At 41.3% G+C, this 72,089-nt stretch overlaps 2 protein-coding genes across 3 annotated transcripts in view; one reads left to right on the top strand and one right to left on the bottom strand.

Moving 5' to 3' along the window:
- The first annotated feature begins 386 nt into the window (after nt 1-386).
- Nucleotides 387-39,897, top strand: YWHAE (tyrosine 3-monooxygenase/tryptophan 5-monooxygenase activation protein epsilon). The gene is made up of 6 exons (XM_058560145.1): nt 387-541; nt 26,944-27,143; nt 30,027-30,133; nt 31,085-31,291; nt 33,904-34,040; nt 38,947-39,897. The coding sequence occupies exons 1-6, from the start codon at nt 478-480 to the stop codon at nt 38,997-38,999; spliced, it is 768 nt and encodes a 255-aa protein (XP_058416128.1). The 5' UTR covers nt 387-477; the 3' UTR covers nt 39,000-39,897.
- A 25,886-nt stretch (nt 39,898-65,783) lies between these two features.
- Nucleotides 65,784-72,089, bottom strand: part of DOC2B (double C2 domain beta) — a 25,007-nt gene continuing 18,701 nt past the window's right edge. For both annotated transcript variants that reach the window (XM_058560147.1, XM_058560146.1), the window contains 3 exons: nt 68,285-68,366; nt 67,337-67,433; nt 65,784-66,680 (listed from right to left, as the gene is read on the bottom strand). In XM_058560147.1, the coding sequence (XP_058416130.1) occupies nt 66,544-66,680; nt 67,337-67,433; nt 68,285-68,366 (316 nt within the window). In that variant the 3' untranslated portion in view covers nt 65,784-66,543. The remainder of the gene's footprint in view (nt 66,681-67,336; nt 67,434-68,284; nt 68,367-72,089) is intronic.

Below are 72,089 nucleotides of genomic sequence, written 5' to 3' on the forward strand. Positions count from 1 at the left end.
AGAGCAAGGTGGTTTCAGTGAGGAAGGCCTGCCATTACAAAAACAGTTACAGCCTCCGGCTTTCTCTGCCCCCAGTCAGGCGTCCGCCCTCGCTCAGGGCCCAGGCTCTCTCGCTCACTCTCTTCAGGAGCTGTCCAAGCCAGCCTCGCCTCTGGCGTCCCTCGCTCCCTCGGGGCTGCTCTCCCTCTCCGCAATCGCAGTTCCCGCCTCAGCCCTCTGGCGCCCGCTGAGCCCACGGAGGAGGGGCGTCTTGCTGGTTCCAGTCTCTTAGGGCGCCGAGCTCCCGGACCCGCCCCCCGCGCCAGTTGCCAGGGAGCGGTTGCCATAGAGCTGAGCAGTTGTCCGCGTGCGCAGGCGGAAGTCCCGGATTGAGGCGCCGCCATTTTTGCTGCCCGGACGCGGAGCGAGAGGCTGAGAGAGTCGGAGACGCTATCCGCTTCCATCCGTCGCGCAGACCCTGCCGGAGCCGCTGCCGCTATGGATGATCGGGAGGATCTGGTGTACCAGGCGAAGCTGGCCGAGCAGGCTGAGCGATACGACGGTGAGTTGGGGGGGCAACGGGGGGCTGGAATTCTCGGACCCTCTGCCGCCGCCCACAGAGGCCAGGAGCAGGAGACAAAATGGCGGCGTCGTCTCCGAGCCTGGCCCGGGGATGTGGATTCGGGAAGCAGGAAATGGCCTGTGGGCTCCCGGAGCGGTGGGAGGCTCCAGGCCCAGGAATGTGACCCCTTCGGCGTCCTCAGCTGCAGACACTCTCGAGCCAGGAGGCCGAGGCCATAGGGTGGAGGAGTTGGTTGTAAAATGGCGGCTTGGGGGAGGGCGAGTCCCGGGGCGGGGGAGGGGGAGGAGATGGCGGGTGCTGTCTCCGGGCGAGCAGTCCTCAGGGGAGCTTCTGGGCTAGTCTTGGGATGTGGAAAACAATTGGGTGGGGAGATGGAAGAAGAAACACTCGCCACATGGGGGAGAGTGGCGACCGGGAGCTGTAGCGCGGGCGCCTTTCAGGGAAATATGGCGGGTGGGGGCGGTGGCTTTTCTCTGGAGGCCCAATGTGGGGCGGCGGCTGTGGAGTCTCACAAAGGAGAACCTTTGCGAGCAGAGGGGTTCCTTGGGCTTGTGGTGGGGGGCAGTCTTGGAGGAGGGTGGGGTAAGGGGAGAGTGGGAATCACTGCACTTCATCCTTGGGCGGAGGCCAGCTGAGATGCTGCGATCGGATTTCTTTCCCGTAGGCCGGCACACCTTGGAGTGAGGGGCTTTTAGGCTTTACGTTCAACCTCGCCGTCTTTTGGCGGAGGTCTGGAAGGACCTCACTCACGCTCCCTTTCTTCGGACTCATCCCGGAGAGCTCGAAGGTCCTGTAATCATTTTCTGGCTCCATAAGCTGTGGATTCTGGTGGATAGAACGCTGAACAGGAAACAAGGAGACCATGACTTCTGGTCCCTTTCCCATGCTTGTGCCTCAGTCTGCCAGTTTGTAAAAATGATGACTTTCCTGTTTACACGCACCGTTATGACAATGGAAAGACCTGTTGAAAAATAAAGTTATTTCAGATAACGTTGAGTAACTGTATTTTGGTTGTCACCCGTCTGGGAGTGCCCGTTCATTGGGGATCTTAACCAATCCCACGCCCTCAGTTGAGGCTTGGGTTTTTGGATTATGAACGTAGGGGATCCCAGCAGATCCTATTTTCTTTTTTCCATTTTAAATAAGAGATTTGAGGTACAGATTTGAACAGTTTTTCTTTGCTCCTTTGCCCCAGAGGTTCTTTAGTCATTTTTGAGAACTTTATCTCAATGTGTGTAGTGTCTGTTTAGTCAGTCCCAGGCTGCTTTGTTTAATTGCTCCTCCCCCCATTTTGGACCTAGGTACTTGAATTACTTCCACATCCTTTAAACTGTAGTATTATAAAAACAAGAAATCATGTATGTGCTTCTGTGGTTTTAATGCTGTTGTAGGGTGAGACATAGTTGGAATCAAATGCTATAGATCTTTAGACTTCTTTTAATTACCTAAGCTTCTTTTTAAAAATGTTATGTAGGGCTTTTTCCTTGATGCCAGTTTGGTCATATGAATAGCCTCAGGGCTGGTCTCTGTATCATCATACATTAGGATTCAGGAATTTGAAAATTAAGAGAAAAGACCTCGAACTGAAACCTAGGAAAGGTACTGTACTAAATTTCATTTTGTAAATCCTTAAATTACTCTTTGTATTGAACAAGGTTCCTGTGGGCAGGGGGAGGGGAATAAGATGGGGAAGTACAGCTCAAGGTCAGATTTGTCTTTATTTCAGTGTTTAGAAGTCAAACAAATGCTCATAATGGAAGTTTTTTTTCTTCTTCCCCATCATGCCCCAAATAGGTTCACCTCTTAATCTATCAGTGCCCTTGGGAGGAAACATGAAATTATATTTGAGTGCTTTCTGTTTTGTAGAATTTTAGCCTTTTAGTAAACTTGCTGTGATAACCAAAAAGGGCGTAGAGGAAGGTTTTTTTTTTTTTTTTAAACTTGTTTTAAAAACCGACTTGGAAGCTCATGATTGTAGCTCCCAAATAGGTGACAGTTTAGTGATAATCATATTTTGGTGTTGAGTGCTGAGGCTTTTTGACCAAAGCCTTCATTATTTAACATAGGACTCTTTAGATAAAGCCATTTCGTTACGTTGTGTAAACGTTAGGTGTCTCCTTAAGGATCTGCCAGGTGGGAAGGAACTCCAGTGACTGTTGGGCATGAGATAGGGATTCACTGGAAAGGAAGAAGAGGAAGACACTCCTCAGGAATCAGCCACTGCCTGTGTCAACTCCTTTATTGGGTGCAATAATTCATTTTTGTTTGTGCCAAGTGATCCCATAGTTTTAGTCACCAAACAATTTATCAGGTGTGGGGAATGGAAGAAGGTGAGAGTGCATTTGAATGATTTGGTTTTGTATAAATGCTGGCTTTTCTCTTTGTTCCTGCAGTACCTTTATCTTTTGTTTTGCATGGTATGTTGAACCTTATTTGTATTGTTTAACTCTATTCTGGGGAATTGGAATCAATTTATGTGGATTATTTAATGGTACTGGAGGAAGAGTTAAGCTCTGTTCAGGAAAAGGACAGTTTGAGGTGGTGGATGGGATATATTGAAGTTTGAGGCTAGGAGTTCACCCTTAACAAGTCAGTAGATTAAGGAATAGTTTTTGTATCATCCGTAGCCATATTAAGGAAGTCCCATCACCTTTAAGCAGTCCTGAACTAAGTCTTAACCTTCCCATATATCTGAATCACATTAATACAGAAAAGTTGGGAATATAGCAGGAAAAAAGATGAGTACTTTTCACATTTTTTGAGAGTAGAGGGGTAGCATAAACTCTATTTGGGTTTGTGGAGTAGTTGCTCGTTTTGTCCTTTCCTCCCCTTTCTTCTCTTTGTGATGATTGGCCCCATGTGAGATGTAGGGATAAAGTTTTGATGGTCACATTTGATTCACTGTGTGTGTGAATGCATCTGTTCTGAGTCACTTGAGAGCTATCCTTTTAAAACACCAGAACTCTTTTCTAGCTTATTCTTGGTAGTCAGTGAAGGGTTTGGGGTATGTTTTCAATTAACTCCTTAATACATGTCTTGTTAGGGAAAAAATGGGTAATAGTAAATTAACTGTAGTGATGAGTTTAAAAACACAGGTTAATTATCGATTCTTTGACTATAGGCCAGTAATAATTTTCATTATTGCTATTTCAGTTAATGCTGAGATTAATTGCTTTTTCAGTTAATAGAGTTAACTTTATTAAATACATTTTTTCTCCTGCCTAAATGTAAGCAAAATTACATAATTTTAGATATGTAAATTTGGATAATGCAATTTTGAAAATCCCTTCTACAGGTTGCTTTTAGTCGTTGTATTTAAAGCAGATGCTCTTTTGTGTATACTTTAGGCTTTTGTATTGTGTACATTGGACGTATTTAAATCTGTTCTGTTGGCTCACGAAACTATGGACCATAATAAAATCGTGAGTCATTGCAATTTGAGGTGGTGGGGTCAATTCTTATTACTGTGGACATTCCTAGGCCCCCTTTTTACCTTTATGTGAATAGATCTCAATTTGAATTCTGGGTGTGGGGAAGAACACTTATGGCAAGTATTACTGAGCAAATTTTGGATTCAGTGAGTACAAGCACACACATTAAAAGTCCATACAAACAAGTAGGCTTTTCATAATTGTTTTGTAGCTTGGTCAAGGGAATATGAAATATTTAAAAAATTTCTTGACTTTAACCTGGTATCGCAAATGAAATTTCAGCTCAGTAAATTAATGTATCTCATTTTACAAATGAGTTTCAAATACTTTAAGAAACTGATCTGAAAGCAAGATTCTTTTGAAAAGAGGGCCGTAAGGCTGATTTTGTGGGATTTTTTTTTTTTACCTTATTTAAGAAAAGGGTGTGTGTGTATTTGAACAGTGATGACAGGCGTAGGGTAGAGGTTAAATTTTTAAACTTTATATAATGCCATATTTATATAGAACTTCACATTTTGTAGACCACTTTTACAAACCTTTTTACTTCTTTTGTATAACATTGAGGTAGGTAGTGGTGTTTTCATTTGATGGTTCAGGAAAGTGAATTTGAGAAGATTTGGTGATTTTTTTTTTTTTCTGTGTCACGACTAGTTGACTAGAAAATTGCAAAGCCAGAACTTGTCTGTCTGCTGACCTTTAGACCAGTACCCTTATTTCTTCTGAGTGACCCACAAAAGCCCTATGTGTAAGTAAAGTGGTGCCATGGGGTGTGTGGGGGGGTTAATGCTTATTTCTTTAGTAGTTGCTTCAAATAATAATGTCTTGGTGTTTATGACTTTGCTAGTATCCATCATGAATAGTAGATAAAATATTTTCGTACTTTTCTAAAGAAACCTCGTGCTTTCTTTCCAAAACAATCCCATCTCAAGGCAGAGTGAATGAAGTTAGAATGAGGAATTTTAGGTAATCTCAGAATGTGTGTTTGCATACAGGTTCCTCGGTTTATCACAGTGTGTGTACTGGGGTATCCATGCATTCCCCCCCCCCCCAAAGCCCCAGTAGATAGTTGTATGTCATAGCTGCACATCCTTCTAGTTGCTGTATGTGGGATGCGGCCTCAGCATGGCCGGAGAAGCGGTGCGTCGGTGCGCGCCCGGCATCCAACCCCGGGCCGCCAGCATCGGAGCGTGAGCACTTAACTGCTAAGCCACGGGGCAGGCCCCCCACGCATTTTTGTATAAGTAGTTTTAAGACATTTCTCCTCCTCACTTTATTTTTTTTTTTATAATTTTATTTATTTTTTCCCCCAAAGCCTCAGTAGATAGTTGTTTGTCATAGCTGCATTTCCTTCTAGTTGCTGTATGTGGGACGCCGCCTCAGCATGGCTGGAGAAGCAGTGCGTTGGTGCGCGCCCGGGATCCGAACCCCGGGCGGCCAGCAGCAGAGCGCGCACACTTAACCGCTAAGCCAGGGGGCCGGCCCTCTCCCCCTCACTTTTGTCTTAATGGATGCAGCCCTTAAGTTAATGATGTAGTTGTAAAACTTTTAGGAGGGGGAAAGGTAGACAAATGACTCACAAATGTTGTTCCAAATAGTAGCCTAGATAGCTGTCAAACAATCCATTAAGGGGTAGTGAGGAACCCACGCAAAGTGGGTATTTTTACTGTTTTTGAAATGGACATTTAACAGTTTGATACAATTAAATACTGTTATATGCAAGTTGACAAATTGGTTTGCCAACATAAGTTTATGGTTTGAGCTTATTAACTAAAATGTTCATGCTAGTCATGCTCCTAGGAACATTTCAGAAGCTCGTTTAAATTTACTAAATTGTAGTAACAATTGCCGTAATAATAAAAGGGTCCTCATAATTTATCATCCAAATCAGGCTACCTTGAAGTGAAGGGGTGCCGGTTTGTAATAGTGCTGGGACAGTAGGCATAAACTGGTATTGTCCTGAGCTGCAAACTTGCCCAGTGGTCATCCTACTTAGGACCGTTTGTTACTGCTAGTTGTCTCATTTAGATTTATACAGAAGTTTCCTAAGCCTCGTCCGTGCCTCTACCACAGAGATATCTTAAATCTAAGTCCCCAGATGATTGGTTTCCTTCTTTCTCAAATGAAGTTAACATTTGGCAGAACGTAAGACAAATAAGGCAAAGTGAACAATTTCCTCCTTCTAGTCCCCTCTTGCCCAAATGGGAACTGGAAAAGTCAAGGACGTAGTAGTTGCTGAAAATAGAGCTTGCTGGCATACCAACTAGTCAATCTGACTGATAGTGTCAAAGCCAAGTACGATAGTTTTGTGTGTGTGTACCTTGAGCTAGATCTGTGTTTAAGAATACTTAGGTGTTAGCAACAGTGTCCTAAGCTCAGAATTTTTTCCCCCAAATATGTTTTAAAAGTCTTACCCACATCTTATTAAGACCATTCTGTCTAGAACACCGAATCCTGTATAGTTTAGAAAACCTATGACCATGATCCTTGTTTATCTTTTTTGAAATTTAGTTTTGAAATTATTGTCCTTTCTTCCAGTGATGCATCACAATAGCTGGGCAGATGTGTCACTGGTAGGCTTGATTTGTGATCAGGTCAGGATTTTATCTAGCTAAAGCAATATGAAATGTGTGTAACTCTTTTCTTCACTTATGTATAAAATTTGAAGGAGAAATGTTACACTGTGAATAAAAGGACTATTTTATACATTGGCAGGTGTGGTGTAATGCAGAGGCCTTGGAATCATCTGGATTCATCCGTCTATAGAATGGCGATTAATGATTTCTGCCTTGCCTGCTAATTTACTGGGTTAAGAAATTGTGGGGTTTTGTAAACTGCAAAGTATAATACTTGTCAGGTAGTATTATTTGTTGTGAAAAATTCCTGTTACCCATTGTGAAAGATAAAGGAAATGTTTTTGCTGCTGATCTGCTGTGGTCATATTAAAAAATAACCTGCCTTTTTTGAGTTATTCTTAGCAAGCGTACTCTCATGGGTTTAGTCTCTAAATTACATTTGCATAAAGAAAGATTAGTTCTGAAAATAAAATCCTTAATCTTAACTCATATGTGAACATTTGCATATCCAGACAATGAAGGTTGTCCAGACTTATTCCTAAGCAGTATAATCTATACTTTGGTCATTTTGAGCTGGTATGTAGTTCTTTTGATATTAATTCCAGGTTAATATTCAGGAGAATATACCTATCACCCTAGCAAATATAACAAGTGTTGTGTATGGATTTGGGATAGGTTCCATAGTATGAAAATGTAATGTAAATCAGTGTTAAAATATTTGCATGTTAGCAGTCTCAGATAGTGACTAGGAACATGATATTACACATAACTAATTTTGTGAAATGTGATTCTAAAGGCTTAGTGTAAGCTTTGGGCAGTGAATGGGTTCTGATTAATAGAAAGCTGCCAATTAAATACTACTTAATCCTTGGTGATTAGTCACTTGAGGACTTGGTGGGACCTTGGAATGGTTGTTAACACCTTTGTGTTGTAGAAATGTTGTGTCCTACCTTAGAATTTGTGACTAATTTTATTTGTTTATGATAGGTTAAATTATGAATCAAGCAGTAGGAGTTTATAATAGGATGAAAATTTCAGAACATTGTATGCTCTTCAACTAGAAAATATCACTTATGACAGTTATAATTTAGTTTTTATGGATTTTTTAAGTTATTCATTGATACGAAATGTTTTTCTGTGCAGAATAGACTTTTCTCCCCCACAACTTTAAAATATGTTGCTATAAAAGTGCTGACATTTTGATGAGGGTTCCTTGGCTGTTCAAAGACTTAGGAAAATAAGTCAAAGTAATAGTAAATCTGAACAAATAGTATAACCCTTCTCCTAATCTGTATCAATACAAGGTTATTTCTGGTTATATTTTTCCTGATGTATTCCAAAACAAAATTTCAGAGTTTTTTTTTGTGTCTTTTCTAATTCTACAAAAATTGTGTAGAGATTTAGATATTGAGCTCTGTTTTTCCCTCTTTTTTTGCGTACATCGGTGTCTTAGGTCATGTCATTTACCTCCTCATTTACATTTTACTTTCTACCTCTACTTTCTCTGTACCTCATCTTTTTGGTTCTGCTACAGTTAAACACGTTTAGCTGCTTGAGGAAGTTATCTTCTCAAAATCTAGGAGGAGAAATCTCCTGTTTTGATGGAGTAAGGGATTCGCCCCCCCCCAATGTTGAAACTGATGGTAGAGTACCTTTCTGCAGTCAGAATTGTAGAATCTGAGTAAAAAGTTATCTTGTTTTTCTACCTAGAAGGAGCTAATTGAGAAGCTTTTAAAGTTCTTTAGAAGGCTAAATAATTTGTTTTTTCCTTTTTCTAGGGAAAGTATGAGCTTAATATTTTAGAGTGAGAGGCTTCCCTGCTTAGGCTGGTACATGAAGAAGAAAAATTGTACATACATGAGTGTCAAGATTATTGTGTTTTGAAAAGCCTTAGCATTCAGTGTTAAAAAGGCATTTGACAAATACATATTGAGTGCCGACTATGTACCAGGCACTGTTCTAGACACTTGGGATTCATTAGTCAACAAAATAGACAAAAGATCTCTTCAAGGAGCTTATGTTTGTAGTGAATGTATAAATGCTTTTAGAATTTTTCTTTTGTTAGTATGTGTAATTAAGAGTTAATTTGAATAGTCAACAACAACAATGGTGTTTGCTGTAAAGTAGGGCACTATACAGGGCACTGGTTCCTGTCCCATATCAAAGACTGTTGAAAGCTACATGCTTTCTTCATTGACTACTAGTGTCAAGTGGTGCTAACAAATTGAAAAGCTTCTTTAAAAAAATATTTTCATTGATTCTGATAATAAAACTCCATAAAAATAATATCATCTACTATTTATTGACCACTATGCCAGGTCCTTACCATTCTCTCAATCCTCAAAAACAACCCTGCAAAGTAGTTACCACCCATTTTACAGGTAAGAATTAAGAACCTTAGGAAAGGTGAGAACAAGCAGGTAACATACTGGGATTCAGCCAAATCTGTTTCACTCCCCAGCTAATAATCCATCTGGTTCCATACTTGTATGTAAACATTAGTCCAAACCGCTTGAAGCTTTATTTCTGTTCCTTAGATATTTTTGTGATTAAAGGTTGATTTGAACAGTGTTTTTTGGCTTTCTCTTTGTTTAGTGTTATCCTGCATATGTGAAGAAGACAGAAGGGTATGTAGGTGGAGTATATTTTCTAGTGGAGAAGCAACAAGAGATAGTAGAATGAGCACTGAACCAGAATTCATTAAATTTAGGGGAGATCTGTCATGTCCAGGTTTTCTCTCTTGACTGCTATCCCTTTAGATATATCTTTTAGTTTCAGGACCTGTCTTTCTCATCTATATGAGAGATTTCTGAAAGTATTTTTGTTTTGTTTTGTTTTTGTGAGGAGATCAGCCTTGTGCTAACATCTGCCAATCCTCCTCTTTTTTTTGCTGAGGAAGACTGGCCCTGGGCTAATGTCCATGCCCATCTTCCTTCACTTTATATGGGATGCCACCACAGCATGGCTTGCCAACCAGTGCATTGGTGCACGCCCGGGATCCGAACGGGCGAACCCCGGGCTGCTGCAGCAGAGCGCGTGCACTTAACAGCTTGTGCCACTGGGCTGGCCCCAACTCAAAGTATTTTATACAACGGATCTGCAGGCTGAGACTTTTTTTTATATTTGCCTTGTGACCACAGTAGTGGAGGGCTGTGAAACAAAACTAAATTCAGCTATGGATTGCATTTACAACTATGGGTTTTACTCTAGCCAACTCAGCTACTGGTTCATTTAATAGAGAAACTCCCATTTTCCAAGTTTGCGTTTATATTCCTACTTGTGTTGAATGAATTACAAGGTTGAACTATATGAAATTGCCAATTTCAGTCATTTTTTACCGATAAAAATGATCATTTCGTATGGTTCAACCTAATGTAAGTGATTGGAAGGCCTCAAAGGTGAAGCCTCGATATATCCAAAAAAGGCATCATGCTTTTAAGGAAGCACCAGGATTCAGGGACTGCACTTGAATACTTTCTCCCTGAGATTGGTTTTGCCTCTTGTACTTAGCTAAATTGATTTTTACCTATTTTCACTTTCTAGATCTGTCTTCTGCTGTTTTTTCTCTTTCTCTTTCAGAATAATGGATTAAAGTTTGCTCTGTTTGCAATTCTTCTAACGTAGTACTTTCAGGGTCACTGTGTAGTACAGCTTCTGGAACTGTGCAGCAGAGAGACCCCAGATATTTTAGGGAAAGGGTGGTACATAAAAGACTGGGTTTTTTCCTCCAAACAAAGTGAATGGAATTGACCCTTTGTCGCTGGTTGTCAAATAAAGCGAATGGAAAAGGCCACTTCCCTTTTCTTTCCAGAAGAGAATTGGTCTCAGTGGTATACTTCACGGTTGGTAAAATGCAGTTGTAAGAAAATGTTTGGATTTATTAGATTCTGCAATAGTAATATGGTTTCGTAACTGTAATCAGTAGAATCCCATTAATGAGGAATTTTTTTTTACTATTCTGTATTTATGTTAAAGAACTGCTGTCCTCCTCCTTTCTCCTTCCCCATTGTGAGATTCTTTGTTTCTTTCTAGCTTTAAAATCTAATTAGCCCTTATTCCTCAACCTCCTAGCTTTTTCACGTGGCCACTGAACGTTCAAATGTTATTCTAAGCAAGGAATAGAGAAATTGAACAATGTTGAGTGGTAAGAAAAATATCACTGTTTGTAACTCCTTGTTACATGAGAGTAAAGCTTTGTAAAGGGCTGGGTAATAAAGAAGCTCTAGGAACTTAATGATCCAGCACTATGGCCTTATACTTTATATACCTTCTCAGTAGATGACTTTTCAGGCATGTATTTTGGGGGCATTGGGGAATGGCCACAGGGGACCCTGGCTTTTTCCTCTAGACTAGTTATAGTTGGCTGTTAAATCAGTTTTTCCTCTTCCCAACAATTAATAAATACATACCATTAACATGGTCCTTATGCTTTTGTCTTTTATTCATTTTTTTACTGCTGCAGCTTTCTTCTTATGACTTTCTTGACCTTTACCTTTCCTCATTTCAGAATGCTATTGCCAACATTTCTTTAGTCATTTTGTCTTTATCTTTTATTCTTATCATATTGCTTCCCAATTTTCTTTGCTCCACTTGTAAAAGCTGAAAGAATTTTGGAACACTAATAGTAGTCTGTTTAGCAGTCTGTTTTAGTTCTGCATGCCTTTGAAGATAATTAGGAGAATGTTTGGTTTACGCCTGTTTTAGAGGCCTTCAGGTCAAGAGGATAGATTACCAAGTAGATTTATTTCACTAATCAAGATGTGATTTAAAATATTAAAATATACTTTTTTCTTTTATTTGACGTCATTCAGGTTTTTTAAGCTTAAAAATTCTGAAACTTATTTTTTTTTAATTTTATTTATTTATTTATTTTTCCCCCAAAGCCCCAGTAGATAGTTGTATGTCATAGTTGCACATTCTTCTAGTTGCTGTATGTGGGACGCGGCCTCAGCATGGCCGGAGAAGCAGCGCGTCTGTGCGCGCCCGGGATCGGAACCCCGGGCCGCCTGCATCGGAGCGCACGCACTTAACCGCTAAGCCACGGGACCGGCCCTGAAACTTATTTTTAAAAAAGTTTACTGACACTTGTGAAGCAGAGAGGGATTTAGGAGATAGTCATTACTAAAAATAGTAGCTGGTTAAATTTTATTAAAATTCACTTGGGATATTTTCCAGCTAAGTATGTATTCGGTGTATTTTCTGTATTTATTTGAATATGTAAACGCAGACTTACATTTACATTTACATATTCATGGAAAGTTTGAAACGTCAAAGGTGAAATGAAAACTTCTATTACCTGGTATTTTCTGTGCAAAAATTTTTTGTTTTACTATTTCATTACGTTTTGTCTGTCTGTATATCTGATTTTACATGACAGTCACAAACTTGTAAATATTTTTATTGGCTGTATAACATGCATTAACAAACTGTTATGAGTTTTTGGCTAGTATATTACTAGTAACAACTGCAGTGAAATACTTACATCCAAAAATATAATTTTCTGTGCTTTGGGTTATTTTTCTCAGGAGAGATTCTGAGAATTGGAGTTTACTGATGGAAGTAAATAAACCTAAAGCTTTTGGCTTGTGTGCTCCCATTGTTCTCTGAAAGGATTTTTTCAGTTTATAGTACCACTAACTTAATAATGCACATTGCATAATTTTTTCACTGCAAAAACTCATGTATTTAAAATTTTTAAACATTAGTTAAAATGTGAAATGCAATTTTTCCCATTTTTGTTTTAATTTTTTTAAATTACAAAAACTAAAATGTAAAAAAGTCAAACAGTATAGCTATATCAAATACTGACAGATACTCTCCCCTGCTAGAAGTAACTATTGTGTTATTGTGAACAGTTTGAATATACTTTGAGAACTTTCTCTGCTCAAGTGCCAATGCATGTTTAAACACAAAAACATAGCTCGTTTTGTTGACTCCAGTATGCCATCGATATAACATGCATCATTACTTTACATAACACTAATAAAGAAAAATGCTGCCAATTGCGGCATAACACACCATTGACTAAGAAAAATCTGGATTTCAGAGAGATTATTGTGAAAAAATGTTTCCTAAAATAGATGATATACGTATATACTGTATTCTTTCATAGAAATAACATTATACATATTACTCAGCAACATATTTTTTTCCTTCAGTAAAACATTGAATATAAAAAAATGTTTTGGGGCCGGCCTGGCGGCGCACTTAACCACTTGCGCCACCGGGCCGGCCCATAACTTTAGGTTTAAATTTATCTGTAAATGCTAATCAAATTTAACCTGATTTTAAAAATATCAATTAACTAGCTTGTTTTAGAGTTGCAGTGCATACCTTATGGACTTCTTAGTGTTTCTTTGCATTTACTGTAGCTTGTTGATTTCTATCATCTTCTCTGCATTTACTGTAGTTTGTTGATTTCTATAACTTTTCTCTGTATCTGCCTCTGCATTTTTATGTTACATTTTGATCAGTTGATAGAATTAGGAATTCTCCTCTTCCCCTTCACAAACATTCCTAAGGATGTCTCCTGTAAATCCATCCTTGAACTTTTTAATCAATAATTATTTATTTAGTGTGTCTTGGGAATGAGTTTCCTCTTGTGAATGAAAAAGAATTTATTATAATACTTAATGCAGAGGAGTTTACGGTCTAGTTTAAGGAGAACTGTGGCTAAAAACAAGAGTGCTTATTGCCATCTTCTGTGATACAGGAATTTTAGAGATGGGGAACAAGGGCATTATGGGCTGTAGTTGTTAGGGAAAATGGATGAGCTATTCATTGGGGTGGAGGAGATTTGCATGGTGGGAGGGGGAAGTTCTTTCAGATACATCGTTAAAGGTACAGATATGGGATTAAGCATATGAGGCCTGAGAATGGAATATCTGGGCTAGAAACAAAAAGTGGAGCCAGGTTATACAAAAGGCTTTATTTATTAGGCTTAGATTCTAACCTCTATTCTTTATTTAGTTGATTACTGCATCAAGCACATTGTTAACACTCCTCTGTGTGCTCACATCTTTCTGGATTCCTGTTGGGGTTTTTGGTGTTTTTTCTTTTTTACTCTTGGAAGAGAGACGAGCAAAGAAAAGGAAGAATTTTAACATATTGTTGAGTTCCTTTTATGTGCCAGAGAATTTACTATGCAGTCTCATTTTAACTCTTATAACCCAGTGAGAGGTGGGTGTCTCCCAAGTTGTAGATGAGGAAACAAGCTCATAGAGGCTGACATAGGTCAAATAGTATGTAAATAAATACCTAACCCAGAATGAAAATCTAATTGGAATCTTTCTGGCTATTAAGGTGGTGCTTTCCTACCATACTGTCTTTCCCAAAGTGTGTATCTTTTGGTCCACTGTTAAAGTACAGGTGGTAGGTGGAGATGACAAGAACAGTGAGTGTTGCAGAATAGAGTAGGAGCTCTTTAGAGAGGCTTCCCAGACCTCCTATTTTCTGTTTCAGCATCTTGTTTGTTTCTTTCATAGTACTCAACACAAAGTGTACTTAGATATCAATTTATTAATCTTGTCCACCTAAAGCCATTAACTTAAAGAAAAATCCCAGGAATGACTTCTAAATCTTACCAAACTGTTTACTTCAAATTATTCCTTCCTTTATAACTCTTCTTAACACACTCTTAGATACATCTCATATTTTGCTGGTTTTAACTAAACATAACTAGTGATTACTATGATAGCATTTTTATCTCCCTAGGAAAATATAAGTGATATAAGACTCCTAAAGCTACAAACTTCAGGTTTTTATTGCATCCTTAGATCCTTTCCACGTTATTTACTGTTTGAATTAAAGTAGTTAAGAATTTTTTTATAGATTGAATTATGATTTTGAGTAATGTAAAATCTTAAGTTGTGTTTTAGCATCCCATACAGCCCTTAAGTGATTTGGAAGCACTGTCACAGTAGTGCAAATAGCCTTTCACAAACTTTGAGCAGACTTAAGCAGCTGAATTATTTATGGTAAAACTAGAATTGTCAAATTTGTCAGGTTTTGTTAATCTTTAACAACCAATATTAGTCAGTTTAGCTATCTGAGAATGTTTTATAACTAGCTTAATCTGATGGGCTTGTTAGAGTGTAGCTCTGTCAAAAATCATGTTCCATAGGGATCCTACTGAATTTCTTTTATGGTTAACTGATAATACTTGTCCTTAAAATTGTCCAAATCAAATTTCTTTTCCATGCTTTATGGTACGGAACTGATACTTCAGATAGTGTTTGTCAGTGTGATAAAGAAAGTACATGAGGGGCCGGCCCAGTGGCATATTGGTTAAGTTCCCGTGTTCAGCTTCGGTGGCCCAGGGTTCTCAGATTCCGATCTTGGGCGTGGACCTACTTACCGAAGAAAAAGATTTTCTTCCTCAAAAAAAAGAAAGTAAATGATACTTTCTTAGGAAAAATTTGGCCCCTGTTTGTATATTCCTAAATATTAACAGCAATCTTTGCTACCAGGATATTTGGGTCTTTTAGAAATCTGTGGGCCGGCTCCGTGACTTAGTGGTTAAGTGCATGCGCTCCGCTACTGGCGGCCGGAGTTTGGATCCCAAGTGTGCACCGACGTACCGCTTCTCCGGCCATGCTGAGGCCGGGTCCCACGTACAGCAACTAGAAGGATGTACAACTATCTACTGGGGCTTTGGGAAAAAAAAAAAGGAGGAGGATTGGCAATAGATGTTAGCTCAGAGCGGGTCTTCCTCAGCAAAAAGAGGAGGATTAGCATGGATGTTAGCTCAGGGCTGATCTTCCTCACCAAAAAAAAAAAATCTATAAGACAGAATGTTGATTGTCATTGAATTATCTATGTTTAGTGATAGTGCAAATTTTGCTTAGCTTGTAATTCACTCCTTTCTTGGGGGAGTTAGCTTAAGTCCATCAGATCATCTGAAAGCAACAGAACCCCTGGACATTGACATGTGTAACTTTGTACAGAAATGCACTCACTGGGGCCGGCCCCGTGGCTTAAGGGTTAAGTGCGCGCGCCCCGCTGCTGGCGGTCCGGGTTCGGATCCCGGGCGCGCACCGACGCGCCGCTTCTCCGGCCATGCTGAGGCCACGTCCCACACACAGCAACTAGAAGGATGTGCAGCTATGACATACAACTATCTACTGGGGCTTTGGGGGGAAAAATAAATAAATAAAATCTTTAAAAAAAAAAGAAATGCACTCACTGATTTCATGAGATCAGAAGCATCTTGGTGAAGACTGCTTCTCTTGTGTAAATCTAGTCAAACATTTTCTGTGACCATTCCTTTTTAAGTAAAGATCCATATGGTAAATTTCTCTTAGATTTAGTACCTTGGAAATTTTTTCCCCAACAAGCTTGTATACTAATTTTTTATCAAATATAATAAAAACAAATTCAACTTGGGACATTTTAAGTTGTTGCTTTGATTGCCATTAACCATAGACAAAGTTTGTGGTTTGCGTTAATTGCCCGTAATTTTTATGTCTGTCTCAGCTCTTAAGTGTCTGATTTGACTTGACAGGGTTTTTTTTTTTTTTTTTGGTGAGAAAGATTAGCCTTGAGCTAACATCTGTTGCCAGTCCTCCTCTTTTTTGCTGAGGAAGATTGGTCCTGAGCTAACATCTGTGCCCATCTTCTTCTATTTTATGTGGGACGCCACTACAGCGTGCCTTGATAAGCCGTGGTCCGCCTATGGCATCAGAACCTGTGAACCCCAGGCCACTGAAGCCGAGTGCTTCAGTGAACTTAACTACTATGCCACCAGGCTGGCCCCCAGCCTTTTTTATTTTAGTGTGGTTTCATTGGCTTTTTTGGGGGAGGGGGCTCTATTGAGACATTGTGGAGCTCTGTTCCCCCTTTTCCCAACTTCTTGTACTTAGGCAGCAGGGTCATGGGAGCCGTTGTGGCCAGTGAAGTGTGAGCAGAAATTATATGTGTGAACTGTGTAGAGGCAGTGAAAAACCCTTTCCTGATTGTCTCCTTGCTTCTTTGACCAGGGAAGCCTCATGTACCAAATGCTACAGCTCCAACATGGTGGACCCTTACTCAAACATTTGAGTGAGAAAGAAACCTTGGTTGTGTCAAGCTCTGAGATTTAGGGAGTAATTTGGTTCCCAAGCACACCTGTCTTGTCCTGTGGGAATACAGAATTATCAGTCACACTTCAAGGCTAATCAGTTCTTTAGAAAAGATTTAAACCATGTTTACTGTCTCTTTTGTGCTTTCAATTTTGAGGTGTTAAGTAGATTATATCCAGGCGTCTCGGCTTTCCAGAATCTTAGGGTAGGCAGAGCTGTTTCAAAATTATGTGCCAGCTTCTCTAAAGATGAGTAAAATCATCCTTTGGCTGGTATGTTAAGTATGTGCGTACCATATGAAGGACATTTTGCTTTCATGGCATGCCTCAGAATATGAAGGAATCATAAAAGGGCATAACACTTCCCTTGTCGTGCAGATTAATTCCTTGATGGAGTTGTTTTTCATTCCTTAATTTCTAAACCACATCTCTTCAGAACTAATTATTGAGATTTTAAGGGAGGCATTCATCACATTAAGTTCTTTGGCCAGCCTGAGCTCTTTTACCTTAGGTCTATTAGTTTTCCCTTTGTTCCTCAATCGAGCTATTCTCCCAATACTGTTGCTGGCACAGGTCTGGGTATCTGATTTGTATTCATTTGGGAACTACTCCCCCCTGCCCCTCCCGTATTGTAGACATCAGGTTTTCCTTTGCTGCTGTACTTCTCTTTCTCCCTTTTAGCTCAGAAGACAGAATTTTTTTCTAGATATGGTACAAGAGCCATTCATCTTCATACAGGGATCCAAGCTCTCAGTGTTAATAGTTTCTCTGATAATCATAAGATGGGAATGTTCCTAAAATTACAACTATTGATGCTGTCCTCCTTCTAAGTTTGCTTTTTTTTATTATCAAAGGATAAAATACTTTTTCTCAGCAACTGGGAAAGTGCTTAAAAATATTTGTTCTCTTCTCCTTGCTAGTCTCTTCTAGTGCAGAATGGCTTTCTGTGATGATGAATCTTTTCTCTTTATTGTATTTATCCTTATTTTCAGGTTTGTAGTTATTTTCTGAAGTGTCTGTAGGGTAATAGTCATCGTGATAAAGGGAAACTGAACGTAAGGGAAAGATGATGGCGTTTTATTGAAAAGTACAGGTCTACACTGCCACTTCTAATTTAACAACAGATCTTCCCAGGCGAAGAAGTGCTCTCATTTAATATAAATATTTTATTGATTCATCTCAGGGAGTAAAGACTTCTTTATATGTTAGTCAAGATGTGTGCATATAAAATATATTCTGATCTCGAACCAGCAATTTGAAATAACTATGCCTGTAACTAATAATTGGTCTAGAAAAATTTTTTAATGAGGTGGTTTTTGTAAGGTGAATTTTGTAGAGGGAGTTTTACAATTTACAGAGGTACCTTGCTTTTTCCCCTGACTTTTCCCATGATAGTTCTGCGTCACCCCCTAAGATAACTTTGCATTCTTTCCATTTGACATAGTGATTTGGGAAGCTTGCCTTCATGAGCAAGCCAGAAATAAATTTATTGTCTTAAGTTTCTTCTCATGTTGGGTCTCTGGAGGAGTTTCTTTTCAACAGTCTTCAGTCAACTGAAGATTCCACTGTCACCATCATGTCTGTCATCTGGATTACTTTTTTCATTGAGAAGGGGCCTACAGAGGTCGAGGCAGGGTTACTTACTTCATCTTAGTTTTTGTGTGTGTGTGTCTGTGTTAAATACACATAACAAAATCTCCCATCTGAACTGTTTTTAACTGTACAGTTTGGTGGTATTAAATACATTCACATTTTTGTGCAGCTGTTACCATCCATCCCTACGATTCTTTTCATCTTGTAAAACTGAAACTCTATACCCGTTAAACAATAACTCCTCATTCTCCCCTCCCCTCAGCCCCTGGCAACTACCGTTATACTTTCTGTTTTTATGATTTTGACTAATCTAAGTACTTCATATAAATGGAATCATACAGTATTTGTCTTTTTTGTGACTGGCTTCTTTCATTTAGCATGATGTCTTCAGGGTTCATCCATGTTGTAGCATGTGTCAGAATTTCCTTCCTTGTTAAGGCTGAATAGTAATATTCTGTTGTATGTATATTCCATAGTTTGCTTACTCATTCATCCGTCAGTGGACACTTGGGTTGCTTCCACTTTTTGGCTTTTGTGAATGTTGTTGCTATGAACATGGATGTACAAATCTCTCTTCAAGACCCTGCTTTCAATTCTTTTTGGTATATACCTGGAAGTGGAATGCTGGATCATAGGGTAATCCTATTTTTAAAGTTTTTTGAGGAACCACCATACTGTTTTACATAGTAGCTGTACCATTTTACATGCCCACTAACAGGGCAGAGGGTCCCGTTTCTCCAGATCCCTGCCAACGCTTGTTGTTTTTTTGTTTAATCCTTTTTTTTTTTTTCCTGAGGAAGATTTGCTCTGAGCTAACATCTGTTGCCAATCTTCCTCTTTTTCTGCTTGAGGAAGATTAGCCCTGAGCTAACATCTGTGCCAGTCTTAGTGGGTCGCTGCCACAGCATGGCCGATGAGTGGTGTAGGTCTGCGCCTGGGATCTGAACCCATGAACCCCAGGCCGCTGAAGCAGAGTGCAGTTATAGAACTTAACCACTACACAACTCCAGTCCCTGTTTTCTGTTTTTTTGGTAGTAGTCATTCTAATGAGTATGAGGTGGTAGATCATCTTAGTTTTTTAAATAGATAAAGGAAAGAGCTAGGTTTTTCCCCTTAACTTTCTTGCTCTAAATGAACCCTAGGGGCTCTTGATTGGAATCAAATCTGATTATTGTATAAGGTGGCACTTTCCTATTCGTTGTTATAGATTGCTTTGATGGGCTTATCCTCCCTGGCCTTTTGTTAATACCAACCAGCCACTTTTCCATATAAAACACAAGTTATAACCCTGTACATTCTGCCTGCCTCTTCTTGATAATCTATAGCAGATGAACCAGTAAAGCTTCTAGAGTACAGTATACCAAGTTCTCAGAATATCCCCAAATGCCTTGACTCTTGTATTATGAAATGGTGTTAGTTCTCTTTTAGTCATTTCACGTACAGGATTCAAGATCAGATCATATAATACTAGATGCTTCACACTAGAAGTCCGTATAGATGCCATAGTCTTGTTAATTGAGAATATTATTTGAATGTACAGTAATCTCTCTTATCTGGGAGTGATACGTTCCCAGATGCCCAGTGGATGCTTGAAACTGTGGATAGTACATACCGAACTCTATGTATACTGTGTTTTTCCCTATGCGTACATATTTGAAGTCCTACAGCAAAACTAGCACAAATTTCCTTTCTTCACAGTTTCATGTCGAGAAGATTTGTTCTTAGCCTAGATCTTAACAACCTCAGCATGAATGTGATTTTCTTTTCGTAAGTCAGAAGATTCACCCTTTCACTGAAAGGCAGCACGTTACAGCTTCTCTTGGGCATATTCGAATTGCCTGCATCACTACTCTTGTGCTTTGGGGCCACTGTTAAGTAAAATAAGGATTACTTGAACAGGAGCACTGCAATATCACACAGTCGATCTGATACCTGAAGTGGCTACTAAGTGACTAACTGGTGGGCAGTGTATACAGTGTGGATACGCTGAACAAAGGGTTGATTCATGTCCTGGGTGGGATGGAGTTGGATGGCGTGAGATTTATTCACTGCTACTTAGGACAGCACGCGATTTAAAACTTATGAATGGTTTATTTCTGGAATTTTCCGTTTAGTATTTTCAGACTATGGTTGACCTCAGGTAGCTGAAACCATGGGTAAGGGAGAACTCTGTATAGGCACTTTGCTGAAGTCTGGTAACACAGGACACCTATACTAAATTCCCCGTTATACCTTCAAGGAACAGACCTCAGACCTTCAGGATGATTCTCTGGGTTTCCGAGACGTTTTTAGGGACAGAGATAATTAAATTTTCTACTAAATAAAATGGGCTGCAGAAAAAGGGCCAATTAAAATTGCTGAGAAAGAACTATAGAATTTCTGGTTCTATCTAGAGGGGATCCTTAAACAGGTTTCATTTACCTAGGAAATATTCAGTCAAGCCCACCAGAATGTATTTCTCAATCTCTGTTTAATGTAGTTCGTCTTACCCTCTTCATTCTTCCTCAAATGTTTGTGTGCCTTTTGTGGCATAAGATACTGTGCTCTTCGGCGAATATAGAGATAAAGACACAGTTCATGCCCTTTTAGCAAGGTAATATTTAGTGGGAAGAAAAATGCTGATCCTCAATACAGGGAAATACTAACGTGGATTGGAGAGCACAGGAAAGCTTCACAGAATAAGATGTTTGAGTTTGATCCAGAGGGGCGAATAGTTTCCTAGGCAAAGAGGAAGAGTCATTGGCCACCTGATCAGCTTTTGCGTAAAGCAAATCCAAGACCTCTTCAGAATCTTGAGTGACAGAACTTTTCTAAGGCAGTGTCTGATGCTGTGGCCCTTTTCTTCCCTTGGGGTGATTACTTTCAGTGTTCTTGGACTTAAGAAGTTCTTGTTTCTGTGAGCACTCTACTTGTAAAGTTAGTCGAATGTAGTTAAGAGCTCAGGCACTTAAGTTAGATTGGGTTTGAATTGTGCTTTTACCACTTAACCAGCTGTGTGACTTCAGGCACGTTACTCTTAGCTTTAGTTTTCTGTCTTTAAAGTTAGGATTCTGGGTTGTAACAGCTGGCAAACATTTTTTTCCAAGTTAGGAGAAATTATGATTACAGCCCTGTGTGCTTTGGTGCGAGGTACGTTAATGCTGTCAGCCAGTACAGAGCCTGTTCATTTTCCTGGGTTTTGAGCAGTTTGCTTCCATCTTGACCCTGATCTCATTAGCAGTTGTAGAATTGGACCTATTGGTTAACTTGTAGTCAGTGTGATAGGTGGAGACATGCCCCCTCTTAGATTTTGTGCTCTTTGTGCTCTTTTTTTTGTGTGTGAGAGGAAGATCAGCCCTGAGCTAACATCCGTGCTAATCCTCCTCTTTTTGCTGAGGAAGACTGGCTCTGAGCTAACATCTATTGCCAGTCCTCCTCCTTTTTTTCCCCAAAGCCCCAGTAGTAGATAGTTGTATGTCACAGTTGCACTTCCTTCTAGTTGCTGTATGTGGGACGCGGCCTCAGCATGGCCGGAGAAGCGGTGCGTCGGTGCACACTTAACCACCAGTAGCGGAGCAGGTGCCCCTAACCACTAAGCTGTGGGGCGGGCCCTGTGCTCTGTCTTTATAAGGCTAAAAGACTATTGAAACTCAGCAGAGACTTGATTTACCAGCTGGCAGGGACAATCAAGTTTTACTGGGATGTTGATCTAGACATGTTAGAGCCATGAGAGTATCTGTTCTCTACTAGGCATTGACAGTAAGCTTTTTGAAGATAATATTCTGGGGAGGTTAACTTTTAGGTGGAAAAAGATGTGTTTTAAGCAAGAATAAATCACATTTTAATTATTAAGCTTTGTGTCTCTGAAACCATTTATCTTGCATCTGTTCTTATAAAAGCAAAGAATATTTATTCAAATAAATAGTCAAATCTGAAGTAATATGATTAAATCAAAGCACAACTCTGAAGTCAGATTGCCTGGGTTGTAATCCACTGACACTGTGATTTTGAGCAAGTTTAATCTCCACATTCTTTAGTTTCCTCATATAAAATGGAGATAATACTGGTACCTACTTCAAAGGTCTGTTGAGATTAAATTAGTTAATACATGCAAAGCATTTGGAACAGTGCCTGGCATGAGGTGTTTTATTTGTGAATGAGTTTATTGAATGAATGTGTAAATACTTCTAAGAGCAAAACCAACAACCAAAGCTAAATTAAAGTCAGTGTGAAAAACATTTGACTCTCCTTCTGGCAGGATAGTCCAGTAACAAATAGAGGCAAGCTGGTTTAATATAATGGATGTTTGACTAGGCTATTATCACACAAGGAAGGGGAAATGACCTGGAACCAAAAAGGCTTAGTATGTTTGATTAAGATGCCCTTTGAATTGTAGGGGGATTTGAATATTTCAGAGTTTCTGTAACAGTAGTGATTTTCAGTCAACTACCATTGTTCCCAAACTATCAGAAGTCTCAGAAATTATATTTTATTGCCCAGACTTCATGTACCAAACTGCCTGTGCATCCACAAGTAGTGTTTCCACCGTGAGTTGCATTCTCTGGGTCCATAAGTTATGATCATACCTGCTGCGTACAGATTTGACAGCCTTCCCTTGTCCCAGAAATGTGTAGATCACTTTGATAAAATAGTTGCTGCAAATATGATTTTATGAAATAGTAGTTGTGTTGAGAAATTTATGTTAATGTAACTTGTGCTAATCTTCTGCTGATGGAGCTTTTAAGGGTGTGGCCAGTCTAAAGTTTTGGATAAATTAGAGCTTTCACATATAGTTTTGGGGTACATTATAGTTGGGATGATGTTTCTGTTGCTGGTGTTAAAAGGATAAGGATGACACCAGTGTTATCATGAAAACTTCACTGTGGTCATAATTTGTGCAAATTGGTACAAAGCATTGGTTGTAGAACTTTCAGGTGTAGTAGGAAGCTCTTTCCTTTTCTGTCTTATGCTACTATTATCCCTTAATCTACTACCATCAGAAGTGGAGAAATGCCTGAAGATGAGGGGCTAAGAGGAGTAGTTGGGGTTTTATTTTTATTTATTTATTTATTTATTTTATTTATTTATTTCCCCCCCCCAAAGCCCCAGTGAATAGTTGTATGTCATAGCTGCACATCCTTCTAGTTGCTGTATGTGGGACACGGCCCCAGCATGGCCGGAGAAGCGGCGTGCCGGTGCACGCCCGGGATCCGAACCTGGGCCGCCAGCAGCAGAGTGGGAGCACTCAACCACTAAGCCACGGGGCCGGCCCTAATTGGGGTTTTAAAAGTAAATAATTCCTACAACGCAGTAACAAAAAGATAAATAACTGAATTAAAAAATTGGCAAATCATCTGAATAGATATTTTCCAAAGAACATATACAAATGACCAATAAGCACATGAAAAGATGCTCAGCATCAGTAGCCATCAAGGAAATGCAAATCAGAATCATGAGATACCACTTCATAGCCACTAGGATGACTACTAAAAACAAAAGGAAACTAACAAGTGGTGAGAGTATGGAGAAATTAGGATCCTCCTATATTGCTGGTGGGAATGTAAAAATGGTGCAGCCACTGTGAAAAATGCTTTGGCAGTTCCTTCCTCAAAAAGTTACTATATGACCCTGCAGTTCCACTCCTAGGTGTGTATTCAGGAGACTTGAAAGCATACTTCCGTGAATGTTCATAGCATTGTTCAGAATAGCCAAAAAGTGGAAATTCAACTCAAAGTCCATTAACTGATGGAATAGATAAATAAAATGTATATCCATATAGTAAGTGAAGTATTGATATGAGCTGCACTATGGATGAACCTTGAAACGTGCTAGGTGAAAGAAGCCAGTCACAAAAGACATGTTATATGGTTCCGTTTATATGAAATGTCCAGAATAGGTAAGTCCATAAACACGGAAAGTAGATTGATGGTTGACTATGGCTGAGGGAGTTAGGGGTAAATGGAGAGTGACTGCTAATGGGTATGGAGCTTTTCTTTTTTGAGTGATGAAAATGTTCTAAAATTGATTGTGGTGATGGTCGCACAATTCTCTGAATATATCAAAAACCATTGAATTGTACACTTTAAATGGGTGAATTCTAAGGTATGTGAATTATGGATCAGTAAAGCTGTTATTTAATAAAAGCAGATAACTTCTGCTTCTGTAATTGTACCATGGTCTTTTGTGTGTTGTTTTGTGGCTTTCTAAACGAAGGGAATTATATACTTAATTGAATCTGGGATAGTAGAATATCATTGTTTTAAATCTAATTCCCCCCTCACATTGTAAAAATATTAAATGTTCATTGTTGAAAATGTTAAAGCGTAGAAAAGTGAACCATTCTAAATCATCTGGAATAGTACCCAGAGACATATCACTGTTAAGTTTGTGGTGGTACATATTAGATATTTGTGTATAGTTTTTCCATATATAATGTTGCAAAGCCCTACAATTTAAAAGAATTAATGGTCTTTTCTGTGTAGCTAGGTTACTTTTTTAATTGCTCTGTTGGGACCGATTTAGAAAAGCAAATTACTGGTTCACTTCTGAGGCATATTTAATTTGTTGTTAGTTTTTGAGATAAACTAGTATGAAAGTGAGCTTAAAATAATACCCTCTTACTCCACTGCCTCTAAATTTAGTCTTTTTTTCATGACTATGGTTAAAAAAAATTTGGATTGGGCCGGCCCCGTGGCTTAGCGGTTAAGTGTGTACACTCCGCTACTGGCGCACTGCTTGTCCGGCCATGCTGAGGCCGCATCCCATATACAGCAACTAGAAGGATGTGCAACTGCGGCATACAACTATCTACTGGGGCTTTGGGGAAAAAAAGAGGAGGAGGATTGGCAATAGATGTTAGCTCAGAGCAGGTCTTCCTTAGCAAAAAGAGGGGGATTAGCATGGATGTTAGCTCAGGGCTGATCTTCCTCACACACACACACACACAAAATTGGATGTTTCAAATGAATGCTTTCAGGCTCCCACAAATGAATTGTCTTATTACCATACTCCCTAGTATTTCTTTTTTTCTGAAAATGCTTCAGAATTGCACTTTTAAAAATCAGCTTTATTGAGGTATAATTTATATGTGATAAAAATATACTACTTTTACATTTATAATTCAATAAGTTTTGATAAATGTATTCAGTTGTGTAACCATGTAGAACAATTCTCTCACCCCTCTAAGTTTCCCTAGTACTCTTTTGTGCATAAGCCCCTTACTTCACCCCCATACCTTGGTAGTCACTTACTTTCTGTCTTTATAGTTTTGCATTTTCTATGACTTGATTTAAGTGGAATTATACAATCTTTTTTGGTCTGGCTTTTTTTAGCATGATTTTGAAATTCATCGTATTGTTACTTGTATCAGTAGTTCATTCCTTTTTATTCTTGAGTAGTATTCCATCGTATAGATGGACATTTGGGTTGTTTTCACTTTTTGGCTATTATGAGTAAAGTTGCTGTGAACATTTGTATTAAAGTCTTTGTGAAGATATATTTTCATTTCTCTTGGGATAATACCTAGGAGTGGGATTGCTGAGTCTTATGCTGTTTAACTGTAAAAGAAACTACCAAACTGTTTTCCAAAGACCTTACTTCTTAATATTTCTATTTGTTTCAGAATGATTTTCTGAAACAGATATTTTCCTGGGATTACACATAATATAAGGTACCATTAAGTAGTGTTCCATAAGGTCACCTTGTGAATCATACCTTAATACTGTATGCTTATGCTTAGAGTGTTAATGTATGCTAAGGTGCTTGTTAAAATGCAGATCCTTGGGTTTCATCACCAAAGATTCTAAAATAGTAAAGTTGGAGAGCTACATGGTAATATGGCATTTAGTCTTTTCTAAAAGCATAGTTTTCATTAATATATTTATTCAGTTAGAGTTTATTGAGTTTTTGATTCTTCCTTTGCATTCACATTCATTGTATTACCTATTTTTTCCTGTACTTGGCATCTCTCAAAGTTTATCTGGGCCCCTTTCTTTGCTCGCCACCTAGTGGTAACAATTAGGAACCACCAAAATTTTGCTGATGAATTAATTCATAGAAGGTGGACAGTGCCCTTTTGAAGGAGGAAGGATGGAAACATCCAAAGATAAGTGTGGTTTGTGTTTGTCACTAGCCAAATGTTCAGTGTATGTTTACTATATGAATGAATTCCCCTTCCTCCCGTGACTTTTTTGAGAAATATAATTTATTTGTATTTATTTGAAAGAAAATACATTTTTAGAGTCTTCTTTTTTTGCTGAGGATGATTCGCCCTGAGCTAACATCTGTTGCCAGTCTTCCTCTTTTTGCTTGAGGAAGATTCACCCTGAGCTAACATCTGTGCCAGTCTTCCTCTATTTTGTGTGTGGGTCACCACCACAGCATGGTGGATGAGTGGTGTACGTCTGCGCCTGGGATCTGAACCCGCGAACCCGGGCCGCTGAAGCAGAGCACACCAAACTTAACCACTAGGCCACAGGACTGGCCCCTAGAGTGTTAAATTTTTAATCTTTGTCTTAAACTGCCAGCTCTATTATTTTTACTGGGAAATGGGTAGGTGTGTCTTCCTAGTTCCCTTATTTTGTATGAGAGAGAGATCTCCAAACCATAGTGTGTTATACTAGCTACCATATGTAGTCATTTTGATTCCATACAAGCTTATATTCCAGATTCTTTTGTTCTAGGCTACTGTGAAGGGATGTGTTAACAAAACTTAGTGTGTAAGGTCTGATTTTACTTTTTCACTTATAGAAATGGTGGAATCAATGAAGAAAGTAGCAGGGATGGATGTGGAGTTGACAGTTGAAGAAAGAAATCTCCTATCTGTTGCATATAAAAATGTGATTGGAGCTAGAAGAGCTTCCTGGAGAATAATCAGCAGCATTGAACAGAAAGAAGAAAACAAGGGAGGAGAAGACAAACTAAAAATGATTCGGGAATATCGGCAAATGGTGAGATTCTCGTATCCTAGACATCTTTAAAGAAAGATGCCTTAGGTGTTGGACATTTTAGATCACAGCATAGTACACGTGTGTTGTATACATGTGTAATATATATTTTATATTTTAATGGATTTGCATCTTTTACTCACCTGGATTAGGAATTATAGGCTATATATTTCAGGGCAGGTGAAGAACTTTTTTCCGTGGAAGCTGCGGAGGGTGTTGTTCAATTTTGAGCACTGCACTAGTAAAGAACTAATTTTTTTTTTTTTTTTGTGAGGAAGATCAGCCCTGAGCTAACATCTGTGCTAATCCTCCTCCTTTTGCTGAGGAAGACCCGCTCTGAGCTAACATCTATTGCCAATCCTCCTCCCTTCCCTCCCCCCCCCAAAGCCCCAGTAGATAGTTGTATGTCATAGCTGCACATCCTTCTAGTTGCTGTATGTGGGACACGGCCTCAGCATGGCCGGAGAAGCAGTGCGTCAGTGCACGCCCGGGATCCGAACCCGGGCCGCCAGTAGTGGAGTGCGCGCACTTAACCGCTAACCACGGGGGCGGCCCTAAAGAACTAATTTAATCTTTATTTTTATTGTGGTAACTGCAAAATACTTCATTGAGTGACTTGAAATTACTATTCAGGGCAGTTTAACAAATATTTGTGTGCCTCTTATGTACCACACAATTTGCTAGGTGCTGTGGATGCAGAGATGAGACAGATATAGTTAGTATCCTTGTGGAGACTTAGTCTAGTCATTGTTTTTTTAATGGACTAGGAAATATCAGAGGACATTGGACATTATTTCATGTTTTGTTTCAGACGTAATATTTTTCTTACTGTGGGGTTTTGGTCAAAAAAGTTTGACAGCCATTGATTTAGTGCAGTGGTTCTCAACCAAAGGTGATTTTGCTCCTCAGAGGACATTTGACAATGTCTAGAGTCATGTTTAATTGTCACAACTTGGAGGATGCTGTTGGCATCTAGTAGGTAGAGACAGGGATGCTGCTAAACATCCTACCATGCATAGAACAGCCCCCCACAACAAAGAATTATCTAGCTCCAAATGGCAGTATAGTGCTGCTGTTGAGAAACTGATTCTAGTAGAACAGATAGGCATATAAACACACTTAGAGTGAGGGAAGTTACAGAAGCAGGCGCAAAATAGCATGGGGAGTGAATTTGGTAGGGGAGGGAAAGGGGAAACCATGTTTATTGACTGTCTTCAGCTCTGTTGGGCACTGTTCTGAGTGGGGAGATATTTATAATTATATAATTGTGCAAGATACTGAATTTATTTAATTTTTAAATGACCCTGTAAAGGGTAGGTATTATTCCAATTTATAGGTGGGAAAACTGAGGTTCTGAGTGATTAAGTAACATACTTGGTGTCACATAGAAGGTGGCGATCTGGTATCAATGTGACCATTACCCTCAAATGTGTTGGAACAGAGAGTATGGATTGTCAATAGACAACTTGGGTGTCTCAGAGGGATTAGGAAATGAGAAAGTTGAAAGTGCTGAAGAGAGAGAAGTCTGTGTGCTAGATTGTGGGATTTGGGCTAAGTAAGAAAGGAAGCAGGAAGCAAAGAGAGGGACTGATAAATTGAGAAGAGATGAAAGATTCAAAAGGCTGGAGGTCTTGATGTGTCCCTAAGTAGGAATAACAGGAGTAAAGGAACTAGAAAAAGAAGTTATAGTCTAGTAGTGAAATATTAGAATTTAAGACTTCTAGGATAGAGCAGCACAATTAAGGGGTATTGACGAGTGAAGGTCATGGAGTTGAGGTCAGGGAACTATGTTGAAAGGAACATAGGTGACAATACCTTGGTGTGATAGCAGGAATTGGAGAGGTAGGCTGTAGGTACTCTGTGAATGTAGATGAAGGGCTTACAGAGATCTATTGATGACAGAAATTGGGAAATTAGAACATAGAGAATGAGCGCTTCCAAGGAGGAGGGGTTTGGAGTAATAGGAGAGAGGTCGTACTGAATCAGTGAGGAGCTAAGAGAATTCAGAAATCGTCCCTCTCCTAAAGCAATCTACTTGAAAAGCCACAAGTTTATTCAGGAAAGAGCTAGTTTTACTTAGGATCAGAATGAGATTATAGCAGAAGAGAGTGGGAGAATTAGTTACAGTGGAAAGGAGGTTCCAGAGGGCATGAGAAGAACTGGGGAAAGATTCAGCAATGTCATTGTGAATTAATAGAAAATGAAGAGCAAGATGTGTATGTGTTTTTAGAGGTGGTGTGCATTTTTGGCGTGATAAATGAATTGAGATGAGTGGCAGTATTTACTTTGATATATAGATTTTTGGTGCCATAGCTGGCTCCGGATCTCTACCAATAAAGTGATTGGCTGTTGAGCGTAGTAGTAGTTAGATAGCCAGTGTGAGCACTGGAGGCAGACTACCTGGGTTTGAATTTTTATTCCATCCCTTAGAAACTGTGACTTTAGTCGTGTAACCTGCCGGGTTCAAATCCTAGCTCTGCCTCTTTAACTTCTTAAATTGGTGATCTTGGGCAAATATCCTAGTCTTTGTTTTCCCATGTAAATGGAAACAATAGTTGCTACGTCATTAAAGAAGTTAGTTAATATAAATGCTTAGCACTTAGTAAGCAGTAATCAGTGTTACTCTTAGTTCTGTAGCTGAACTATGAGTTTGTGTTTTTTTTTTTAAGCACTTAACTAATAAATAGCATATAGAAAGAAATAAGATAATTTCCATAACCTGGAGACAACTCTTCTCTGCTTTTGTATCAAAAGAGGGGAAGGAGGTTTGGAGAGAGATGTATGTTCTGTTTAATATGGCTCTCTTCCTTAAAAGCAGAGGTTGTAGAATGTGTGGTAATTTATATAATTCTTAGACTTGAAACAATTTCTGACTTTTTTTTTCAGGTTGAGACTGAGCTAAAATTAATCTGTTGTGACATTCTGGATGTACTGGACAAACACCTCATTCCAGCAGCTAACACTGGCGAGTCCAAGGTTTTCTATTATAAAATGTAGGTTCTATACTAGAAGGGAAAATGTCAGATTAAATATTGGCCCTTGTAGAATCATCACTTTTTCTCTGTACGTTTTGAACTTTAAGAATAGTGGTTTAACGTTGGAAGGATAGTTACACGGGAGGAGTGATTCTAAAAACTTTATTTCTGAATACTCATTTGCAAATTCACTGCTAATGAAGAATTAATATTATTGTTGTGTTTAAGATGGTCAGACTGTTCCTGTAAAAATGTACTAAGTTTTGCTTTACTTATTTATATTTGTTTGTATGGGGTTCTCCAACCCCCCCCCCCACAGCAATGCATTATTACATAGTTCAGTCTTAACATTTTATGTAGAAGTTTTATTTCCTGATTAACAAACTGTTTTGTCATTCTTTGGAACCACTTTTCATATTTAATTCTAGTCTATTAAGTGATAAATTTCTTGATTTTTGAGGTTTTTCAGTTAATTTATCTAGGGTTTTGCTTGTATTTGGCAATATGAAATCTCTCAGGAGGAGAACTAAATAGATGATGAGTTAGTCATTCCTGAAGAGACTTTTTGAAATTGTTGAAGTATACTTCTTCTTCTTCTTTTTTTTTTTTTGTGAGGAAGATTAGCCCTGAGCTAACATCCGTTGCCAGTCCTCTTTTTGCTGAGGAAGATTGGCCCTGGGCTAACATCTGTGCCCATGTTCCTCTGCTTTACATGGGATGCCTCCACAGCATGGCTTGATAAGTGGTGTGTCAGTCCGCGCCTGGGATCTGAACCTGTGAACCCTGGGCCCCTGAGCAAACTTAACTGCTACGACACTCGCCTGGTCCCTGAAGTATACTTGTTAATTTTTAAATATATTTTTGTTATATATTTTATTTTATATAATATGGAAAAATTTTAACAGTTTATGTTCATTTAAATGGCATTATTCCTAATTCTTTTTTGTTGTTGTTTTTGTTTTGTTTTAGGAAAGGGGACTACCACAGGTATCTGGCTGAATTTGCCACAGGAAATGACAGGAAGGAGGCTGCAGAGAACAGCCTAGTGGCTTATAAAGCTGCTAGTGATATTGCAATGACAGAACTTCCACCAACGCATCCGATTCGCTTAGGTCTTGCTCTCAATTTTTCTGTATTCTACTATGAAATTCTTAATTCCCCAGACCGTGCCTGCAGGTAAGTCATGGAAGAGAACAAAAGCTTTCACTGTGAAAGTGAAAAAGGTCACAAAGGAGAATAGCTGCTTGTGTTTCTGTCTTGTTCTCTGGGGCTGCCTTTGTACGCTTGGTCATGTAATAATTCATTTGGCTCTTGATAAAGACAGACCTTTCTCAGTTCACTAGGCTAGCAGTTAGGATAATTATACTGATGGGCAAAATTTTTGTTGGTAGATTGAGAAGAATCTTTAATTTGTTAGAGAGTGGGAGAAGGGGGAATGAGAGGAATTATCATAATAGAATTATCTTCATTTTTGTATACTAGCTTTTTCAGTCTTTGTAGACATATTTTTAATATTAGTTATACTCTTAGTGTGCATATCATTTTGTATTTCAATACAATTTTCCATCTCATTAATGTATATTAAACTGTTCCCCTATTTATACTACAGACTGTTCCCAGTTTTTTCTTTTTTTGAAGACGATTGGCCCTGCACTAACATCTGTTGCCCATCTTGCTCTTTTTTTTTTCTTCTTTCTCGACAAAGCCCCAGTACATGGGTATATGTCATAGTTGTAGAGTTGTAGCTCTTCTAGAATGTGAGATACCCCTTTAGCATGGCTTGATGAGCAGTGAATAGGTCTGCGCCCAGGATCTGAACCGGTGAACCCCAGGCTGCTGAAGTGGAACACACCAACTTAACTACTATGCCACCGGGCTGGTGGCCCCAGCTTTTGATATAGATATAAATTTAGGGAATATCTTTATGTACATAGCTTTTTTTTTTTTAAACAGTTTTTTAAAATAAATTTTTATTTATTTATTTTTTCCCCCCAAAGCACCAGTAGATAGTTGTATGTCATATTTGCACAGCCTTCTAGTTGCCTTATGTGGGACACGGCCTCAGCATGGCCGGAGAAGCGGTGCGTCGGTGCGCGCCCGGGATCCGAACCCGGGCCGCCAGCAGTGGAGCGCACGCACTTAACCGCTAAGCCATGGGGCCGGCCTCTGTACATAGCTTTTTATTTTTAAAAAATTATGGTAAAATATGCAAAACATGAAGTTAATCATTCTGACTATTTTTAAGTGTACAGTTCAGTGGCATTAAATACACCCACAATATTGTGTAACTGTCATCACTGTCTATTTCAAAACTTTTTCATCAGCTGCAACAAGATATAGCCACTAAGCAGTAACTCTCCATATTCCCCTCCCCTCCCCCGCCCTGCCCCGGTAATCTCTACTTTCTGTCTTTGTGAATTTGCCTATTTTAGGTACCTCATATCATTGGAATAATATATTTGTCCTTTGTAACTTCAGTATTCTTTAGTATGTAGGAATCAGATATTCCATGAAAGGAGAGAGTTTCTTGATGTAAGGTGGGTTTATTTGAGTGGAAACCAATATTAATTTATCTAAAAACATTCTAAATGGTTAGTTGTCCAGCAGATACAGGTCTTTTTTTTTTCTTTATTTTTTTTAAATTTTATTTATTTATTTATTTTTCCCTCAAAGCCCCAGGAGATAGTTGTATGTCGTAGTTGCACATCCTTCTAGTTGCTGTATGTGGGACGCGGCCTCAGCATGGCTGGAGAAGCAGTGCGTCGGTGCGTGCCCGGGATGCGAACCCAGGCCGCCAGCAGCGGAGCGCGCACACTTAACTGCTAAGCCATGGGGGCGGTCCAGCAGATACAGGTCTTAACTGAAGAAGCTATAGCTATCTGTTCAGCTGATAGTATTGGTTGAGTCTTTCATTGTCATTCTTCCAGTCTGGCTATCCCACACATAGCTTCAATTTAAGTCACCTCCATGCCTTTGTGTTAATCTGAAGTGTGCCATTTATGCTCTTTTCCTACCCATTAAGATTAGTTCAGATTTGACTTCCCATTTGCTCCTTCTCTTGAGTCCTTGAAGTACTTTCTCCAGAATAGCACTTTACTATTTTTTTATAATACTCATTTATGTGTCATTCGTCTATTCCTAGATGTTTTAAGTTAGTTTATTGTGGACTCGGATTATGTCTCTCCTATTTTCTGTTTCTGCACCAGTGTCCAGCATCACTTGCTGTATATAGTACTCAATAAATGTGGATTTTGTTTCCTCTAAGTTGTAATAAATGGCTTATATGATCACATTTCCATGTGTTCTGTATTGCCTTCTTTTTTGCTTCCTTGTTTTCATTAACATTAAATTCTATTGAATTAAACTGTGAAATACTGTCTGAAATTTTCTCTTTTTGCATTAAAACTTTATTAAATAAGTGAACTATTGACTAGAACTTGAAAATACCTTTATTATGCATATATTTTGTTGGTGCTTTAGGATGAAATTTGGTCCATATATTCTGTTTACTGATAGGCTTGTCAAAAGCATGGTAAGAAGTGGTGCTCCATAAGTTCTACTTGCTCCAGAGTTGCTCGATTACAAAATTAAATAGCAAGTTAATTTTCATCAGTTGTATCTGCTTTTCTTTTATTTTTCAGTGCTTGAACCCAAGTGCTTAATGTCATTATTACATACTGTGGGATAACTGAAGAAAAGATTGATACCAAACTTAAGTCGTTTCTCATTCTGTTTTTGAACTTGTTTAGTTTTTTTTTTTTGTAATACATTTATGTAAATACTTATAGGTTGGCAAAAGCAGCTTTTGATGATGCAATTGCAGAACTGGATACGCTGAGTGAAGAAAGCTATAAGGACTCTACTCTTATCATGCAGTTGTTACGTGATAATCTGACACTATGGACTTCAGACATGCAGGGTGATGGTAAGGAAACTGAAGTTAAATGTCTCTTTCAGTTGTTGATCTTTTTACTGAGAAATTTCTTGGTATTTCTTTACATCAAGCTACAATTTAGACTCAGAGCCTATCCTCTATCAAATTTTAATTAGACTAAAAGACCTGTTTGGAAAAGGGGATCTTTTGTTAATATTCAAGGATTTAAAAGTTTTGTGTCTAATAATGTTTGGTAAACTTAGTATAACCTCTCCTCCCACACTGTGTTTTGCAAGATGGAGAGAGAGGAAGCAGTTCATTTATCTTGCTCAGATTCAATTTTGGGAGAGTCTAAGGTTAGTTGTGTTTGAATGTTGTGATCACTGCTTTGGCTGAGTGGTATCCTCAGGTTAAAACTAGATGGTATCAGTAGGTATTTATGAAGCATCTTCTCTGTGTGAAAATGTATTATTTAAAAAAGGGACTAATTTCCCTCTGGATTCTAGAGAGCAAATGGAATGTCCTGCCCCTAGGTCCTTATTTAAGAGATCTGGTGTAGTGTCTGTTTTTATTTTTTAGAGTTTTCGGTTGTAACAGTTACTAAAGTATGTTACAAAACTTAATCTTGTAATGGGGCGGGGGAAGCTTGATTTTTATTCTAAATGTAAAAGCCCAAATTTGTCACATTTGTTGATTTTCTTTTTATTTATTTTTTTTCTGAGGAATATTCGCCCTGAGCTAACATCTCTTGCCAATCTTTCTCTTTTTTTTTGCTTGAGGAAGATCAGCCTTGAGCTAACATCTGTGCCAGTCTTCCTCTGTTTTGTATATGGATTGCCACCACAGCATGGCTGACAAGTGGTGTAGGTCTGTGCCCGCAATCTGAACCTGCAACCTGGGCCGCCGAAGCGTAGCGTGCCAAACTTAACCACTGCGCCACAGGGCTGGCCTCACATTTGTTGATTTTAAAGGAGATTTTATTCTGCCCATTTCCAAAGAATCATTTTTATCCACTGTAGATCATTGAATGGAGGATGACAAACTAGTGTGACGTGACTATTATGAGGTAGTTTTACAGTTGGTGATGGTGGTATGGGGAGTAGAAAGCAAGTTTGTTGTTTCAGCTGCAGATCTTTAAGAGTGTATTACCTCACCTGAAGCATATGTTGCATTGCTTGAGGCTAGCTAAAGTCGCTGTTGGTCAACATGCTGTACTGTCTTTGGAAGCATTATCCTTTTTAAAGGTGCCTCTGAAAATAGGTATCAGAGCATATATGTTGTTGGTGTCCTTACTCTGGAAGGATAGAATCAGATTTTAAACTTTGGTTATGGTACTAAAATGAGAAGTAGGTGACTCAGCTCCTAAAGCTCACTAGCCCTGAAGTATTTAGGTATTTAACTAGGATTGGCTTGAGATATGTGGCACGTGTGACCTACTTGGACACTTCCAGAAAGCCAAATGGAGCCACAGATTACTTTTTAACACAGCACCTCAGGAAGCTACTACCAGTCTGTGGTACTCAAAACCAATTTACCATCTTAGAACTAATGACTTAAGGTTCCTTCCAGCTTTAAACTTCTATTGTATACTAACAATAACTACTAAGAAGAATGGCCAAACAACTGTGGACTCTTCACAGTTACCCCCAGCTCAGAGAAGACTAATATCTCTCTGCCTGTTTGAGGGGATAAAAAGAAAGCTTGTGGAGAGTTTGGTAAGCGGTATTGACCTAAGTAAGCTATACTCCTCTGACCTCTGGGGACATTTTTTTGAGGGTGAAAATAACAAAGAAGGTGACCTGGGTTGAAATGATATATATATATTTTTTTTTTGTGAGGAAGATCAGCCCTGAGCTAACATCCATGCCAATCCTCCTCATTTTGCTGAGGGAGACTCGCCCTGAGCTAACATCCACGCCCATCTTCTTCCGTTTTATGTGGGACGCCGCCACAGCGTGGCCTGACAAGCGGTGTGTTTCCGCGCACCCGAGATCCAAACCCGGGCCGCCAGCAGCGGAGTGCGTGTACTTAACTGTTACACCACAGGGCCGGCCCCTGAAATGCTATTTTTTTTAGAAATTTGATGCTGGGTCTTTATAACTAAATTGCTAGATTACAAGATTAAATAGAAATAAAGTTTATATTTTCTAATGCTACTCTTGTTCATTATCACTGATAACCAAGAATTGATTAATCGAAGTAGACTGTGTCACTCCATTTTTATACAGAACCAAAGCTACTCTTTTTCTTGGTTATTGAGCATTGTTTTATGAAATGGATCATTTTAAAAGAGAGTATCTTGTTTAAACTACTTATGTTTTCGTAGTTGGGAATGTTCTTTGTACAGAAATGTTTTATTACATTTGAGCATAGATTTCTCTTTAGTCCTAAAACAGTTTTATTTTTAATCTAATGAAATCCAGTTGCTTCAGTTCCTCATCAGTTTTTAAATTGAACAGTTGGTTAATTTGGTTGCAGCAGATGAATTTTCATTTAAGAGCTTTGTAAAAATATTTGGAATTATGAAACAGCATAGTTTAACAGTGAAAAATTCAAGTAGTCTCTTGACATTTTTTGAATTAACAAACTATCTGAATTTACAAATTGTTTTGGGTACTAGGAAATTATTCACCAGTTTTGCTAAAAGATATGATATTAAATGTTTTGTTAAATTGTTTTTGTTTTTGCTTAAAATCAATGCTGAATATAGAAGAATTGCAGTCATGGAATTGGCAGTTTTCCAGGATGTTACTTTCTGTTTTTTTTTACTTTACTATGAAAAATGGTGTCAAAAAACATCTGAATTGAGGATTTCTAAAGGAAGAAATATATATGGTTAACTTACACACTTTTATGTTTTTCAACTGCAGAATATGTTAATGTCCATCGTGTTGGAACATGATTCTTTAAAGGGCTGACCACTTTTTCTCATCAAGTGATTTCAGTCCTATTCTCTTAACTTGTGATCAGAGGACTGTTTAATACACAAGTCCATAGAGAGGAAATGGGTGTTCTTTCTGCCTTTTTCCCTCCTCCCCCAAAAAACAGTGGGCAAAGAAATACATATCCAAGGAAACTTTTTTTTTAGGTAGAAGGAACAGATTATTTCTTAGAGTGAAGTTTATACAAAGTAAAAAAGACCAAAATCTGACTCCCCTAAATCATTGATGTTTTCCTTTGTCCCACTCTCTTGGTTTAATTTTTTTGTGATGTTGCTTTCATATGATTGTTCTCCCTCCCTTTCTCCTTGAAATATAGATTCCTAAAGGAAAATCCAACTCTTCCTTTCCTAAAAACTCTACTTTGTAAGTCATTATCATGGCACAGTGAATTCTGCTTTTAGTTTTGGTTCTTCACTAATCATGCCTGCATATCATCACCCTGTTGCTTACAATACTGCCTGTCTTACATTCCGGGATGCAAAACCTTCTAAGACATTTATGATCTGCTACCCCTTTCTACCTCTGGTTGGGTGTGACTTATCTGACAATATTTTTATGCCAAAGTTATTTGGAACTTGTGGCAAATCTGATGGTTGCTTATGAGTGAATTAGAGTGTGCTCTGTTGTTGTATGTTAACCATATTTTGGCAGTGTATTGCTGTTAAAAATGAGAGTCAGTGTTCCTCTCATTTCCTAAGTTTGAATACATTATTATTCTTTGGGGAACAATTGGGTGGTCCATCATTTCTTTCCTCAGTAAAAGGTTATTTTTGTTTTTCTTTGTGTGTCTTTTTCTATATGAGTCGAAGATCTTTATGTACCTTAAGTACTTTTTTAGTCACATATTATTGCCAAACATTTTTTTCACAAAAGAAATTTTAAGATGACTAAAACTATCTTTACTTGACCCTTGTTGCCTTGACAGCATTTATCATTTATTATATCAAGGTCTTTAAGACTGTTTAAAAGCGTTCCTCAGGGTAAATGCTTTATGTCTGTAGGCAGCCAGTCTTAGTGTCATTTGTCTATCCTAATTAAGTAATTTAATAAGCAGTGTGAATGGATGGATTGTCTGAACTGTCATTCTGTTGTCTGAACAGATTGTTGGATTAATTTTCATTTATTTTGACTCAAACTAGTAACTCTGTAGGAATTATAAGTGGTTTGTTAAAACACAAAAGAATGTAACTTTTACTTGTTTGATTATTTTTTGGCAAAAGCCTGCATGCTTCTTTATTATGGCTGACATATTTAATGCTTATTAATAGGTAGATGATTCTTCAGTGAATAGGCTGGCTTTCTATTGCATGTCATAGTGCAGTTGAAACTCCTCAGGCTAATCATCATGTTCAAAGGGAAAAGAAAAATGGCATGAGAGAACTGGTCCAAATGCCCTTCTTTAATAACCTCAGTGGTCTGGTTTACTTTGAGCATGCTGTTACACTCTGGAGTGAGAAATCTGGTTTATGGTTTGGGGTGACTAGCTAAGATACAAAATGTAAAATATTCATTTACAAAAGCAGAACTCTCCCTCCAAAACTATAGAAGTCCTTTGGAGCATTTTACTGCTCTCTTCTCTTTATTGAAGCATTTCTGATATAGAGCTTGTGGGTAAGTTAGATTTTGCAAAAAATTTTAAAATACTCTTGATTGTTGAAGAGGTGAGGTTATTGAGAAAGAGTATTTTGACCCAAGATGTACATGAAAGCTTGAAAATCATTTTAATAGTATGGTTACCTTGGCTGTCTACTTTAAGAGCTTACTTAGCATAAAAACATTGACTTTTACTATGCATCAGTTTTTTTCATCCTATTGACCATTCAGGACCTTGATCCAATAGCACCTTTTGGCTTAGGCATCTCAGGTGTCAAGGATGGTAGACGTCCTTTGCCTGTCTGTTTTCAATACCGATTGTAATAAGTACAAGGGGTCTTTATGCTTGGAATGGTACCTTTGTGGCCAAAACAGCCTAATTGAGTCGGTATGAAATAATTGACTGTCATTCTTCTCTGCAGGTGAAGAGCAGAATAAAGAAGCGCTGCAGGATGTGGAAGATGAAAATCAGTGAGACATAAAAGCCAACAAGAGAAACCATCTCTGACCACCCCACTCCTTCCCATCTCACCCCCCCTTGGAAATTCCCCCATTGTCACTGAGAACCACCAAATCTGACTTTTACATTTGGTCTCAGAATTTAGGTTCCTGCCCTGTTGGTTTTTTTTTTTTAAAACAGTTTTCAAAAGTTCTTAAAGGCAAGAGTGAATTTCTGTGGATTTTACTGGTCCCAGCTTTTAGGTTCTTTAAGACACTAACAGGACTGCATAGAGGCTTTTTCAGCATTACTGTATTGTCTCCTGCCAGATGTGGCAAGATCACTATTAGAAATGGAAATTACATTTGAAAGCCATTAGACTTCTAGGAGATGCAAGCATCAGAGAGAGGTTAATCACACTATAGAGGCATATGTGGTATCATTTTTCCTTTTTCTAATTGTTTAAATCGAATTTTATACCAATGTTTAAAATTAATTGAGTGTTAGCTTGAGGTGGTTAAAGGTTGTTTGGGGAGTTTGTTGTAATGGTTTTGCTGTAAAAAGTGTTTCAAACTCTGCTGAAATGTTGCTGAAAAGCATGGTGCTGGTAACAGTTCAACAATCCGTGGCTGCTCATTCTTGCCTACTTTTACTCTCCCTCTGAAGCAGGTTAGCATTGAAGGTGGTATGGAAAAGCCTGCATGCGTGTTCAATTCTTTGTTTCTTCTCCCTCCCTCTCCCCCCTGGGCCCCCCTCCCCTCCTTCGCTCGCTCAACCTCTTTTGTTCAGTATGTGTAACTTGAAGCTAATTTGTACTACTGGATATCTGACTGGAGCCACAGATACAGAATCTGTATTGTTCTTACTGAAACACAGCATGGAATTAACATTAAACTTAAATAAAACAAACCTAAATTAAAAATGCCAAATATTACTGCGCCTCCATCCTTTATCCTTCTAAAATAAAATCTCTAGTCTAAACACGTTGACGGTATTGTTTGCCTGAATGTGAAAAGATCCCTTTTCTCTTTTTCCCCATAAATCCCTTGTCTGTTTCCCGAAGATGTTGTATATTTTTGAAAAAAATAATTACCTGTAACTTGGTTGTGAAGAACACTAAGTCCAAATGAATTCATTACCTATCCTGTCTTCTAAACTAGGTAGCAACATGGTATTTATTTTAATCATTAAAGTACAAATGCATATTTAATACGAGGTGTAATTATGGATCATTTTCTAGCATGGAGTTTTGGCTTTCTATCAAATAAGGCTGAATGTATCCTTTTTAGGCTGAGGTGAAGTTACCCCACCCCCTACTACCACCACCAAGGTCAGTGGCAGGAACAGAGAAGAAGAATTGTTCATTCTCAGTAGTACATGTACACACGGTAAAACAAGAGTATAGTGTCCCCCTTACTAGAAACGTGCAACGTAAGTAGTTTCTTCCAGAGATAGTCTATGTACATCATCGTATGTAGAGATTTAGTTAATATGGATCGTTCTGTATCAGGCATTTAGATGTATCTCAATCAAATGACTGCCTGACATCAATGTACTCATTTTTTTTAAAAACCAGTTCACTGCTTTTGGACATTCTTATTGTTTCCAGCCTTACTATTGTAAATGGTGCTGCAGTAAATATCCTTGTGACAGTCTACTTAAGTATTTGCATGTTTATCTGTATGATACATTTCTAGATTTCCTATGTCAGAAAAACGTACACTCTAGGTAAATACTGTCTGTTTCCCTCCAGAGGGTTGGTTGCACTTTCTGGCCCTATCAGCGATGTTTGAGAACACCAGCTTCATTACCACACTTGACTTACTGCTACATGAGATGTTGACACCGAAAGTATGGGCTTAAGTTCTTAGTAGTAAAGACTTAGGAAACTAACAGATTAGTGATGTCGTAACAGTTTTTATCTTACTGAAATAGATGAGCGTGCCAGTAATGAGACTAAGCAATCATGTTTTCACGAATTGCTTTTCTATCAGATAGTTGGAGATAATCATACAAACAATACTCTGGAGCCACCTCCAAGAGATTTTCAGGTTGATCTACTTGTTTTCCAGCAGGAAAGTGGCCAAATGCCTCCTGCATCTTCGTCCAAAACAAGGAATTCATAAAATTCTGTCGTGAATTTTTAAAGAAACCAGTGATGGATTCAGGTTTTGCAGGCTGTTCCCACACTCAACACTAACGCGTGGAATGCCTGGACTTGAAGAGTGCAAATAAAAACATAAGCAATAATGGTTTTACGAAACAATCTAGCTTGTGGAGGTGATTGTCAAGTTAGGTACATGAGTTTGTTTAGTGAAAGGGTTCCTTAGTTGGCTGTGTACACTTAATTGTATGTATTCAGCCAACTCAGGATGCCATGAGTATTTTCAAGGATGTGACAATCTTGGTATGGAAAGAAAACCTGCCACCCAGAGAAACCAATGAAGGCATTTAGAAAGGAGAACAGTGATTGGTACAGGTCTTTAGAAAGATCCGTCTCAAAGATTAGAAGACAGGCAACCAGGGAAGACTGCAGAAAAGTGATAGCCCTGTAAGGACAGTGTCACTCCCACTTTCTGTATCTGTGGTCTGGAAAGGGAGTTTTCCAGCTCTTGGTTTAGTCAGCTTTAAGGATCAGTTGATTTCAATAGAATTTCAAGTTACGATTACAATGAATGCTATTAGTTTGTGTTTTAATTACAGTTATTGCTTTACTTTGAAAAAGGTTTTAAAACCAAAGGTTTTCTAAAATGTTAGGGGCACCAATAAATGGATTTATACCCATGCCTGGGTTGTGTGATAGGTGACCAGAAAAGCAAATCTCCAGAGTTACATTTTGCTGCTTCTAGAAAGATGAGAATGGACTTTGTTAGATCATTGTAAGGGGAAGTTGATGGAATAAATGGAAATATCTAACTTGGCTCCTGCGCCAAACTGTTGCCATTGAGAGTTTATAAACAAGATCCCAAATTAGCTGCTATGTTACTGACTCGAGCAGTGGAGTAGACAGTGAGCATGCTGAAAAATTGACATAAATATGAAGCTTGCTTTGTTTTGAAAATTGTAACAAGTAAAAAATCACAGGGATCCCTAGTAAAACTCATGAGCTTTTAGAGGAAATGGTCCAACCCGGATCAGCAAGATCAAACCTCATTTTGTGTCATATTTTGTTTCTTTGACTTACGAGGCTTGTAATTGATATTGACAATATTTAGTTAACATTGAGTATCAGCTGTGTACCAGGCACTGTGCTCGTTAGTAAGCAGTGTCTGCAATCTAGCATGTAGATACTTAATCAGGTGAGTTGTTGCCTGCATTTTGCAAATAGGAAAACTGGGATAGGAAGATGTTGAGGAACTTGCCCAAAGCCACACAGCTAGTAGTAGTGAAACAGGATTCAGAGTTAGGTTTCTACGACTAAAGAGCCTATGCTCTTAACAAGTCATTCCACTTTTTTTATTTTTTTTTAAATCAAGACTTAGTGTTTTATTGAAATACATTTTCTCTATCCTAAAGTGATTATTTAATTTTATTTACTTATTTTCCCCCCAAAGCCCCAGTAGATAGTTGTATGTCATAGCTGCACATCCTTCTAGTTGCTGTATGTGGGACGCGGCCTCAGCATGGCCGGAGAAGCGGTGCGTCGGTGCGCGCCGGGGATCCGAACCCGGGCTGCCAGCAGTGGAGGGCGCGCACTTAACCGCTAAGCCACGGGGCTGGCCCTGTTGATATTTTTTAAAGTAAAGTTTTTATTCAAGTATAAAGAAAAAATACGTAACTGAAAGTTGCACAGCTTGATGAATTTTCACAAGGGGAACACACCATTTAATCACCACTCGCATCAAGAAATACAACAGGACCAGACCTAGAAGGCTCCCTCATGCCCTCTCTCAGTCATTAATTACCCTCTTTCCCCAGCAACTGAAATCAGTATCTTGATTATCACCATTGATTAGTTTTGCCTGTTTTTGACTTTGCTATAAATAGAATCATTTAGCATTTTTTTCTCTCAACATGTTTGTGGGATTAGTCCATGTCATTGCCTATACTAATAGTATGTTTTCAGGGCTATATTCTATTCTGTTGCATTAGTATACCACTTTGTGATCTATGGATGGACATTGGATTATTTTCAATTTTTTAAAAAATTTTTTATTTATTTATTCATTTTTTCCCCCAAAGCCCCAGTATATAGTTGTATGTCATAGCTGCACATCCTTCCAGTTGCTGTATGTGGGACGTGGCCTCAGCATGGCCGGAGAAACGGTGCGTTGGTGCGCGCCTGGGATCCAAACCCCGGGCCGCCAGCAGCGGAGCGCACACACTTAACCGCTAAGCCACCGGGCCGGCCCTATTTTCAATTTTTGAATGTTATAATGTTATAGACATTCTTGTACATGTCTTTTGGTATATACATGTATGCATTAATGTATATATACCTAAGAATGGAATTACTGGGTAATAGGGAAGACATGTTCAGCTTTAGTAGATATTGCAAAACAGTTTTCCAACGTGCTTGTACTGTTTTACAGTCCTACCGGCAGTGTATGGGAATCCCAGTTGCCCCACACCCTCACTGGCATTTGGTATGGTCATTGTTAGTTGTAGTCTGCTGGTGGGTGTGTAGTGGTATCTCATTCTGGATTTAATTTGCATTTTCCTGATGATTAATGAGACTGAGCGCTTTTTAGTATGTTTATTGGATATCTGGATATCCTCTTTTATTAAATGCCCTTTTTTTTGCCTGTTTTTCTAGTGGGTTGTCATTTTCTTATTGATTTGTAGGAAATGTCTGTATATTTAGGAATAGAGTATGTCTTTTAAGTCATTATTGCAGTTATCTTCTATTCTGTGGTCTGCTTTTTCATTATCTAATTATGTCTTTTGATCAGGAGTTCTTAATTTTAATGTAGTCCAACTTATCCATATTTTCCTTTAAGATAAATGTTTTATATGTCGTATTTAAGAAATATTTGCCTACCCCAAGATCATTAATCTTTCGTGTTATTTTTCTAGAAGCATTGTTTGACCTATCTTGTCCAGGTCTAGAATCATCTAGAATCTGTTTTGTGCATGGTAATAGGGAGATGTTAAAAATAATATTTTTCCATATGGATATTCAGTCGACCCAGCACCATTTATTGTTCCATTGGTCTATTTGTCCTAGTGCCAATGCTACACTGTAGGTTTAACATAATTCAGTATCTGGTAGTGTGAGCCCTCTGGCTTTTTGTTGTTCTTCAAGATTGTGGTTGGTTATTCTTGGCTCTTTGCATTTCCATATGCATTTTAGAATCAGCTTGTGAATTTCAGTAATAGAAGAGCAACAACAAAACCTGCTGGGATTTTGATTAGGATTTTATTGAATCTATAAATAAATTTGAGAAGAATTAACATCTTTATACAATTATGTCCTTTAATCCATGAACATAGTATATTCCTCCATTTAATTTGATCTTTAGTTTTTTTCAATAATGTTTTGTAGTTTCTCTATAGACATCTGACACCTTTTGTTGGATTTACTTCGAGGTATTTGATTTTTTGGTGTTATTTTAAATAGTATTTAATTGTTTTTCATTTTCAAATTGTTGCTACTTATTATTATATATTGACCTTGTATTCCATGACTTTGCTAAATTAATTTATTCTAACAGTTTGATGTAGATTCTGAGAGGTTTTTTAGACGACTATTTGACAATATAAATGAAAGTTTCAAACACATGCACCCTTTGCTTGTGTGTGTATGCTCACAAGTATATGCAGAATAAGTTCATTTCAACATTATAATAGCAAATTAGAAATAACCTAAATGTCCATCAATCATGGTACATTCTTACTATGTATACTGTGTTGCTGTTGCAGTAAACCATTTCTGCTAATATAGAAAGATGTCTGCATATAATGTTAAATGAGAAAAGTAAGATATATAATATGCATAATCTTGTGTGTATAAAACAGGAAAAATATTCTGTATGTGTACTTCCCTATCTTTAGAAAATTTCTGAAAAATATAACTTTTTTTCATTAAAAAAATCACTTTATTGAGGTATAATTGACTTATAAAGTGCCTGTATATACACTATACAGTTTGCTAAGTTTTGGCATATGTGTACCCCTATAAAACCATTATCATAATCAAGATAGTCAATATAGCTTTCACTCAAAAATTTTCTTGTTGTACTTTGTAGTTTCCTCCTCCCTATTTCCCCCTCCCTCCATCCCCAAGCGACCACTAATCTGCTTTCTCTTATTTTACATTGGTTTGCATTTTCTAGAATTTTATATAAATGGAGTCATACAGCATGTACTCTTTTTTAGGGATGTGCGTCTGGCTTTTTTCACTCAGAATAACTGTTTTGAGAGTCATCCATGTTGTGCGTATCAATAGTTCATTCCTTTTGTTGCTGAGAAGTATTCCATTGTTATGATATACCACAATTTGTTTATCTAGTCACCTATTGATGGACATTCGGGTTGTTTCTAATTTTTGTCTGTTACAAATAAAGCTGCTATGAATGTTTGTGTGCAAGTGTTCATGTGGGCATATATTTCCTTTTCCTGTGGATAAATAGTAGTAGAATGGTTGGATAGTATGGTAGGTGTATATTTAGCTTTTTAAGAAACTGTCGAACTGTTTTGCAAAGTGATTGTACCATTTTATATTTCCACTGACAGTGTCTGAAAGCTCCTGTTTCTCCACATCCTCTCCAGCGCTTGATATGGTCAGTCTTTTTAGAAGTCCAATGCACTGTTCTTTGCACTACAGAGCCGGCTTGGTCTTCTTTTTAATTTTTCACTCTAATAGGTATATAGTGGCATTTCACTGTGTTTTTAATTTGTATTTTCCTAATGACTAATGATGTTGAGCATCTTTTTATGTGCTTATTTGCCATCTGTATATCTTCTTTGGTGAAATTATCTGTTGTAATAACAATATTGAGTCTTCTGATCCATGAACAAGGAATATCTCTCTAATAGTTTAGGCCTTCTTTAATTTCAGCAGTATTTTGTACTGTTCAGTGTACAGGTCTTTCACTATTTTTGTCAGACTTATCCTCAAGTATTTCATAATTCTTGATGTTTTTGTAAATGCTTTTTAAAATTCAGTTTTTGATTGCTCATTGCTAGTATATAGAAATAAAATTGATTTGTGTATTGATCTTGTATCCTGCAACCTTGCTAAACTTAGTTCTAGTAGTGTTTTTTGTTTTCTTTTGTAGATCTCATCAGGTTTTCTTCATAGACAATCATATTGTCTGTGAATATCAAGTTTTAACTTATTTTTTTTTCCAATCTGGAGACTTTTTATTTGTTTATCTTGCCTGATTGCACTGGCTGGAACCTCCAGTGCAATGTGGAATAGAAGTGGTAAGACCAGACATTTTTGTATTGTTCCTGATCTTGTGGAGGATCTGATGCCTTTCACCGTTAGGTATGATGTTAGCTGTAAGTGTTTTGTAGATGCCCTTTATCAGGTTGAGGAGTTCACTTCTATTCCTAGTTTGCTGAGAATTTTTGTCAGGTATGGAAGTTGGATTTATCAAATGCCTTTTCTGCATCTATTGAAATGATGACAATATGGGTTTTCTTTTTAAATTTGTTAATATAATGAATTACACTGATTGCTTTTTTTTTAAAATTTTATTTATTTTTTATTCCCCCAAAGCCCCAGTAGATAGTTGTAGGTCATAGCTGCACGTCCTTCTAGTTGCTGTATGTGGGACGCGGCCTCAGCATGGCCGGAGAAGCAGCGCATCGGTGAGCGCCCGGGATCTGAACCCGGGCTGCCAGCAGCGGAGCGTGCGCACTTAACCACTAAGCCACGGGGCCAGCCCTGATTGCTTTTTTAATATTAAACCAACCCTGAATTCCTGGAATAAACCCCAGTTGTTATGTATTATCCTTTAAAAATATTTTTGAATTTGGTTTGCTTAAGTTTTGTTAAAATTTTTGCATTTATGTTCATGAGCCCATGCCTGAAAGTTCTGGGGTGATGAAGTGTTAATAGCACCAAAAGTTTTTCTTCTGTGGCACTAAGGACAAGATAAAACAGTTGGCATTCATAATAGATCTTCAGGAAGGAATGGAAGAACACTTGAAATGGTAAATATGAAGGTAAATATGAAATACTTCTCAATTTCTTTAAAAATCTAATAAGTGTTTAAAGCAAAAATTATAACTATAGTGTAGGATTAATAATATATTTAGGCACATCATATGGTAACTATAGCGCAAGTGGTGGCTGGGGGTAGTAAATGGATTTATTTGATTGAAAGTTTCTTACATTTTACTTGAAGTGATACAATGTTAACTCTAAGAAGACCTTGAGAAGTTAAGGATATATGGTAATACCTAGGGCAAGCACTATATAAAAATAATGCAAATACCTCAACATAGTAAAGGCCATATATGACAAACCCATAGCTAATATCATACTCAATGGTGAAAAACTAAAAGCTGTCCCCCTAAGAACAGGAACAAGACAAGGATGCTTACTCTTGCCACTCTTTTTAAACATAGCATTGGAAGTCCGAGGCAGAGCAGTTAGGCAAGAAAAAGAAATAAAAGGTATCCAAATTGGAAAAGAAGAAGTAAAACTATCACTATTTGTGGATGACATGATTTTATATATAGAAACCCCTGAAGATTCTACCAAAAAACTATTTGAAATAGTAAACGAATACAGTAAATTTGCACGGTACAAAATCGACATACAAAAATCAGTTGTGTTTCTATACAGCAACAACAAACTAGCATAAAGAGAAATCAAGAATACAATCCCATTTACAACCACAACTACAAGAATATAATATCTAGGAATAAATTTAGCCAAGGAGGTGAAAACTATAAGATGTTGTTGTTGTGGGGTTTTTTTTGTGAGGAAGATCAGCGCTGAGCTAACATCCAGGCCAATCCTCCTCTTTTTGCTGAGGAAGACTGGCCCTGGGCCAACATACGTGCCCATCTTCCTCTACTTCATATGGGACGCCGCCACAGCATGGCTTGACAAGTGGTGCATCAGTGCGCGCCCAGGATCCGAACCTGGGCTGCCAGCAGTGGAGCACGCGCACTTGACTGCTATGCCACGGGGCCAACCCCAAGACATTGTTGAAAGAAGTTGAAGAAGACACAAAGAAATGGAAAGATAGTCTGTACTCATGGATTGGAAGAATTAACATAGTTAAAATGTCCATATTACCTAAAGCAATCTACAGATTCAATACAATGCCTATCAAAATCCCAATGAGATTTTTTCACGGAAATAGAACAAAGAATCCTAAAATTTATATGGAACAACAAAAGACCTTGAGTAGCCAAAGCAATCCTGAGAGAAAAGAACAAAGCTGGAGGTATCCTACTCCCTGATTTCAAAATATACTACATGGGCTGGCCCCATGGCGTAGTGGTTGAGTGCACGTGCTCCGCTGCTGGCGGCCCAGGTTCGGATCCCGGGTGTGTGCCCATGCACTGCTTGTCAGGCCATGCTGTGGCGGTGTCCCCTATAAAGTGGAGGAAGATGGGCACAAATGTTAGCCCAGGGCCAGTCTTCCTCAGCAAAAAGAGGACGATTGGCATAGATGTTAGCTCAGGGCTGATCTTCCTCACACACACACACACACACACACACACAAATACTACAACGCGGTAGTAATCAAAACAGCATGGCAATCAAAACTGGCAGAAAAACAGACACACAGATTAATGATACAGAATTGAGAGCCCAGAAATAAACCCACATATTTATGGACAACTAATTTTTGACAAAGGAGCCAAGAACATACAATGGAGAAAGGAAAGACTCTTCAATAAATAATGTTGGGAAAAGTGAATGGCCAGATGTAAAAGAATGAAAGTAGACCACTATCTTACACCATACAAAATTAACTCAAGATGGATTAAAGACTTGAATGTAAGACCTGAAACTATAAAAGTCCTAGAAGAAAACATAGGCAGTATGCTCTCTGACATTGGTCTTAGTGGTGTTAGTGGTCTTTTAAAATATGTCTCCTCAGGCAAAGGAAACAAAAGAAAAAATAAACGAACTACATCAAACTAAAAAGCTTCTGCACAGCAAAGGAAACCATCAACAAAATGAAAAGACAAACTACCAATTGGGAGAAGATATTTGCAATTCATATATCTGATAAGGGGTTAATATCCAAAATATATAAAGAACTCATACAACGCAACAACAAAAAAACAATCCAATTACAAAGTGGGTAGAGGGTCTGAACAAACATTTTTCCAAAGAAGATATACAGATGACCAATGGACACATGAAAAGATGTTCAACACCACTAATTTTTCGGGAAATGCAAATCAAAACCACAATGAGATATCACCTCATGTCTGTCAGAATGGCTATTATTAAAAAGACAAGAAATATCAAGTGATAGATAAGATGTGGAGAAAAGGGAACCCTTGTACACTGCTGGTGGGAATGTACATTGGTGCAGCCACTATGGAAAACAGTATGGAGATTCCTTAAAAAATTAAAAATAAAACTACCATAAGACCCAGTTATTCCACTTCTGGGTATTGATCCAAAGAACAAGAAAACACTAATTTGAAAACATATATACACACCTATGTTCATTGCAGCATTATTCATAATAGCCAAGATTGGAAACAACATAAGTGCCCACTGATGGATGAATGGATAAAGAAGAGGTGGTATACACATACAACGGAATACTACTCATCCATAAAAAGATGAAATCTTGGGGGCCAGCCCCATGGCCTAGTGGTTAAGTTTGGTGCACTCTGCTTCTGTGGCCCAGTTTCACAGGTTCGGATCCCAGGTGCAGACCTACACCACTCATCAGCCATGCTGTGGTGGCAACCCACATACAAAATAGAGGAAGATTGGCACAGATGTTAGCTCAAGGCTAATCTTCCTCAGGAAAAAAAAAAAAGATGAAATCTTGCTATTTGTGACAACATGGATGGACCCTGAGGGTATTACACTAAGAAAAATAAGTCAGACAGAGAAAGGCAAATACCATATGATTTCATTCATATTTGGAAGACAAGCAAACACATAGATTCAGAGAACAGATTGGTTGTTACCAGGGAGGAAGGGGGGGAAGAGAGGTGGGGGGAGGGTGAAAGGGGTAAAGGGGCACCTGTATACAGTGACAGATCGCAACTAAGCTTTTGGTGGGGAACATAATGTAGTCTATACAGAAGGTGAAATATATTGATGTACACCTGAAATTTATACAAGGTTATAAATCAATGTTACATCAATAATAAAAAAATAATGCAAAGAGGTATAGCTATAGATAAACTAAAATGGAATTCTGAAAAATATTTAATTCAAAAGAAGAAAGGAGAGGACAAGAGCATTTGTGCTGCCAAATCTTCTCTCAAGGAGAGGTTGAAGGCTCACTAAGACCTAATTTTGACAGTTGGGAACTTTTGTTTTTTGTTTTTTGATGGCTGGACATTTCTCAGCAGTGTTGACATTTGGAATAAATCCTCTGAGGAATTCACAGAATTGTTCTGCAGATTATGCCATGTTGTGCTTTGAAGCATTAAAGTCAACATTTAAAAATGTGCCCAGGGGCTGGCCCAGTGGCTCAAGAGGTTAAGTGCTCTGCTTCAGTGGCCTGGGGTTCTCGAGTTCGGATCCCAGGCACGCACTGACGCACCGCTTGTCAAGCCATGCTGTGGCGGCATCCCATATAAAGTAGAGGAAGATGGGCATGGATGATAGCTCAGGGCCAATCTTCCTCAGCAAAAAAAGAGGAGGATTGGCATCGGATGTTAGCTCAGGGCTGATCTTCCTCACACACAAAAAAATTAAAAAAAAAAAAGCCCAAATAATTTCCTCATTTAAAAATGTCCTTGCTGATAGAACTGACATTTCAGCTGCCACTAATTGCTGGTGAGACAGAGTTTGCAGTTTGATTTCAGCCAAATAATTGCCTAATAATAATTAATAGTCTTTAGAGGAACATAACTGAATCTAATATCATCATTTACAATAACCTGCATACAATCCAAAACTACTCAGCATATGAAGAAACAGGAAAACATGAGCCATACTCAAGAGACAATCAATGGAGATTGTCTCTAAGATGACTCAGATACGTAAATTAGCAGATAATGAGTTTTATTGTTGTTCTCCCACCATAGCAGACAAGGATTTTTTTTTGTGTGTGAGGAAGATTGGCCCTGAGCTAACATCTGCCAATCCTCCTCTTTTTTTTTTGTTGAGGAAGACTGGCCCTGGGCTAACATCCATGCCCATCTTCCTCTACTTTATATGGGACCCCGCCACACCATGGCTTGACAAGCGGTGTGTCGGTGCGCGCCTGGATCTGAACCCATGAACCCTGGGCTGCCACAGCGGAGCGCGCGCACTTAACCGCTTGTGCCACGAGGCCGACCCTGCAGACGAGGATTTTAAAGCTGCTATTATAACTATGTTCAAGGATGAAAGAAAAATATGTTTGTGACAAATGAGGAAATTTCAGCAGAGATAGTGAAACTATAATAAAGAACCAAGTGGAAATTTTGGAATTGAAAAATAACAATGTCTGAAATAAAAATTCACTGGATGGGCTTAACAGCAGAATAAGAAGGAAAATGACAGAAGGATCAGCGAACCCGAAGTTAGCTCAATAGAAATTATCCAGTCTGAAGGAGAAAGAGAAAAAGATTTTTTAAAAAAATGAGCACAGCCTCAGGGGACCTGTGAAATAATATCAATATCGAAAGTTCGCATACTTGTAAGTGTAGTTCCAGAAGGAGCCAAGAGAAAAAATGGGATGGAAAAAATATGTGAAGAATGACTAAAATTTTCTCACATTTTGAGAAAGACAAATTTACAATTCAAGAAACTCAGTGAAAACTAAGCAAAATAAATACAAAGAAAATTAACACTTTGGTACATTATAATCAAACTGCTAAAAATCAAAGGATAAAATATTGAAAACAGCATATGTACATATTGAGAGATTGACAAATTATATACAAGGGAATAACAATTCAAATCACTGACTTTTTTTTTAAATTTTTTAAATTTATTTATTTTTTCCCCCAAAGCCCCAGTAGATAGTTGTACGTCATAGCTGCACATCCTTCTAGTTGCTGTATATGGGACGCGGCGTTAGCATGGCTGGAGAAGTGGTGCGTCGGTGCGTGCTGGGGATCCGAACCCGGGCTGCCAGCAGCGGAGCGTGCACACTTAACCGCTAAGCCATGGGGCCGGCCCCTGACTTTTCTTTAGAAATAACAGAAGCCAGAAGACAATGGAACAGCAACATTAAAGTGCTCAAAGAAAAAAAAGCCAACCCAGAATTCTATATCTAGTGAAAATATCTTTCAAGAATGAAAGTGAAATAAAGACATTTTTAGACAAAAGAAAACTAGAAATTAGTTATGAGCAGAGATTTCACAATAGGGAATGCTAAAGAAACTTTTTCAGGGTGAGAGGAAATGATACTAGATAGAAATGTAGATGTTTAGGAAGGAGTGGAGAGTATTTAAACTGGTAATATGGAAGTAAATATTATTTCTCTTTTAATTTCTTAAAAGAGCATGTGACTGTTTAAAGCAAAAATTGTATTGTGGGGTCAATAGCATGTAGATGTAATACATATGACAACTACAGCATAAGTACACTGACTGAAACACTAGAGAGGTTCAATGGAAGATTTGAGCAGGAAGAAGAAAGGATCAATAAACTTGAAGATGAGACAATTCATCTCTGAGAAGCAGAAAAGAAAAAAAATGAAGAAAAATGACTAGAACTTGAGGGACCTGTGGGATACCATCAGACATAGCAACATACGCATTATTGGAATCCCAGAGGAGAGGAAAAAGGGGAAGGGCAGAAAAATTATTTGAAGAAATAATGGCCCCAAACTTTCCAAATCTGAGGAAAGATATGAATATACATGTCCAAGAAGTTCAATGAACTCCAAGCAGGCTAAACTAAAAGAGATCAAATTGCTGAAACCAAATATAAAGAGAATTTGAAAAGCAAGACAGAATGATTATCAATACAAGAAATCCTCAATAATATTATCAGCTGATTTCTCCTCAGAAACCATAGAGGCCAGAAGGCAGTGGGATGACATATTTAGAGTCCTGAAAGAAAAAACTGTCAACCAAGAAATCTATCTCTGGTAAAACTATCCTTCAAGAATAAAGGAGGGCTGGCCCTGTGGCTTGGTGGTTGAGTGTGCGCACTCCGCTGCTGGTGGCCTGGGTTCGGATCCCGGGCGCGCACCGACACACCGCTTCTCCGGCCATGCTGGGGCCATGTCCCACATACAGCAACTAGTTGCTGCTATGACATACAACTATCTACTGGGGCTTTGGGGGGGGAAAATAAATAAATAAAATCTTTAAAAAAAAAAAGAATAAAGGAGAAATTCAGAAATTCACAGATAAAGAAAAACAGATGGAGGTTCTTACCAGTAGACCTGCCCTATACGAAGAGCTACATGGACGTCTTCAGGGTGAAATGAAAGGACAGTAACTCAAAGCCACAAGAGAAAATAAAGAACACTGGAAAAAATAACTATATAGGTAAATATAAAAATCAGTGTTATTGTGGGCCGGCCTTGTGGCTTAGCGGTTAAGTGCCCGCGCTCCGCTGCTGGTGGCCTGGGTTCAGATCCCAGGCATGCACCGACGGACTGCTTCTCCAGCCATGCTGAGGCCTCGTCCCACATACAGCAACTAGAAGGATGTGCAGCTATGACGTACAACTATCTACTGGGGCTTTGGGGAAAAAATAAATAAATAAAATTCTAAAAAAAAAATCAGTGTTATTGTACTTTAGATATGGTTTGTAACTTCTCTTTCTTCTATATGATTCAATAGGCAAATGCATAAAACAATAATTATAAATGCATGCAAATGGGCATACAATGTATAAAGATGTAATCTGTAACAAAAATACTATAAAGGGGAGGGACAGGTTTTTGGAGCAAAATGTTTGTATATTATTGAAACTAAGTTTGTATTATTCAAAGTAGGTTGTTACAAGTCTTCAATGTTAATTGTAACCCTCAAGGTAACCACTATGAAAATAACTTAATAATTTTATTTATTTATTTCTTTTTCCCCAAAGCTCCAGTAGATAGTTGTATGTTGTAGTTGCACATCCTTCTAGTTGCTGTATGTGGGACGCAGCCTCAGCATGGCTGGAGAAGCGGCGCGTCAGTGCGTGCCCGGGATCCGAACCTGGGCCGCCAGCAGCGGAGCGCAAGCACTTAACCGCTAAGCCACAGGGCTGGCCCAAAAATAACTTAAAAATATACAGGAAAAGAAGGAAGGGAATCAAAATGGTACACTACAAAAAAATTAAATATAAAAAAAGCAGTAATGGTGGAATTGAGGAACAAAAAATATAGAAGACATATAGAAAACAACTACATAGCTGAAGTAAATGCTTTACCAGTAATCACATTAAATGTGTAAATGGATTAAACTCTCCTATTAAAAGGCAGAGATTGGCAGATTGGATTAAAAAACCCAACAGGACTCATTTATATGCTGTCTACAAAAGATTTTAGATATAAGGACATGAAGAGGTTGAAAGTAAAAGGGCGGAAAAAGATATTGCCTGCAAATAGTAACCAAAAGAGAGCTGGAATGGCTGCATTATTGTCAGACAAAATAGATTACAAATAAAAAAAAAAAAAGGTTACAAGAGACAAAGAAGGACATTATATATTGATAAAAGTTCCAATAAAGCTAGAAAATATAGGGGCCGGCCCCATGGCTTAGCGGTTAAGTGCGCGTGCTCTGCTGCAGCTAGAAAATATAACAACTGTAAACACATGCACCTAACAAATGAGCCCCAAAATATATGCAGCAAAAATTGACAGAATTGAAGGGAGAAGTAGACAGTTCTACAATAATAGGTGGAAACTTCAATACCTCACTTTCAGTAATAGGTAGTACAACCAGACAAAAGATCAATAAGGAAATAGAGAATCTGAACAACCTTATAAACCAATTAGATCTAACAGACAAATACAGAGGACTCCACCCAAAAACAGGAGAATACACATTCTTCTCAAGTACATATGGAACATTCTCCAGGATAGACTATACGTTAGGTAACAAAGCCTTAATAAATTTAACAAGATTGATATCATACAAAGTACCTTTAAGCACAATGGAATGAAGTTAGAAATCAGTAACAGAAGGAAAACTGGAAAATTCACAAATATGCAGATATTAAACAACACGTTCTTAAACAACCAACAGGTCAAAGAAGAAATCACAAGGGAAGTTAGAACATACCTCGAGATGAATGAAAATGAAAACACAACATACCAAAATGTAAGAGATGTAGTGGCTGCAGTGCTATGAGGGGAAATGTGTAGCTATAAATACATACATTGAAAAATAAATGATACCACTAGTTGGTTCTTTGAAAATATCAACAAAATTGACAAACCTTTACCTACATTGACTAAGAAAAAGAAGGCTCAAATAACTAAAATTGGACATGAAAGGGACATTACGATTTTACAGAAATAAAAAGAATTATAAGATATAGAGAACAGATTCGTGGTTACCAGATGGGAAGGGGGTGGGAGGAGGGTGAAAGTGGTAAAGGGGTACACATGTATGGTGATGGATGGAAATTAGACTTTTGGTGGTGAACACATTGCAGTTTGTACAGAAGCTGAAATATAATGATGTACCTCTGAAATTTACACAATGATATATACCAATGTGACTTCAATAAAAAGAAAGTATAAGAGAGTACTATGAACAGTTGTATACCAACAAATTGTATAAGCTAGATGAAATAGACAAATTCCTAGAAATGTGCAACCTACCAAGACTGATTCATAAAGAAATAGAAAATCTGAATAGATATATAACTAGTCAGGAGATTGAATCAGTAATCAAAAACTTCCCAACAAAGAAAAAGCCCAGGACTCCATTGCTTCACTGGTAAATTTTACTAAAGATTTAAAGAGGAATTAACACCAGTCAAACTCTTCCAGAAGAAGAGGAGGAAATACTTTCCTAACTCATTCTATGAGGACAGTATTACTCTGGTACCAAATCCAGATAGAGAAACTAAAAGAAAACTACAGATCAATATTTCTTATGAATATTGATGCAATAATCCTTAACAAAATACTAGCATACTGAACTCAGCTTCATACTAAAAGGATTATACAGCACGACCAAGTGAGATTTATTCCTGGAATGCAAAGATGGTTCAACATGTGAAAATCAATCAATGTAATACTCAATATTAACAGAAGGAAGAAAAAAACTTCAACTGATGCAGACAAAGCAGTTGACAACATTTAACACCCTTTAATGATAAAAAACATTCAATAGACTGAAAATAGAATGAAACTACCTCAACATCATAAAGGCCATATAGGAAAAACTCACAGCTAACATCATACTCAAAGGTGAAAGACTGAAAACTTTTTCCTGAAGATCAGGAACAAGACAAGGATGCCTTTTTTCTATTCAACATAGTACTGGAGCAATTAGTCAGGAAAAGAGAAATAAAAGTCATCTAAATGGGAAAGGAAGAAGTAAAATGATCTCTGTTTACAGATGACATAATTTTACATGTAGAAAATCCTAGCGATTCCACAAAAAATTTGTAGAGCTAATAAACCAATTCAGCAAAGTTGCATGACACAAAATCAACACACAAAAATAAGTTGCATTTTTATACAATAGCAATGAACAATCTGACAAGGAAATTAAAAAAACAATTCCATTTACAATTGCATCAAAAAGAATAAAATACTTAGGAATAAATTTAACAAGAGAGTGAAAGACTTGAGCGCTGAAAACTATAAACATTGCTGAAAGCAGTTGAAGACATAAATAAATGGAAAACATCTTGTGTTCATGGATTGGAGGACTTAATATTGTTACAATGTCAATATCATCCAAAGTGATCTATAGATTCAATCCAATCCTTATGAATATTCCAATGCCCCTTTATTTGTATAAATAGAAAATCCCATCCTAAAATTCATATGGAATCTCAAGGGACCCTGAATAGCCAAAACAATTCTGAAAAAGAAGAAAAATCTTGGAGAACTCAGAATTCCTGATTTCAAAACTTAATACAGCAATCAAAACACGGTGGTATTGGCATAAGGACAGACATATAGACCACTGGAATAGAATAGAAAGCCCAGAAATAAGCCTTCACATATATGGTCAATTGGTTTTCAAAAAGGATGCCAAGACCATTCAATGGGGAAAGGGCAATCTTTTCAACAAATGGTGCTGGGAAAACTGGATATCCACATGCAGAAGAATGAATTTGGACCTTTACCATATATCGTATAGAAAAATTTACTCAAAATGAATGAAAAACATAAACTTAAGAGATAAAACTATAAAACTCTTAGAAGAAAACGCAGGGGAAAACCTTCATGACATTGGATTTGGCAATGATTTCTTAAATATGACAGCAAAAGCACAAGAAACAAAAGAAAAAAGGCTGGCCTGGCAGCGTAGTGGTCAAGTTCTCACACTCCACTTTGGCGGCTCAGGGTTCACAGGTTTGGATCCCAGGCACAGACCTACACACTGCTCATCAAGCCATGCTGCAGCAGTGTCCCATATACAAAATAGAGGAGGATAGGCACAGATGTTAGCTCAGGAACAATCTTCCTCAAGCAAAGAACAGGAAGATTGGCAACAGATGTTATCTCTGGGCCAATCTTCCTCACCAAAAAAAAAAAAAAAGAAAAAGAAAAAAGAAATTTGTCTTCATCCAAATGAAGAACTTTTGTGCATCAAAGGACATTATCAAGAGAGTAAAAAGACAATCCATAGAATTAGAAAAACTATTTGTAAATTATGTATCTGATAAGGGATTAATATCCAAAATATATACAGAACTTCTGCAACTCAACAACAACAAAAGAACTCAATTCAAAAATGGGCCAAGGACTTGAATAGACATTTCTCCAGAGAAGATATACAAATGATGAGTAAGCACATGAAAAGATGCTCAACATCACCAGTCATTAGGGAAATGCAAATCAAAACCAAAAATGAGATACCACTCCACACCCATTAGGATGGCTATTTAATTAATTAATTAATTAATTAATTAATTTTTGTGAGGAAGATCAGCCCTGAGCTAACATCCATGCTAATCCTCCTTTTTTTTTGCTGAGGAAGTCTGGCTCTGAGCTAACATCTATTGCCAATCCTCCTCCTTTTTTTCCCCCCAAAGCCCCAGTAGATAGTTGTATGTCATAGCTGCACATCCTTCTAGTTGCTGTATGTGGGACGCAGCCTCAGCATGGCCGGAGAAGCCGTGCATCGGTGCGTGCCTGGGATCCGAACCCGGGCCGCCAGTAGCGGAGTGCGTGCACTTAACCGCTAAGCCACAGGGCTGGCCCAAGGATGGCTATTATAAAAACAAACAGAAAATAATAAGTTTTGTGAGGATGTGGAGAAAACAGAACCCCTGCGCACTGCTGGTAGGAATGTATAATGTTGCAGCTGCTGTGGAAAACAGTTTGGCGGTTCCTCAAATAGTTAAACATAGATTCACCATATATCCCAGCCATTCCACTCCTAGGTATATACCCAAATGAATTGAAAGCAGGGATTCAGATACTTGTACAACAATGTTCCCACTAGCATTATTCGCAATAGCCAAAAGATGGAAACAACCCAAGTGTTTATCAACAGATGAGTGGTTAAACAAAATGTGGTGTATCCATACACTGGAATATTATTCAGCCACAAAAAGCAACAAAGTTCTGATACGTGCTACAACATGGAGGAAACTTGAAAATATTATGCTAAGTGAGATAATCCAGACATAAAAGAACAAATATTATATGATTGCAATTACATGAGGTACCTAGAATAGGCAAATTCAGAAATAAAATAGAGGATACCAGGGGCTGGGGTAGGGGGAAATGGGGAGTTATTGTTCAATGGATACAGAGTTTCTTTTTGGGATGATGAAAAAGTTCTGCAAATAGTGTGGTGACGATTGCATTACATTGTGAATGTACTTAATGCTACTGAATTGTAAACTTAAAAATGGTTAAAATAAAAAATTTTACATATATTTTGCCACGATGAGGACATTGAAAATGAAAAGGACTGCACTCTACACTCAATTTTAATCCTTTTTTCTTCCCTTCACTTTCACACATTTCCAATATACCTCACGGTGTTCATCATTAAAAATGGAGATGGCTGCCTGACTTGCTAGCCTTCAGATGGACCACAACGGAATTTTTTCACTCTTTTTTGATCACTTAGGTCATTTCCTTGTTTTTTACTGTTTTGGTCTTAGCTGCTTACCAGCCTTTGCTTTTTGAACGGTGTCTGCCCTAGGATACTGTGGCACTGCTCCCTGGCTTCTGTCCCTGCTTTCCCTTGGCTGGCACCTCTCCTTCCTCCTTTCCCACTGGCTCAGGGACTTCTTGTGAGAGACATGTTTGACCCTGTGTGCCCTGCCCACAGCCGTGGTTTTACCATGTGACCTCACCCCCTAGCCCTCTGAGTCAAGGAGGTGAGTCATGACCTCGACTGAGCCCCTTCTTTCCCGAGAAGCTGAATGTTTCTAAGTAGCTGTGGAGAGCCAAGCTGAGAGCCCCCCAGACTTAGCGCTGCGGCCACCATTTTGGATTATTTATGTGCTGATGAATCATCTGAGAAAGCGAGTGTGCTGAGAGAGGCAGGAGGACGGAGAAGGGTGCAGAGCAATGGAGAGGAGAACCCAGGAGGCTCTGAGAGATCTTGGTTTCTCCGTTTCCTGATTCCCATAATGCAGTAAATTCACACTGGCTCACAGCTGGCCGCTGGGAAGCCGCAAGTGCTCCCCGGTTCCACATCTTCTCCAGATAGAGCTCTCGCCTGGCTGTGGCCAAGGGCCACACAGGGGGGAATTGGGGCTTGTGACATTTGGGAGCCCATTGGCAACGATGAGGGCTGCATTCACTCCAGACTGACAGCAAGGACCCCGAGGGTGAGCCCTGGGAAATCTTGCCCCGCAGAGCAGGACCCTGCTTGTTCTGGGAGCTTGGGGGCGACTGGGGCTGAACCTGCAAGGACTTCACCGGACCTGGAGTCTTCTACGAGGCCTGGCAACACCATCTGCTTTGTCCAGCAGCACATTAAAGTGATTCTGGAGCCACAAAGTGTTGTTTCAAATCCTGGGTCTACCTTTTAATTACCCTTGAACATGCTCCTCTGTTCTTCAGTTTTCCCATTGGTAAAATGATTACATATTATGTACAATTATGAGGATTAAATGAGTACAACACTTAGATCAGTCTGCATGTCTTACTGAGAGCTCAATGTAGGTGTTACTGCTGCTGATATTGTAATTCTGGCACCTTCTCTCTGGTCCCCATTATTTTCTTACAGTCCTCAAGGCCTCCCTTCCTGCTGAAATAATGCAGGAAATAATAGCCTGCCCCCAAACAGTCCTTCTCTTTTTACTCCCTCTGGTGCTCAGGGCTTGTGGGGTGGACGTGCAGGGCTCCTGCCTCCGCTGTGGTGGAACATCTAGGGGAGAATGGAGTCTCTGGAGGAGGCCACCCCGCCATAGCCTCTGCTGGGGCTGGAGCATCCTGGGGAGGTGGGGCTGCTCTACGGTGTCCTCGTGAGCCAGCAATGCCCCGGCCAGGACTCAGTGCCCACTGAGGGCAGTGCCGCTCCCGTGAAGCTGTGTGTGCCCACGTCCCGCCCCTCACCTGTCCCTGCCTCACACAGCCCAGGCCTTTCACAGCCTCAGGGCTGAACTCTGAGCCTCCTGTCTGTCAGTCTTGCCATTTAGTGTTCCATCTTGTCTTCTGCCCATCTCCAGACTTGTTCTGTACAGTGTTTCTGGCTGAGAGATGATCCATGTCACAGTATTGTAAAGAGTCTGGCACAGTGCCTGTTCATGCCCCAACGAATCTCAGCGATCAGGATTATTACTACAACTCTGGCTCCACTGGACAATGAGTCTTCTGCCATGTCCCCATTGCTGCTGGCTCTCCATGGGGGGACATCCTCCTGGAGTGATTTGTTTCTAGATCCCTCTTCAGGCCCTGCCTGCAGCACTCTCCCCGGGGACTGGACACTACGGAAAGCCGTATCTTCGGCCCATTCTGGGTGGCCACTTCCCCTGGGGCTCGGAGCATGGGGAGGAGCAGTGGCTGGCTTTCCTGGGCCCCACCTGCCTTCACGGCTCTTCCCAGCCCATTCCTGCCATCCCTTTTCTTCCTTTCCTCCTCAGTCCTCCTCAGCCTTCCTCTCTTTCTCCTTCCACTCTTCCTTTCTCCCTTCTTTCCCCTCCTCTTCTCATTCTCTCCCTTTCTTTACTCAGGATCATCCTGTGGTAACTGGAGTCCTTTCTCATCTGTGCCCCAGGAGTCTTTGGGACTAACAGGAGCCTCGTGCACACTCATCTGGGCTCGGACCTGACATCATCATAACCACATGCTCCAGACACATGGGCTTGGCTCCTTTCAAACAATGTCCGTGTTGGCAGCCTTCATCCATTCAGTCAACAGATACTTACTAGAGGCCTACTCTGTGCTCAGTCCTGGTCTGGGGTCACTGGGGTAAATCCGACAGATGTGGCCCCTAGTCTCATGATGGTTAGCGAGGGGAGAAAGGAATGAGCAAACACACAAGATGATTTTAGTGTAAGTGCCATGAAGCAAAGAAAGCAGGGTGATGTGGGAGACAGTGACTGAGGCCATCAGGGCAGGCCTCACAAGGGGGAGACACTTGAGACCTAGAGGATCAGATCGCATCAAAGCACCAGGCAGGGTTCCTTGTCGAAATAACAGGATCCGACTCTAGTTAATGGAAGTGGAAAAGGAATGCACTGGAAGGGTATTGGGGAGTTCAGAGAATGGGTGGGAGGCCCAGAAAATCAGGCCAGCACAGAGGCGGTTGCTGAGGGAGGCTGGTGGCCAGAACCCTGACCGAAGTCACGCCACAGCAGGCTATGGTTAGGACCCAGCCGCTACTACTCTGGACACTGAACACCTTTTGGGCCTTGAACCTTGGACACACTAGCATGCCACAACCAGAGGGATCGCCAAACTGGGCCTGATCACCTGCCCCAGAACACAGGTTTGTTCTCTACCAGGTGGACTGTTAGAACCGAAGTCCTCTTCCATCTCACACAGAGTGAAAGCCACAGTCTTTATGAAGTCCTACTTGATCTGGTCCCCTGCCCCCCTCTGCCCTCATCTACCGCTCTTCCCTTGTCCCACCCTGCTCTGGCCACAATGGCCTCCTTGCTATTCCTCAGTCACACCTAGCCTGCCCCCACCTCTAAGGGCACTGGTTGTTCCCTCCACCCGGAACACTCTTCCCCAAGTTTCCCCACAGTTCCCTCCCTCAACCCCTCCAAGTCTCAGCTCAAAAGTCACCTTCTCTGGAGGTCCACCTGACCTCTCTATTTAAGCCCAACCTCCCCGGCCCACATGAGTCCTTCATGCCCATCTTTTTTTTTTTCTTGTCATATTTTAACAAATCATTATTATACTACTGTTTATTCACTGTCTTGCTGATGAATCTGTCCCAGGTGCCTAGACTGGTGCCTGGCATTAGACTTACTACCCACAGCTGTTTGTTGAATGACTGGATGATAGCATGGCATACTGAGCCTGGTGTAAAGAGTCTTGGGAGGCATGAGTTGAATCCTGGTTCTGTCACTTACCAGCTGTGTGATTCTTCACCAATATTTAATTAATTAATTTATTTGCTGAGGAAGATTGGCTCTGAGCTATCATCCGTGCCCAGCCTCCATTCTGTATGTGGGTCACCATCACAGCACAGCTTGATGAGTGGAGCATAGGTCCATGCCCAAGAGCCAAACTTGTGAACCCTGGGCCGCCGAAGCAGAATGCACGAACTTAACCACCATGCCACCAAGCCGGCCCCTGCACCAATATTTTAAATTCTCTGAGCCTTAGTTTCCACATCTGTAACATGGGAACCTACCTCAAATGGATTCTTGATGAAGAGTAAACGAGAAAATGTGCTGAATAAGCCCCAGTTGCCATTCTCTCCTTCTTTCCTGCCCACTCATGCAAATTTTTCAAAATGAGAGTCTCCCAGGCCAATATGATGGCAATGAACATTTCCATTTACTTTGGATTATATGTCATTATAAATATTAACAAATAAGACTTAAAAAGGACAGCTTTGGGTAAGACGAAAGTACAAAAATTGTGTGTGGCTGCAGTTTAAGGACGGCTTCTGCAGCCCTCACATGGTAGCAAAACGGTGTTAAGCAGTGCACGTGAGTCTGCATCGACGACAGCCAGAGTCCATGCATCGGGAGGTTCTCTCGGTTAGAGAAGGAAAAAGGGTAGGTCATGCACGGGCCGGGGAGGTGCAGTTCCTCGCTCTCGCCACTAGAGGTCAGGAGGTTACCGCTTCAGGGTTGGAAGACGGGCCCGTCGGGGATTGGCTAGTGGTGGCGGTGGGCGGGGCGGAGACAAGGGAGGGAGGTGGGTGTAGCGCACGGGGGACCCCCGGTTACTGACACCTGACTTTGGAATGACATTTTTGGCGTCAAATTTCCTGTCTTTGTGGGGCTGATGGCCCAGAGGAAAGATGCCACTTTGGGGTCAAAGGCAGAGCTGATACTGCAGCTTTTCAAAGAGCTTTTTCTCTAACAGAGATACAATCTGCAAGGGATCGCGGGGAAGGTTCCATCACTCCCTGGGGGGGCCTCCTGCCCAAGCGCCCCATCCTCCGCTTGCGCCGGCTGGCCAGAAGCCCCATCTCCCAGCCTGACTGTCCCTGTGGTGAGCTGGGACCATGTTTCAGGACCAAGTCTACCCTTGCACAGCTTGTGGCAGTAGAGGGCCCTGGACTGGGTGCCAGGAGTCCTGGGTTTTTGTCCCAAATGGGCCCTGGATAGGCCCCTTCCACTCGCTGGGCCTCAGTTTCCCCGTGTGTCTAGTAAGGAAATTGTGCTAGGGGAGACTCACAGCCCCTTCTAGCTTTGCCATTCAGCATTTCCACGTCTTGACAGGGAGGCTGTGAGGCTCCTCTCTGAATGAGGCCCCCCAAAAGGCAATGCTAAGATACCCTGAGCTCACCCAGACAAGAGTCCCCTCAAAAACAGACCATCTCCCCTCTTAGGCCCCCAGAGGTCCCCCCATTCCAGCTGCATGGAGGAAAGAGGAGCCCTTGCCTCAGTCTCCTTGAGGAGCAGGGCCTGGCCCACAGGCTCAGAGGCTGCGGAGGGGCAGCTGAGTTCTGGCCGGGGTGCGGGGACCTCTGGGGAAGCCCTAAGTGGCACAAATGATTTTAAAGCCATCTAGAGGATGAGACAGCAAGACAGTGACAGGGCCCCACACCCCCATCACGCACAGAGCTTGACAAGTCTTTGCTTGAGTATCTCTGCTGAGCCCTCAACAGCCCAGGAGGGAGGGGACTGGGGCGTACAGTCCCGCAGACAACCAGAGGATGTGGCAGTCAGAGGACCTGGACTTGAGTCCTGGTTCGCCCTTTCCCAGCTGTGTGACGTTGATAAACTACCATACTCAGCCTTTCTGAATCTCAGCTTCCTCATCTGTCAAATGGGGATGACAATTAAACCCACCTCGCAAAGTTGTGAAGATTCATCAAGACAGTGCACATAAAACCTTTAACACACGCAAAGCCAAGGCTCCATGACCAGCAAAGGTTGCCAGGTACAGTGTGGGGGCCAGAGGCCTGTTTTCCCTGCAAACTGGGAAAGGGCTGATGGCACTTGGTGGGATTCGAATCATCACCCCAGGCCTCAGATGGTGATGTGCTTTGTGTCTGCAGCAGAAGGTCCAACCCCTGTGCCCCTGCTACTAGCACTGGTGTGGGTGGGCAGCAGGCAGCGGGGAGCCCAAGGTGGGCAGCTAGCAGGACCTCTCGTGTGAGCTCAGCACCCTACTTCCCCTGAAGTGTGGTGTCCAGAGCTCTGGGCTGGCGGTGGGGCAGGGGCCATGGGGCCTCGTCTGCCCCAGCTGTGGTAGGGCTGGAAGGCCTTCGGCAAGTCTCTTTCCCTCTCTGGGCCTCTGTTTCCCTTCAGCGATTCCTTGGTTCTGCATTTGTTCGTCCAGCATTCCTGAAGGCCGCTTAGTGGGCAGGAAAAATTTGGGGCTTCAGACCTGGGCCTCAAGATTCCGATGCCCTCAACCCCTCCCTGGGGACCCTGCCTCAGGGTGCAGACAGGCCCACCAGGCAGGGTGTCTCTCAGCTCTGAGGGCGGAGCCAGCGCCACAGGCCTTCCCAGAAATGGGGCCCTGGACTGCTGCCCAGTGCTCCTGAGAGGGACATCAGTGGCCACATAGAGCCAGGATGCAGGGGCAGCCACCTGGGGCCCCCCCTACCCAGCCCTGACCCCAGGAGGGCCCAGGTGGGGCCAGGGGAAGGGAAGAGGGGGGTGAGGACAAGGACTTTTTGCTTTTTTTCATGCAAAAAAAAGGACCTTATCTCTTCTTGAGCTGACCTAATGCTTAAGCTGGGAAGACCGAGACGCAGGTCCATCCTCGGGTTCCTCAGGAGGAGAGAGATGGAAGGTGGGAGAACTGGGCGTGAGGACTGAACTTGACCCTGCGCCGATGTCAGTTTCACCATGGTGCTGCGGGCACCTCCCCCCTCCGGAGACGAGCCCAGGCTGGCCTGGCAGCCAGGGGTGAGACAGACCCCGGTCCTGCACAGCACCCCGGGCCCAGTCACTACTCTCTCCCCTCCAGGCCTTTGTAGACCAGTCCCACGGCCTGCATGGCCCTTCCCCTTTGTCTGCCTGGAAACTCCTCACCCCTCAAGGCCTTGCTGAAGAATTGCCGCCTCTGGAAAGCCCTCCCTTCCTCCTCAGCAGAATCCACAGCCCTCGCAGGCGGGCCAGGCTGGCCTGGCATCCCTGACTCCTGTTATAATGGGTTGTTTCCAGCTTCCTGACTAGACAGGACCTCCCTGAGGGCAGGCCCTGGGTCTGCTGCATCCCCAGGGGCTCGTGGAATCATTGAGTGAAGCACCTGCCAATTTCCAGTGTTCTTGGGAGCCTCTAGGAAGTTCACCAATATCCTGGCTCTCGTGTCAACTTTTTTCCGCCTGCCCAGTAATGCCAGAGATGAAGGGATGAGGAAGTCAGAACCTCCTTTTGGGAATAAATTTTCTTCAGAGTCCTGCCCTGCCCTGTCCTCAATCTCTTCCCCCCTACGCCCCTCCCTACTGTCCCTCTCAGGAGTTCTCATGGCCTGCCAGGGCCCACCTGCACTCCTGTGCTCTCAGCCTGGGGTCCCCGGTGACTTACTGCTGACCTCTAGCAGGTCCTCGACCCTGATGGTCCCATCCCCTTCCCCAGGTGGGTGAGGGCCTGGTCCTCTCCTCCCACCTCCGGCCCTCTCGGCCCCGGAGGCTGAAAGCAGGCCCGGCTCTCTGCTCTCATTGTCCTTCAGAGTGGCTGGGCCCTCCGCGGCCTCCAAGCAGGGGCTACAGTGGCTCTGTGTCCAAGCAGGTGTCCTGGATCTCCCCCAACAGGGGGGCAAAGGCCCTTGGTGGCAGCTGAGGAAGCCCAGGGCCAGGCCCGCGCTGGGCCAGCGGAGGGCGGGGGCGGGCACGGCGGCAGGTGGGCCGGTCAATCGCTGAGCACGGCACCCGGGAGCTCATTGGTGAGCGTGTGCCAGCGCTCGATGCGCTTGTCCTTGTTCTTCAGGCAGTCAAACCAGTGCTTCAGGCGCTCGCCCTTGGCGTTGATGCCCAGAACCACGCCGCCTGCGGAGGGAGCCAGGGGCAGCCGGGGACACAGTGACCTCCTGACCCCCAGGAGCCATCCACAGGCCCATCCCTCTGCAACCAATGCCCCCCGACACCCCTCACAGATTCCGTGCTCCGAGGCCGGACTCTCCACCCTGCCCACCGGGCTCTGAGGGTAGACAGTGGTCTGAACACCATGCCACACTTTTGGCGCCCCCAGGTCAGGGCCCGAGATCCTGCCCTTCCTCTCTCCAGGACCAGAGCAGTGCTGGGGGTGGAGCGCAGGGGCATGTGTTAGGGGCTAAGGGATGGGGGCAAAAAGGGGCAGAAAGGGCCAGGGTAGCTCCACTGTGCAGAGCAACCAAGCCCACCAGGAATTCGGGGCCACAAGGGCTGAGTCCAGCCCAAGGCACTGACCATCCTTACCTCTCGCCCCTGCTCCACCCCAGACTGCTGTGTGACCCTCCCAGGCCTCTTTCCTTCTCTGGGCCTCTCTTCTCTATCACATGGGGTCAGGCTGGATAGCGTCTGAGGCCCCTCATGTCTGGGGAGAGGTGGTCTCTGGCCCCAGCTTTCCCCAGAGGCCCGGAAGGAGGGGCTGTGGCCTGATTCAGGGCCAGTGCCCTTTGCTGAGCCCAGGGTGGGCAGGAGGCATTCTTGTCACGTCCTCTTACCAATGAAATCGTTGGATTTTCCAATGTCGTAATCCCAAACCGTGACTTCCAGGGTCTTCTTGGCCAGGTCCCCGTGCTTAATCTCGTAACAGAACTCCTGGTGGCCAGAAGGGGAGAGTCAGGGCCAATGCCTGGAACTCGGCCGGTGGCCAGGAGGGCTCTGAGGTGTGGGGAGGGCATGAATGGAGGGAGGGAGGAGGGATGGGAGGGCGGTCAGTGCACGGTGGTGGACAACGGTGGATTCTCACCCAGCTTCTGCCTGAGAGCCCAGCCGGGTCCTCGGGGTCCCCTTCCCTCCAACCATCTGCCCCTTTGTCACTGAAGCCTCTCTCTCAAGAGCTTCCATATTGCCAAATCTGTGCACACTTGGCAGCCTTGGTGTGATTGACCTCTCTTGGGTCTGGCTATGCTGACCACTCCCTTCTTTGTGGAACCATCTCTCCTACTGGCTTCCGGGATGCTCCTACATCTGGAATCCCCCTCACTCTCTGGAAGCATCAGGCTCTGCCCGAGGCCCCTCTGCTCCTCTCCCTCATCTCCCCACTGGGCTGAGGACCTGGGCATCCATCTGTACCCGACCTGCCCCTGGCCATGGGGCATCTCATCCCACATCCCCCCCAGAGCTTCCCCCACCTCCCTCACACCTCCCCCTCCTGCTGCTGGGACCCCCACTCCCACATCCACATCCAACATGGCCACAATGCCATCAATTCGATCCTATGAGGAGCTTTCCAGCCCCCCTCCCCTCCATCTGCACCACCTTGGCCTGGTTCAGCCTGGCCTTGCCTCTCCCCTTGCCTCCATGGCCAGGGGCTCTCCTGTCGGCCCCTCCCCACCCTCTCTTCCCACTCTCCAGCTCCCAGTGGCCTCTGGAAACCCAGTCCCTGCAGGTCCCCTGCCCAGGGGGAGAGTGAGCGGCTTTCCTGCAGCTCCACCAGCCCCTCGTACCTCGTTGAACTCCGGGTTCAGGGTCTTCTTCTTCACCGCCGTCTTGTGTTTGGATTTCTTGTCCACATCCGGCTTCAGGTATCTGGAATTGTAACGGATGGACAGGCAGGGGGTGGGGGGGAAGCTATGGGTCAGCTGCAGCCAGCAGGGCCTGGAAGAGCCTTTTGTCCCCGAGAGACACCCCCGGCCCCGTTCGTCCTAGTCATCGGATTCCCCAGCACCACCTTGTGGCGGAGGTGGGCGGCCAGCCGCAGAGGGAGAAGCATGTGGTTCCTTCTTCAGCTGGACCACTGTTCACAGGCCCATTTCTGGAGCTAAGCACGGAGCCCCTCCAGCCCCCGAGGAAAGAGGATTTTCCTTGTTTCTGGAAATCTAACTTTCACAAAGCTCACATTTCCCACCAGAAAAACATTTTTAGCAGAGTCGGCCCCTTGTTGGAGCTTTTCTTTTTTTTTCAAAAGCAGATTTAATGAGATACAATCCACATACTATAAAATCCATCTTTCTAAAGTGTAAAATGCAGCATTTTTTTTAGCATATTCCCAGAGTTTATGCAACCATCACCACTACTCACTGGAGCTTTGAGGAAGGAAAAAGGCCTTTTGAGCAATAACAACGATGCTTCCGCAGGGAGAGGGAAGCCCGGCTTGGGAGCTCCCTCTCTCCATAGGCGCCTTAGACTTTGAATGCAGAACAGCTGTCTTCATCAGAGGCTCAGAGAGGGACTTGCCCAAGGTCACACAGCTGCTCAGCACAGGGCTGGTGCTCAGAGCCAGGACAGGAGGCCCAGAACCTCTCCTTTGCAGAACTTCTCACCCTGTCCCTGCATCCACACTTGAGTGACAACTGCCCTGCCCCTGCGAAGGGTGCTCTGGGGGCGAGGACTACATCTGTCTCACCCACCACCAGCTTCCTGGCACCCAGCTCGGGGCCTGGCACTGGGTAGCTCCCTAAACATCTGTTGGATGAATGATTGATTCCTAGAAGTGAAATTACCCACCCAAAGGCTCGCATGTGTCAAGCTTCTTGCTTCATTTTGCCAAAATTGCCTTCCGGAAAGCTGAGTACCATCGCCTTAAAAATCCTTCTTGCTGGTTTGAAAGGTAGAAAGTGGTATCTCGCTGTTGCTTTACTTTGCATTTATTATTTTTTTAATTGTGATTTTCATTGCATAAGTAATACTGGTTCATTACAGAAACACTAGAAGATATGTACGGACAAAAGTTGGGGGTGGGGGAGAGAAAGGAAGACACAGGTCCACACGGAAACCTGCCGTGCAGCAGCTTGGTACGGTCACCCACAACGCGACACGACCCACGTGCTCCTCACCCTGACGTGACCACACCTGTGGCTCCTCTGTCCGATGGAGGACACTCAGCAGTAAGGAAAACTAGGCTGCTGGCTCACAGCCACGTGGATGACTCTCCCGTGCGTTATGCTAAGTGAAAGCAGCCAGATGCAAAAGGTGACACACTGTCCAGTCATTTTTTAAGAAAGTCTGGAAAAGGCAAAACTATTAGGACAGAAAACAAGTCAGTGGTTGCCTGGGGCTGGGGGAGCTTTCTGGGGGGGATAAAAGATTCTATATCTCGACTGTGGTGGTGGTAACAAGATTGGATATATCAGTCAAACCTCAAAAGGAGAGAAATTTACTGTCTGTACCTTGTACTCAATAAACCCGACTTGTAAAACAGGTTGGGGGTTCTTTTAACCCCACCCAGGTGAATGTCTTCAGTTCCTTACACACTTCCGTACGCTTGTTGGCCATTTTGCTATTTATTGGTATTTTGTTTTCTGTGACCTGTCCTTTCCTCTGGGTGTGAGAAGGAGGGACAGGGGAGCCGGTCTTCAGAAGCCCCTGGAAGGAAAGTTGTTCCAGGATCCCCACGCCCTCAGTGCTGCACGGCTGGTGTCCACCTAGTCACCCCTCACCCAGCCACTGCGCCCCCACAGAGGCCACCAGCCTCAGGGCCTCCAGCCCCGGACAGTTCCCTAGGGACGGTCCTCTGTCCGGCTGTTTCCTCTGCGGGAGCACCCTTCCTGGCTCACCTCACCACTCCAGGTGAGCTGCTCCCGAGTGCGACCTGTGTAGGCAGGGGGCCCACACCGGCAAAGCCCCAGAGGCTGGCCTGGTGCCCTCTCTCCCTCCCTCGCTGTCAGGACCCCATCCTCCTCCCCAGCAGTGCCACCTCTGGTCCCTTCTGCTGCTCGTCTAAGGCCCTTAGCAGAGTCCATAGGGCCAGAGAAGGAAGGAGCTGCCCAGTTAGCACGGCAAGGTGCTTCATTTCCTCAGTCCTCCGGGTGTGAAATGGAGAGAGTGACAGATGCGACTGCAGAGGCCCTTAGGTGGGTTCAGTGAGGCCCAGCCCGGCCCCAGCACAGAGCAATTACCCAGTGCATGTTAGTGATGATTATCACTCTCACGGTGACCCCTGGTTTTTTCCATCACACCCTGAAGAGCTGGATTTGGGGTCAACTTTCAGCCTGGGGAAACTGAGGCAGGTGTCACCTGGGATGAGGTTTATAAAAATCAGGCGCCAAAAGGCCCTGGCGCATCTAGTTCTGCCCCTCAGCATCTGCCCCTTGGCACTTCCCTAGCTGGCTCTCTTCTTGGAGTCATGGGTCCCCTGCCAGGGACCAGTCTCAGGGGCACCCTGCTCAGAATCTACCCTTTGCCTTTGTTTCCCCTGCTTTTAGCAAGAAAGAGGCCCACGGTCTAGGAAGGGGCCTTTCGGAGATGGGGGTCCCTGAGCGGCAGCTCCCACATCTCACCCAGACGTGGGCATTTCTAGGCCGCTGTGGGGCCCTCAGGGGAAGCGTGGCTCTGACACAGGGAGCCACCCACAGGTCTGCTGGTCTTTGAAAGGCCACGCTGACCTGGCCCACGGCTGGGGGGTGGGCTACGGCTGCAGTGGGCCCAGCAGCTCCCACACCTGTGGCAGAGGAGCCCCAGGCGTGGTGGACGGGCCTTGCCAGGGCTGCCTCTGTCTGGCCGGGGGCACTGGCTGGACCCTGTGTTGTACCAGGGGAGACCCTGCTTTCTGGATAACCCAGCAGGGGACCCTCGAATTCCTGTCAACCTGGCAGGTGGGCGCTGAGCCTGATTTAAAATTTTCCCACCATTTTGGTTTCAGATTGTATTTCCCTCCGTAAGAAAACTCTAGGATGACAGGCACAGGTGGAGGTACCCAGCTCCCCTCTCTAGTCCTTTCCCTTCCTCCCTCCCTAGAGCCCATTGCTACCGTGAGCCACCAGCAGGGCTTCAGAAATGCACAGGAACAGTCTCACACTGCCTGTCCAGTTCTGCAGTTTGCTTTTGGGCTCAGCATGTTTGGCGGAGCTGTCCATGTTAATTCATCTAGTCCTAATTTACTCATTTGAACTGCATAGTACTCCATTATATGCATATGCCACATTTTATTAACCTAGTCCTCTGCTGACGAACCCGTGGCTATTTCCAGTTTATCGCTAAGACAAGCAGTGCCGCAATAAACAGCTTTCCACCCGTGCGTGGGTTTCTGGGCCACAAACCTGGAAGGCGAAGGTGCAGCCATAGGGCACGCAGGCTTGGCCAGCTTACTGCACACTGCCGAGTTGCCCTCCAAGGCTCTCAAGAGTCTCCCGAACGGATACAGTGCTTCTCGCAGTGGTCTCTAGTCCACTGGAAATCACTGTTTTGCTAATGGTTGAGTTGGGGCCCAGCTCATCATTTTTTATGTGGAAAAGCAGTAGTCCCTGCACCATTTGCAGGGACTCGGCCCTCCCCAAGTGATGCTGGTCAGCTTCCCATTACGCCGGGGCGCTG

The sequence above is a fragment of the Diceros bicornis genome, chromosome 18 (assembly GCF_020826845.1).
Source record: "Diceros bicornis minor isolate mBicDic1 chromosome 18, mDicBic1.mat.cur, whole genome shotgun sequence".
Taxonomy (NCBI): Eukaryota; Metazoa; Chordata; class Mammalia; order Perissodactyla; family Rhinocerotidae; genus Diceros; species Diceros bicornis.

Coding starts and splice junctions, on each gene's coding strand:
- YWHAE (XM_058560145.1), top strand. CDS start 478: ATGGATGATCGGGAGGATCTGGTGTACCAGGCGAAGCTGGCCGAGCAG. Junction 542..26,943: donor GCAGGCTGAGCGATACGACG/GTGAGTTGGGGG, acceptor TTTCACTTATAG/AAATGGTGGAATCAATGAAG. Junction 31,292..33,903: donor TCCCCAGACCGTGCCTGCAG/GTAAGTCATGGA, acceptor AAATACTTATAG/GTTGGCAAAAGCAGCTTTTG.